The sequence below is a fragment of the Dipteris shenzhenensis genome, chromosome 25 (assembly GCF_047967505.1).
Source record: "Dipteris shenzhenensis isolate YYH24624 ecotype China chromosome 25, Dip_SZ_1.0, whole genome shotgun sequence".
Lineage (NCBI taxonomy): Eukaryota > Viridiplantae > Streptophyta > Polypodiopsida > Gleicheniales > Dipteridaceae > Dipteris > Dipteris shenzhenensis.
The window spans coordinates 46822218-46894306 of NC_141620.1; positions in this window are offsets into that span (position 1 = coordinate 46822218).

Consider the following 72089-nt stretch of genomic DNA (forward strand, 5'->3'; position numbering starts at 1 on the left):
TCCATCTCCTCACCCCTGGCATCAGACGCACCCTGCGAAATGAAAACCTTAACAGCGTTTGATGCTCGGATACGTGAAAATGCCACATATAATTGGCCATGACTAAATACCAGTGTCGCCAAGTACAGCCCCAAAACTGACAATGTTTGACCCTGTGACTTATTGATTGTCATGCCAAATGCCAATCGGATAGGAAATTGCCGTCTCCTCATGTCGAATGGAAGTTTAAGGTTGGTCGGAATGAATGTTATCCTTGGAATAAACGTTCTATCACCAGCATTGTTACCAGTAATGATTTCAGCTTCTAACACTTTTGTGTGAAACTCTTTGCATATCAACCGTGTCCCATTGCACAAACCCTGGCGAGGATTCAAATTACGCAACAAAATTATAGGAGCATTCCTTTTCAAAACCAACCGATGCGGGGGATATCCACCACCAAGATCAAGACTGTTCAAATACTCGACTGCAAACAAAAAGCAATCTCCCCCTAAGTTGTCCACTGAGTCTGCACTTAGGTACTCCCTTTCCTCACCGGGCATTGCCTTCAATGCCATAGCATTAATTGCATCAACCTCAGTGTTTCGAGGTGCAAGAATAGCGCGCTCTCGAAAGTATGTTGCACAGTCCAAAACAGTTGCAAGCCCTCGATACACCCATCCAATGAGGCCTTCCATGGACTTTGTCTCTAAAAGCATATGCGATGGAATCACAATAGTATCTTCTTTTGTACATCTATTTATCCCATTGCCAATGTCCAGAACCCATTGCATGAACTCTTGCTCAGCACAATTATCACCATTCTAAAGAACCCGCATATTTTGTGTCAACTTCAATATTGTAGTGTGACCCCAAATCCTTGAGTGGCATAAGGTAGCATTGATAATGTCCTCTCGTCCTGCCTTTGGAAGAACTGGCAAGACTTGCCTAAAATCCCCCCCCAACAATACCACCTTCCCACCAAAAAGTTGCTCATTGGACATGATATCTCGTAAAGTTTTGTCTAGTGCCTCGAAAGCAAACCGGTGAGTCATGGGTGCCTCATCCCATATTATCAGCCTAGCCATCTTCAAAACATCTGCGAGTTGACTATTAACCTTAATATTGCAACTGCTAGTACCATCCAGCTCCAATGGTATCTTGAATCGTGAGTGTGCCGTGCGTCCATCGGCTAGTAGCAATGCAGCAATCCCAGAAGATGCACATGCCAAAGCGATGAGCCCCTCCCCACGCAATCGAGAGAGCAAGCAATTGTAGAGAAAGGTCTTTCCAGACCCTCCTATACCATCGAGAAAAAAGACCTCACCACCATCTCCATAGACCCTTGCCAAAATCCGATCGAATGCAGCACGTTGACAGTGATTCAAGGACATTTCCATTTGCTGGGCAGTCTGTGCTTCTTTCACACAATCAAACATTCTTTCTTCTTGCAATAAGCCATTTCCAGCTTCTAACAAAGATGTTCTATCTACAACAGGCATTCCGTCAAACTCAGCCAACCTTCGCCCATGTTGTTGAAGAATGTGCTCCAAGTGCAATACAGCCTTCTTTATTGCTAGTTCACGATGACCAATTAAATTCCCCATACTTGATTCCAATATATTAAACAAATCATCCGAAAGCTCAAGGGAAAATTTTTCCCACAAAAGTCGAGGAGACGTTGGCTCACAAAAAACCAATATTGTCACAAATAGGTGTCTCAGTTGTGCACTATTTTGATAAAACACAGCCTCTTGCATACACACAAACCATTCATCATCACTCTCCAACAATCCCCGTGCTATGCATGCTGCCTTGAAAGTAGGGTACACTTGGCTGTCAAAAGTACGTAGGTCATCAAAGGACTTGCATCCCGTGCACACATTAAGAAGCATACGCATGAAGTAGAGGTCACCAGCTGAGGGAGAAATATTGTACATCCGACCTATGGTATTCCCCTTTTGTCTTCTAGTCCACCGCTTATTGGTTTTGTTCCAAACCAACTTGTCTAGCAAGTCACCATACAGCAAGTTGCTTGCGTCAGATTGCAACTGATTATAAGTGAACTATTCTGTGAGGGTGGTCTTTTGATTTTGTTCCCTACCTACAACATTTTGCAAATCATCATCATCTCTAAAGATGATATTATTGCGCATTGGAAGATGAACCTGCAATCTTTGCACATCGGGTTTTTCATCATGCGTGGCATACTCATAAATCCGCCAACATGCTTCTGATGCTGACACGTAACGTGCATCTAAGTAACTACTAATCTCATCAATGCCAACATCAACTATGTTGTGCAAATGCCCTTGCTCTCCTGCATTATTTGCCTGCATCTTGATAATGGCTCTATCATGACCTTTGTACACATATTTATACAAATACTTAACTGCAGTGATTGTGGAGCATATTTCAACATTTATATGTGCCTTGTACTTCACGGAGAGGAAAGGATTAAATGGCACAATCCAACGATTATCAATCACACCCCCTTTCACTTGTATCTTTCTACCATCATCACGACGCATGTAAACTGGATAGCCATCATTGCCAACAGTAGTCGTCTGTGAGAATCCACGTGGATAATGACGAATGCATTTTCCATCAACCATGCAAGCTGCAGATGGATTTAGTGCACCACACGGACCATGGACATTACACTGCACAATAATATCATGCAACTCTGGGAACATAGCCTTATCTGGCAACTCCGCACACACTAATCGATCATAATGACCGATCTCCACGGGTTTGAAACCACTTTCTAATATCAACAATATGTGTGAGTGTGGCAGACCTCTCTTTTGAAACTCTATGACACTCACATATCCAGCCACCTTCCCAAACAAATTATGTTTTGTAATTGACTGCATCATGTCCTTATGCTTTTGAAAAAACACACGGGCTGTCAAATCTGGACGGTCTTGCGCAGTTTGCCCCGGCAACAATGCTATAGATATTTCAGGCCATTTGGGATTACAGGTGAATGTTATGAATAAATCAGGTTTGCCCCTTTTTCTGACAATTGCCATAGCATCTTGGTATAGCTGACACATATACCGAGGCCCTCCCGTAAAAGAAGGCGGCAACACCACCCTACGCCCTACAGCATTGCCAAGCACAGTACGTGTCCCATCAGCTGTATTCACCATGTCCATCAACCCTTAATAGACTTCAGTGCGTAGGGAAGCTTGGTTGTTTCGTATCCACACCAACCTGGACTCTTCCATGCTACTGTAGGCATCAACCATGTATTGCTGCAACAATCTACCCCCACGCAAAAGACATGCATTTGTATCATATCTCACTTGCAAACGATATGCGTAGTATTGTCTCTGGGTGACACAACTCTGTCCACGTATCTCGTGCAATGGTGTGTGATTAGGAACATCACTATATGGGATATATGGATGCCAACCATCTTCCCCCCGAGGGAACAAAAGAACATACATGAGAGGCATGTATGATCGGTGCAAATTAGATATTCTACGCACAAACCCATTGCGGCTAAAAATCTGAATGTCCCGATTTCCAATATCGAAGTCATCCCCTTGTCCTGGCATGATTGCAGCAACCTCGCTAGCCATAGGAGCCAAGTACTGCCTTGAGGTGGAGCGGCTCTCACAAATAACCATCCTCAGGTTTGTATGTGGATTTGTTCTTAGCACTTGCCCAATAGCCATCAATGCACTGGCATACGGATTGCACTCGTGCATCATCCTCTGCAACAACTCCAAAATGCCTGAATCCAAACTAGGCATCCCATGTAAACGGTGTTTTAGTTCATGATCAGTGTCATACACGTACAACTGTGCAAAACGTGGCATCTCTTGCCTAGCCTCATCGGGCAATAAATTTCCAATCCGATGATACACACTACCATGGACCCGAAAGTTTTGTATACCCCAATTCCCATGGAACATTTGATCAATATGAGCTCCCAATGAAACAAATACCATGGCACTATTATAAGCCCTAATGTTTTTCTTAAATAGTTTGCTTCTAGCATCATGTCCGTGCAATAGAAATCTCAAAATCTGTGGTGGTTCTTCTAACGGCAACAATGACACACGACCAACTTTGCAACAGTGCTTGCCCACAACTTGATGCATATGCATTCGCGTCTCTTGTTTCCACAGTTGAGCTTGGCAAAAGCTGCATGTATGATCCATGGATCCAAGTGCATGAACAGAAGGAGCATTGAACACCAGTGGATACAAAGAAGGATGCTCTACATTTTCCCTTAACGGAAAAGTATGCAAGATAGAGAGGCTCCCCCCTCCACCAAAAATCACAGCCCTGTTGTGAACAACACGCCTTCGGGCTCTTAAATGAGTAGCATCCCTGCTTGCATCCATTTGAGTAGTTGTACATACTACTGGAGCAGGTTCATGCTCATTACGTACTATTGGTGAAGTATGGAGGTCCATTGTATTTTCAACAGTGCATGCTACATTACTGTGCCCATGCATTTGATTCTGTTCTCTGCTTCTAGCAACTTGTGTTCTCGACCTTGTTTTTTGTATAGCATAAACACGACGGGCCACCCGCGTTGAATCCATTTGAGTAGTTGTACCTATTACTGGAGCATGTTCATGCTCATTATCTACAGTTGGTAAAGTATTGATGTCCATTGTATTTTCGACAATGCACGCTACATTACTGTGCCCATACATTTGGTCCTGTTGTCTGCGAAGGCCGTCTTCTACATCCATAGATTCCACAGCCACCCTCATGCTTCTAACTCCTTGTGTTTTCGACCTTGTTCTTTTTATAGCATAACTACGACGGGCCGCCCGTGTTGAATCCATTTGAGTAGGTGTACCTATCACTGAAGCATGTTGATGCACTCTACCTACTGTTACTGAAGTATTGAGGTCCATTGTATTTTCAGCCACAATGCACGCTACATTACTGCATCCATGTGTCTGATTATGTTGATTGCAAACTCCTACTTCTACACCCATAGATTCCACAGCCACCCTCATCCTTCTAGCACCTTGTGTTTTAGACCTTGTTCTTTGTATAGCATAAGCACGACGGGCCGCCCGCGTTGAATCCAACAATCTTCTCCTATGAGAACATATTGAATGTAGCCTCTCTTTTATTTGTCTTGCCATCTTCTGTATCCACTCAACCAACTACATAAATATCTATTCCTCAGGGAAAAATAGCTTAATCAAAAAATTTATGCATCATCCCTAACCATGACAAAATTGATGGATCGCAACAAATGTGCCCTAGGAAGAAAATAATTTAGAAAAGCAAGAAGCAAGGTTAATTAGCAAAGCCATCCCTTTCCCATCTATCTAAAATTGAGAGCGGACCATCTATGCATTGAACTCATAGTGTCCCATGACCAAGTTTCAGTGTCTCACTATCTTTGGTAAGAGTAATGCTCATATTTTTTCAACATGTGAGCAAAATACAATACCATATGTGCAACCATCATTTGAAACATAAAAACCAAAGCTAACATATCTAAAAAAACTCAAAGTTGACCATCTCAAAAAAGTATAAGCATTGCATCAGCATTTATGCGAATACATGATTCAAAAAAATCACAAATATTTGAGTATATCTTAAATAAAACGAAAATGGGAATGAACGATAGGCAATTCAAATATTGAATTAAATTAGCTTCCATTGCCATATATACGTCAAATGAAAGCAACTCAACTACATGAATCCCATAGAAGCATTTGGGATTCCAATACAAAAAGTGACATAAAAGTCTCAGGAGTCAAACTTGTCTTGCCAAATAACATAAGGGCAACCCAAGTACATGAATCCCATAGAAGCATTTAGGATTCCAGTACAAAAGGTGACACAAAAGTCTCAGGAGTCAAACTTGTCTTGCCAAATAACATAAGGACAACCCAAGTACATGAATCCCATAGAAGCATTTGGGATTCTAGTAACAAAAGTGACATAAAAGTCTCAGGACTCTCTTAATTGTCATGGGTTGCAACCTGCTCTAGTTTACGGCTCATCCTAGTCATCAAAGCAGTTAGCCTATTTAAACCAACTTTGAACATTGACACCTCAGTGGACAGCAGCTGAACTTGTTCTTTGAGCTTATCAACTTGTAGTCTACACCCATTCTCACATACAACTGCCCTTTCTCCACCTCTCCCCAAAATCTGCTGCATCCATTGATTAGAGTCCTTAACGCTATTCTCAATTTGTGAAATCCTTGCAATGAGAGTTCCAGGCAATTCTGCCATGACCTGCGCTATTACTGCAGCACCATCTGAATGGACTTCTCCCCACAAAGAGCCCAAATATCGTGTGTTCATGGCACATGCATCCTTATTATTCTCACACATGGCTTGAATGGACTTTAAAAGATTGTAATGACTTGAATGCTCAGTTGCATGGGTTGAAGCTCTCCCCCTTGTAAGTCGTTTCATTATATTAGCAGTGCGACGTTCGCGGCTAGACTTTGCTCCATGGGTTGAAGTCTCGGCCCTTGCAAAAACTTGATTTATCACATGAAGGCTATCTGGCTCAGGAAAAGATGACAACACAATGTCAGAAACTGCAGAGCCCTCCACCCTTGCAGCTCGCTTTATTGCTCGAAGGCTTTGTCGCCCATGGAAACCCGAGTCCCCAAGATTTGAAACAACGGTAGAAGCCATTTCTGGAGCTGCATCCATAATAAAATACAAAAACCTTTTCAGGTATGTATTGGCTCAATTGTATAATTGGATCACATAGATTCCATAGAATAAACATGAGCAGAAATCAATTGGCATAGGAGGTAGATACCCAAAGATTGTAGCCCATCTCCTCTCAACAAAGAATTTGGAATCAAGTTAGATGGATTGAGATATTTGTGAATGAGCTGCTCTTGCCAAGCACTCGTGCAAATATTTTCCGATTCAAAGGCGGTAAGTTGCTTAGAGTGACCAAGGATATGGTGGTAGGAAGTAGAAATCACAGGACATATCAAAAGGAGAAATTGACATGGAGGGCACATGGCCCTAGCATCTATTTCAAAAATCAAATCCCCCTAACCTCCCCTTGCCATGCATTATAGCCTCCTCTACCCAACCCTAAATCTGAGACCTTAGTCCTATGATCATCACTAAGAAATCTTACTGCAATCTTATTGTCTACTCATGAAGGTGTATCCAACCACATCATGGACCTATTTCACTTCTGTCCACCATTATATTTTGCTCTGTGTGTGTGTGTGTGTGTGTCTAGCCCCATCTATCATCCAATCATCTCACCTCTCGAGCTTAGTTCTCATGGCTATAAAGCACATGATGTGAAACACACTTAATCCTTTACTCTCCTTGAGAAGCAAGGCTAACTTTTGAAAGGGGTTAGATTAGATCAGTTAGGGAAGAGGATGCTGGCTTATCTCTAGACATACTGCCAGCTCGATGCTCCTAAGAAAAATACAAATACCTTTAATGATTACTGGTCCAAACACATCATGGCCTTGTCTTATTTCACTTCTGGCCTACCATCATATTTTTTCGTCCCCCCCCCCTCTCTCTCTCTCTCTCTCTCTCTCTCTCTCTCTCTCTCTCTCTCTCTCTCTCTCTCTCTCTCTCTCTCTCTCTCTCAGTGTAGCCCCACCTATCGTCCAATCGCCTCACGTCTCAAGCTTACTTCTCATGGCTATAGTCCACATGACATGAAACATATTTGATGCTTTACTCTCATTGAGAAGCAAGGCTAGCTTCTCAAAACGAAGGTTAGATTAGATCACTTAGGGTAGAGGGTGCAAGCTTATCTCTAGACATATTGCCAAGTCATGAAAATGCTCCTACGAAAGATACAATCACATTTAATGATTACTGATATCCAATTGCCTCACCTTTGGAGGTTACTTCTCATGGGTATAATGCACATGACATGAAACATACATAATCCTTTACTCTCCTCGAGAGGTTGATTAGATCACTTAAGGTCCAACCACATCATCGCCTTGTCTCTAACTAATGTGTCCTAAGGAAGCAAAGAATTCATGAATTATCAGATCGGAATGGTTTCAATGATTTTGAAAATGTAGCTTGTCTTAAACGATGCAAACACACACACACACACACACACACACAACGTATCCTAAGGAAGCAAAGAATTCCAAATAGGAAGCAAAGTCAATTGAAAAGCAAGGCTAGCTTCTCAAAAATGAAGGTTAGATTAGATCACTTAGGATAGACAGTGCAAGCTTATCTCTAGACATATTGCCAGGTCATCAAGATGCCCGTATGAAAGATACAATTACATTTAATGATTACTGGTCCAACCCCATCATCGCCTTGTCTCTAACTAATATACCTCGGGGGGATCACTATGTATAAACCCTCTATATCACGTGCGTTCAAAGCCTATATTTAAAATCCCTTATCTGTAGATTTTTTCATTAATAAAATGTACCCCTTTTCTATAAAAATTTATAAATTTTTTCGAAAACTATTTTAAATAGTCCCTTATGTATATTTATTTCTGTAAATTTTAGGAATAAAAAATATCCTTCTGTTGAACTCACGTGATAGGGTTACATATGATGAGTGACCCCCCCGAGTAATATACTAACTTAATTCACTTCTGTCCACCATTATATTTTCCCTCTCTCTCTCTCTCCCTCTCTCTCTCTCTCTCTCTCTCTCTCGCCTCCATAATCTTTTAGTTCTTCTGTCTCAATAATATAATCATCTAGAAACTATAAGATCATAATGGTTTGGATGATTTTAAAAATGTAGCTTCTAAGTTTCTCTCTCTCTCTCTCTCTCTCTCTCTCTCTCTCTCTCTCTCTCTCTCTCTCTCTCTCTCGCCTCCATTATCTTTTTGAAAAAAAATGGTTCTTAGTTCAATTTTCCCCTCCCAAGAATCTAAGCGTCCACGAATTACGATCAGAATGGTTTCATGAATGTAACAGAGAATTCATGAATTATCAGATCAGAATGGTTTCAATGATTTTGAAAATGTTTAAGATGCAAACACACACACACACACACACACACACACACACAATGTCAATTGGAAAAAAAGTGATCACCTACCTGGATAAACAAAAGTTGTGGAGAGAAGCTAGTGCTAGTCCAACAATAAATTGAAGCACCCGCAAGGAAAACAACCCCAAAAAAAAGTAAAGCTAAGCGAACTGTACATCTCTCTCTCTCTCTCTCTCTCTCTCTCATAGAAATACGTAATGACATACACCCCCACGTATAAATTAAGCTTTTGGGCTGATGATGTTCAGTTACATCTTAAAGTGGATGTTTGAAGTGATTTTTGTTATGTGCTAGAGGAGCATGCGATGAGGCAAGGAAGGGAAGGCAATAGATAGAAGATAGATGCTCAACGGTGCTCGTGTAACTATACATCTCTCTCTCTCTCTCTCTCTCTCTCTCTCTCTCTCTCTCATAGAAATACCATAGCTAGAGAGAGAGAGACAGGGGAGGGGGGCAGGGGAGGGTTTATCAAATCACTAATGACACTATCTCTCGAAATGCACATCTCAACACACACACACACAAAAAAAACCCGTAGCTAGAGGTGTTAACACATACACATACACACACACACATACACACACACACACAATTGATTAGATATGCATATAGCTTGTAAGGATTACAAAACTATCTCTCGAAATGCACATCTCAACACACACACACACAACACACACACACACATACACGCGCACACAACACACACACACACACATACACGTGCACACACACACACAATTGATTAGATATACATATAGCTTCTAAGGATTATAATCGTTATGTTTTTACATTTGTATGTGAATGTGAGCGCCATGCAAGATTTGTGAATGCGAGAGAGAGAGAGAGAGGGGGGGCGAGGGGTTTATCAAATGACTAACGCCACTGCCTCTGGAAATGTGTATCTCAACACACACACACACACAAAACCATAGCTAGAGAGAGAGAGAGAGAGAGAGAGAGAGAGAGAGAGAGAGAGAGAGAGAGAGAGAGGGGGGAGGGGGGAGGGGAAGGGTTTATCAAATGACTAATGACACTATCTCTCCAAATGCACATCTCAACTCACACACACAAAAAAAAAACCCGTAGCTAGAGGTGTTAACACATACACACATAATCTCTCTCTATCTCTCTAAAAATGGCATGTACACTTCTATGCATGCTATAGATAGAGGCTAGAGGCACAAAAATACACATTAAAAAAACTCGTAGCTAGACGTGTTAACACATACACACACACACAACACACACACACACACATACACGCGCACACATACACACACACACAATTGATTAGATATACATATAGCTTGTAAGGATTACAAAACTTCACATGCCACTATCTCCCAAAATGCACGTAAGATTGGCACCAGCATGTACCCTAACTTAAGGAATATGCTAAAATCAGTTAATTAGTTGAAGGGAAAGGAGGGTGTAGCATATGTGTCTACATGCAAGGTTGCACGATGGCGATTGATTGACCTATAGCAGGGTGCACACTACCTCTTTTCCTTCAAGAAAATCTCTCCTTGCTTGCTCAACTCTACCTTCTTTCGTTCCTCCATTATCTTCATTTTCTTTCATCTCCTTTCCTTAGATATTCATGCCCTTTCATCTTCCCCTAGCATCGATCAACCCCTACACCTCTCTTTCTCTCCCTTTCTCAAAACCACATATAAAAATTCTATAAACCTTGCCCCCCCTCTCTCTCTCTCTCTCCCTCTCTCACAAAAACACAAAAGCACACACACACACACACACACACACATACACACACACAAACACACACTCTCTCTTTCACACACACATATAATCTCTCTCTCTCTCTCTCTCTCTCTCTCTCTCTCTCTCTCTCTACTGCGCATGCTTAAAAACCGTCTTGAGGGATGATCCAATGCAAGAGAAAGATAAGTGGAAGAGGGGGGGGGGAGAGAGAGAGAGAGAGAGAGAGAGAAAGAGATTGCAACACGTCCACTATCTCTCGGAATGCAAAATAAACTCGCCTGGAGGTCGAGATATGGAGCTGCTGGACGTCAAGATCTGGAGCTATCAAGAACGGCTGCAGGTGGCGACTGGAGGTCGAGATATGGAGCCTGGAGGTCGAGATATGGAGCTGCTGCACGTCGAGATCAAGAACTCTTGGAGGTGGCGACTGCAGGTCCAGATATCGAGCTCCTGGAGGTCTAGGTCGTGATCAAAATGGAAGTGGCGATCCAAAACGGAAGGTGGCGCAGGTCGAGATATGGAGCAGGTCGAGATATGGAGGTCGAGGTAGATAGTATAGAAGGTCGAGGTCGAGGTAGATAGTATAGAAGGTCGAGGTCGAGGTAGATAGTATAGAAGCTGGGAGCTGCTGGAGGTGGCGATATAGAAACGGAAGGTGGCGCAGGTCGAGGAGCTTGAGCGGCGATCGAACTGGAAGGTGGCATAGGTCGAGGAGCTTGAGCGGCGATCGAACTGGGAGCTGCTGGAGGCGATCGAAACGGAAGGCACAGGCGCAGGTCAAGTATAGTGATATGGATATGGAAGGTGGCAAAGACGAACGACAGCGGGAGACGAACGATGGAGGCTGCAGCAGTCATGGCGATTCATGGCGTGACGGCTCCGCTCCAAAAAGCATTAATGCTCCCAGCTCCCTCCCAGCTCGACACGTGGCTCTCTCCCAGCTCCCGACACGTGGCTCCAAGTTCGGTCTCTCCCTCCATAATAGATAGTATAGAAGCCTTAACTAGTGTGAGCACTCATAACTTCATGGTAAATAGTGAAAGAAGTCTTTGGGGAAGCCCCTCTTGGAGAGAAACACAATTATTAGGTTGGATAGGCCTCCAATGGTGAGCTCCGTGTTACAAGTTCGGCTCATCCGACCTCTGGCCTGTTTAACTCCGAGCTAGGCATCATCAAACTTCCTATCGGAGGCCACACATAACATGCCTATAAGGCGTCACCACCGTCACTTTAGCTAGATAATTATGTAACCGCTACCCTAGATGAGTAGATGTCAGTCCCATGTGAAAGTCTAGATGGGTTGAACACCTGGCATCATCACAAGACAGTGGAAACGCTTACTTAAAGGGTAGATCGCCCCATTGTAAAGGTTACTAGAGTTTGCAATAGTTGAATCTATGCACTTTTACAGCTTATTTGTCATGGGCATTGATAACTTTTTGGTGGGTTCATCTTTACATCCTTTCAATATATGCATGGCATTTCTATTTTATCCATTGTTCTTATGTTCCACCATTTATCTATTTTGAGTTTTAACGTCAGCTGTTTGTATACTTAGCCGATCATCCTAATAGTACAAATGCACTAATACACTATGATTTTCACAAGAACTCCCATGGTCTATGTCTATGTGGGATGCACACTATTAGTGTCATTCGACTACGCTCCTAGATCCTCTCGAGGCCAATAGTAGTGCTCTTTCCACCAACGGTCCTTCCAAGGTCTCGAATCCTCATCTTTGCAATTTGTTATTGCCATCGTAGGAATCCCCGCCCTGTTGTTGTATACTCCTCCTATCCAGTTTCACTTGGTGATAGGCAAGGGGGAGACACTGGCAGCGGGATCATTTGTCTCCACAATGAAGGGAAAAGGCCTTAAGCCCAAGAGGAGGACCTCCCAATCTTGTAGTATTTGAAGATTCAAATGAATCATCATCGATGAAAATAGAAGAGTCCATCCCAACCACGATGGAGCACATGTATCCCCTTACCTCCTTTCCCCTGCTATTCTGGACCTCTAGCCCCCTTGTGCCTTCATCCTTTCAGTCCATTTTGGGTTGACGTGGGCAACCGATGTCTCGCCTAGCGTTGTGCCCTTGCACCCCTTCTCCCTCCATGCTAATAGTGCGGTGCCGCCTCCCCCTTTGCAAACCTTGCTAATCATTGACCCAGCCACAAAGGGCAATGAGGGTCAATATGAGGCCACAACAAACTATACCTAACCCACAAAAAACCATACTGCCACCCAAAAGCAATCTGTGGTGGGGCTCACCATGGCAGGGCAGAAGGGCAAGGTGCCAATGTTTACGATGCTTTACAATATGCCATGGCCTTTGGCAACCATTCAATACTATGATCAATCCAAGTCACTTTGGGCCACCTCCATTCCTTGTCATCTAACACATCATCTGTACTCAAGCCACCAATCATTTGTTAGTTGTTACAATCAATTGATGAATCATCACACCAACTAATCCCAACACAATTGTACGCTTGATATACAAACATAAAAATACACACCTTGTGACCAATTGCAATAACACCAGTAACACAAGTGATATTAGTATCAACATGGAATCACCCACAATACTAGCCATCTAGCTTGGCAAAACATAGGTAGTGAGGCGTCCCTAATTAAACCCCACAAAGCATCCACTAGGGCCCCCACCACGTCCGATGCGCTCCTATGGAATACTTTGCCATAGTCACACTTGACTAAAATAATAAAATAATATCCAAAGCAAGATATATCAGAAATAGAATTTTGTAACATAGCTAGGTGGAATGCCCTCATGCTTTTGGGGGACTTGTCTCAGGGCACATCCACGGAGTGAGGCGTCCCCAATTAAACCCCACAAAGCATCCACTAGGGCCCCCACCACGTCTGATGCGCTCCTATGGAATACTTTGCCATAGTCACACTTGACTAAAATAAAAAAATAATATCCAAAGCAAGATATATCAGAAATAGAATTTTGTAACATAGCTAGGTGGAATGCCCTCATGCTTTTGGGGGACTTGTCTCAGGGCACATCCACGGAGTCCCTAGAGTCTATCCTCCTCAAGGAGTAGCTCGTTGTCTTCTAGTAGAATTGGGAGATGTCCAAAAAGATCTCAAGCTGCATTTTGGAGCAAAAGGCAAAGAATGAGACAAGCAAGAGGCAGACTGAAGCCTGGAGATCCAAACCCTGAACCAATAGCTTAATGTGCCACAATGAGATAGTCATGTACTCACCAACCTAGGCAAGTGGATGCCAGTCTAGTTTTCCCAGCATCAGAAGACATGGATGATCGATAGTGGGAATTCTTCCTTAAATGGCAGATCATGGTTACCAGAGTTTTCAATAATTGAATTTATGCATGCTATAGCTGAATTATCTTGGGCATTGCATAGAGGTTGTGGAATGAGCTTTACATCCTTTCAATACGCAACTACTATTTCTATTTTTTCTTTTATTTTCTGTTCAGTTGTTTGTCTATTCCGAGGTTCGACTTTATAAATTTGTGAATCCAACTTGTGTTCGTTCGTGTTAGTACAAACATGCTCTTGATATATTGAATGGTTAATGAAGGAAGGTACCATTAACACTCCACATTCATTCAAGATAAGCCTCCAACTGTGAGCTCCACCTTCAATCACAATAAGGCTCCAACAAGAAGCACATCTAGAAAAAGAATGAGTAAGCCTCCAACATTTTCATCAAAAGTTGGTTCAACCTTCACAAGCAACATTGTCCCCTTAAAAAGAGAATTACAAAGCAACCTTGGACCCTTTAGTAAGAGAAACCTCGACCCGTGTAGCATTACAATAAACAATTGGAAATCATTAATTGATGGCATTATTGTTCAAAGCCGAGAGCATGCAAAATTCTGCTTCCAACATTAACAACACGAGATATGGAACTATAATAATTTCCAAGTTTCAATCAAGAATCCTAATTTGGCAACCGTGAAGATTATTATTAAGAAGAAACAAAAATACATCCAGACACTCAAGTGCATAGAATTCGGTTCAAAGAGAAGCTCTAGTTCAAAAGCAGACTATTTAGAAAAAGTCACCAACTTCCAACATGTGAGGATTTGGTAGTGGTAGTGTCTTTGTAAGAGTTGGGATCTTAATTACCAGAAGAGTTCCCTATGTGATCACGTAGAGTGCTCTTCATTTTAATAGCAGATGCTGCTAGTTGGTTCAATTTGGATTTGTCACTCAAGGTAGCGTTCTGAAGAGCATTCTTGGAGCATTATTGAGAACATTATAGAGTAATAATGGAAAATTCTCTATGAGCAAACAACGTAGAGACACCAAGTTACCAAGATATTTAGAGACAAGATAAGCTAGAACAACAAACACATTGTCATTAGTAACTAGAATTCTTATGTATCGCCTGCCTTATTGTTTGTTTTGTCATGCATTTCTTTAATTGAAGAAGTATTAAAAGCAAAAAATAGTGGGTTCATCCCGTTCATCTTTATTTGGGACTATTTATCTTTGTCAAATCTTGACCCTTTTATTTCTTCTAGTCTTGGTAAGCACTTTCCCTTTTGGATCCTTATAATTGACTCTTTCATTTTGAAAATTTGGGGTTCTTTATCTATTCTTTGGTTAACCATTAATAATAATCTTCTATTATGTGCATCCAAGGTGGACGTTTGGGTGCTTGGATGGCTACCCTTTTTGTGTATCTAGATAAAGTTGACATAGGTCTATGTCAAAAGTCCTCTACATGGGACTCAGGTGGGTCTTATCTACATAGTCAAGCATAGTCCAAATCACTGCTTATGGGCCCATTTGTTTTTCAAAGTCTTTGGGATTTATCATTTTTATGGCTTCTAGATAGTACCCTTGTTTGGTGTGTCCATAGAGAATTGTGCACTATTTGATCCATATCTCTCTTTGTTTGTTCATGTATTTGGTTAGTAGCACTAATGATTTTGTTATAAAGGAATCTTGCCAGATATGTTGTCTTTGGGTGGGTCATATTTTAGAGTGTTACGTGTTTCATAGGGCAAGTTCTTCCTTCTTGTTATTTAATTAAGGTGGTAGTAATGGTCTTGAATCATTATTGTAATCTGTGGGAAGTTTTGTTGCAAAGCCTCAACGTGCCTCTTTAATGACTTTGTTTATATTTTGTTATGTTTGTTTGTCTACCAACTCTTTGCTAAACCATGAAGTGTGGTGCTTCATTACCAGTTGAGTTGTAGCTCATTTGATTGTTTAGGTAAGGTTTCTTAATATGGACTCTTGTATGAGAGTGGAACCCTAGAGTATCAAAAAGTCAAAACCTTGAATGTTGGAGCTAAAACTTGTAATTTGTCCCCCCATGTAGAACCTTTGTCATTGACTCCACAAGACCACCTGAAAATTGGAATTGTGAAAGGAAGCCACCCATTAGAGCTCCATTGAATTGTAGACATGTATGTGTTCAAGACATTGATCTTTCAATCCAAAATGGAGTGTTTGAAGGTAGAGTCTTAAACAAATATGGGACCTTCATGTTATAGAATGTGACATACCCCAAATCCTTGAAGGTTGAATAGGTCGATAGAAAAGGCACAAGCTGTATAAGACTACATATAGATGAGGTCTTCTATGTAGATTTTGTTAAGACTTTATATGTGGGGGACTATGTGCACATAATAAAATTCTCCCTATTTGTCAGGAATGTGAGGAATGACAGAGGCACAATAGACTGTAACCTCAATTTTGATCCCGCCACTAGGATTCAAAGGAGTCTTTCTTTTGTTGTAAAACCATACTTTCTTCTAGAAAATAGCATTTCTAAACATATGGAGACTTGTAAAGACCTCATCTCAACAAGGGTGAAGGGAACCAGTTGTTGCCTTTGGAAATATTGATAGTTACGATTATCAAGCTGGGTACCTCCTTTAAATAAAGAGATGAGCTTATTATTGGGGATGGTGCATTGGCTGACGATCCTTTTGTTTCATGGTATTCATTGTTTCTTTGAGCATGGATGGATTTCATAGCTTACCTTTTGGAGTAACAAAAGTTCACATTACCTTGAGGTAGCAGGCAAGTTCAAGACATTTAGAGAATGCCAGTTCATATTACACAATGTTGGAGTGAAGCACAACACACAGCCTATTGCTTTCAACATGCTTGATGATACCATTATCTCAGCCAAGTGTTCTTGACACATATTCAACAGATAAGTTATGGAAATCAGGTGCGTTCACTTTTTTTAAAATTCAATCTATAATGGAAGCATTCACATAATAAGTTCACTTTATTTTTCTGTCATATACCCTTGTTGTACATGCTGAACTATATCATGCACTCACTTTGTTGCCCTTACATCATATTTTCTTGCTATAGATGTTGAACTATATCATGCACTCACTAAACTCTATAGGTCATTGGAGTATTGATTGTGGTTGGTGTCAATTCTACCCTGTACTTTCAATTTGTGTTGACCTTGCAAAGAAAGTAAAATATGTAGACAATTAGATAAAGTGTTTTGTATGAGCTACAACAAGCACACAACTCTTCAAAAGATCTCAATAATCAAAGGTGTTATCTCTGTCATATACCCTTGTTGTACATGGCTGAACTATATCATGTACTCACTTTGTTGCAGTTACATCATATTTCCTTGCTATAGATCCTGAACTGTATCATGCACTCACTTAACTCTGTAGGCCAATAGTAGTATCTCCCTTCCCTTCATCATGTGAAGTATAATACCAATTATACTTCACATGTGAAGTATAATACCAATTACTTGTTTTATCACTTACTTTAAGCCTACTCTTTAGACTAGGTCCAAATTCCATGACTTCTTGAAATGCTACGAAGGTGGGGGAGAGGGAGTTATCTATCAGCCAGTGAGCTATCTCCTCACCTCTACAAGGATCAATCAATCCTCTAACATTCAAAGTCAAGAAAGTAACATATTTATATGGCATTCTTTCTTTGCCCTAATTTTAGCCCTGGGGTTAGGGCTATTTACGTGTGGGGATGCTACTTTAGCTTGGGACTATCTTCTTTTATTGTGCACCATATTAAAAGCTTTACCTTAACTAGTGTCCTCCTTGTTTCTTGGACTATATTTAGCATGTTTGAGTTTTCATCACTTATCTCCTCCCCCCCCCATGGCATCATCCTTGTCAACATATTGTTCAAACTCCTAGACCAACTAGTTCCCTTAATGATATCATCCTCAGTCCCTAGCTTTTTTTCCCTCCATCCTCAGGCTCATTGTCCTTAAGAGTTTCAAAGGAGTTTTTGGAGGTAGATGGGATGGGCACTATCTCCTTCCCTTTTTCCAAAGTATTCTTGGAGGCATTAGTTATGTGTACTTCTTGTCTAGAAGTATCAAGCATTGATGGAGCCTTAGGGACCTATTTTTATGATATAGTTTGTTGCTTCTGAGGAAGAACAATAGCCTCTTTGAGCTTACCTCTCTTCAAAGGACAATTTCTGAAAACATGGCTAGATAATCCACATAGGAAGCAAGAAAAGGAAAATACCACTCATAGAGCATAAATACAACATGGCTACAATAAAGCCTGTGACCACTCCAAACATTGTTAGAAATCACCCTTCAACTATCTTGGTTAGAAAATAAAGCTCAGCCTTGGCTGTAATAAAGCCTATGACCACTACAAACATATTGGTCAAAAATCACCCTTAAACTTTCTTGGTAGAAAGCTGAGACATTTGGATATTGGGTATTCTCCTCCAACAATTGTATGAAGGGAGAAGTGAGCTGCAAAACTTTATGTCACTTCAATTCCTACACCATCCAGAGTAGAGATAACACCTTTGATTTTTGGGATCTTTTGAAGCATTGTGTGCTTGTCGTAGCTCATAATACCCCATAATGGAATGAAGCTAACACTCTTTGGGGCATTGTGTTGAGTTCTACTTTGGTATTCCAAGCAATTGTCTCAAGTGTCAATGCTTCCTTGCACTCCACATCCAAAAGCATGTCCTAACCTTGCAACTCCTCCTCCCCACTCCAACCTTGCAACCCATCCTCTCCCTCTCCTCCTCCCTCCTCCTCTTCCCTTCTCCTCCTCCCTCCTCCTCCTCCCTCCTCCTCCTCCCTTCTCCCCCTCCCTGCTCCTCCTCCCTTGCACTTACACCTTCTTCCTCTCCCACTCCTATGCTCCCCCTAAACCCTTAGTTCCGCAACCCTTAGCCTCCATGATCTACGAGGGAGACCAGTTCTCCACCATGTACTCTACCCTGAACCTTGAATCCTCCTTCTAACCCTTGAACCTCCGCTCATCTTGTCTTTTTGTGGATACCGATTGCGCCTTGATCCGACTGCATAAGCTACATTTAGAGAATTCACTTGTCTTAGCAAGAGGCTACATTTTTTAAGTCTGATTTCCAAATCCTGCCAAATGTGGATGTGGATAGGATCTGATAACCACATTGATTAAGAGAAGTGTTTACGTCATGCATGATGTCTGTCTTCTTATACACTTCAGGTATCACTTGATGTGTCTCTCTAGAACCATCTTGCATGGTTCTAGTCTTGTGAGGCATATGCTCTGTGCTATTATCCACAAAGTCTTGAATGAGAGCCCTCCCCATACCTGTGTGCACTGTGCTCCTAATAATCCCAGAATTCCCATGCACATATCGTTGCACACCACTCTCAAATTGCTCCCTATATCGATAAAATGATGCCCTTGGGATTCCATGCATCTTGTACCATGCTCTACAACACACATCCTGACCGTTTACCCTGAAGTTGTAGCGTATCCTCCCGACATAGTCACGATGACGAGCCGTTGACAACACATCATATATAAAGTTTGTACGAGACTCCAAGGAGCTGCCCCAAAAATTCTTTCTTATAGATATTAAGAGGTCTCACTCAGCATGTTGGTAGCACCTACTGCCACAACAATCGATGGACGAAACTTGTTGCACTGACTCTAATGACATTTTGTACATTGGCGTTGGAGGCTCCCTTTGCTTAGGCACCCTGCTAATGAAAGTGTACCTTCTTTTCTTTGAAAGTGGAGCATCCTTTTTCCAAATTTGATCGTTGACCACCTCATCTATGCCATCGTCCTGGCTCATGGCACATATTGTTGCAATGGGCTTCCATCAAGTAAGGTAATCTACTTGATGGGCCACTTTACTAGGCTGAGAGATCCGACATCTTGCATAGAAGACCCTAAGTCACTTCCTATAATTTGTTCTTTTGATTCAATACCTGGACACCAATGTAATCGTTACCCAATAAATCAAAGTTTATAGAGTCACCTGGGAAAACATACAAGATCGCACCTTCTCCCATGGTCTTTGTTTTGCTGTCATCCCACAAGACAACCTTTTTTTCTTTCCAAGATTCATGGATGCAATTGTCAATTTCCAATGAAGAAATAGGTATTTCCTCAACATAAGGTTGCTCATGCTCACTTGACGTGGCTTCTTGAGCTATCGGATCATCTAAAGAATCACCAACATGTTTTAGAGAGGTCTTAGGCCACTTGACAATGCTCCAAAGTGCCTCACCAATAAGTAGTGAATCCTTTTCTAACGATGTTGTACGCAATGTGGGGTATGAATGAGGCTTGAAGCCCGGTCCATCGTTAGCAATGCAATTCCATGGATTTCTCATATCATCATTTTCAACCATACTCAATGGATATCCTGACCCCAAAATTGATCTACCAAGAACATATTGTGCATTCTCCAAATCCTGAATCTGGATGCTCTCAAATATTGTGGGCTACCTAAAATTAGGAGTTGCAGTTGCCGATCTAGCTTCACGAGCCATATGTGGAGAGCTATCTTGTCTGTTAGTGTCCACACAAGGTGTTCTAGCATGGGAGCCTGCAACACTTGTACTTCCATCATTGTATGATCTTGCAGAATCTACTCCACTACACCTTGATTGGTCTTCTTTTGATTTTTCCAAAAGATTGTAATTTCTTTGTCAAGGTACGAGCTACCACAGTAGCTCCTAGGGCTGCACAACATTAAAAGCTCTTTCTTGAGCCACCAAGCAAGTGACCCCTTATGTGAGGTGCTCCCCTTGATTTTTCTATTCCACAATACCTGCATTTCCACTCAACGTAGTCATGAACATTAATGACAAATTCCCATTCTAGACCATGTGACTTATGTTTCTCCGTTAGGCATGTGGAATACCTCTTTGAGAGGATTGTGACACCCGCATAGATCCTCTCCCCGTATCTTGGTTTAACAACATCACAGGGTGGATCAAGCATTGGAATTTGGGGTAGTGCCCATTTCGGCATGGAGATCCTCTTTTGCAATTCCTTTGTCAGCCCCAGGAACATTATTAGGTACATTAATACTAGCATGGGCATGATTCGATGCATCCACAGTTTGCCTAGTCATAACTCATCTTGAAGGTTGTGGACAAGCATGTTGAGAGTTGTGGTGCCATGAGCACATGTAGAGCAAAGGTATGAGCAAAGGGTAAGCTACCACATGGCATGGAGGAGATATCCCACATGTGAGCAAGCAAATGGATGTAAGTACCCTCACCTATAAAAGGGAGGTTCATTTGAAGGAATATCAATCAAGCACATTGCACTATCTCAAGATTCTCTTTATGAGTCCAAGCTAATCTATCTTGGAACCTAATTGACTTGAGATACATGTCATGAGCACTCTCTTCATCATGTCTCCGCACAGGTTTCATCCACCTTAGAGCGCTCCATAGATCCTGAGGCACACATGTTTTGTCATGGTATCAGAGCATAGGTTTAGCTTTCCTAGTTTAGCTCATTAGTAGTTCACTAGGATTGCTCCCATTCCTAGATTAGTTTTAGATTGTAAGATTAGTTATAGATCTCAAGAGTTCTTCATTTAGAGAGTTGAATTCATTGTGAGCTTGAGTGTTTCTTGCTGAGAGAGGAATTTCCATCCATTCATGAGTTAAGTGCCCTTTCTTCTTCTTTTTCTCGGATGAGGAAATTTCCATTGTTAAGGGAAAGAAAGCTTTGGAGAGAGATCTATCCATAGGTTTTGTGAAAAGAAAGAACCTCCAATACAATAGTCTACAGCAAGCAACACTCTTGCACTCAACGACCAGCTGGTTGGGGTAAGGCTCTATGGAGAGAGTGCCGATTGACTACAAGTGAGCACCTTCATAGCCATAGCCTATGCGGCCACCTCCATAGCTCGTCAAATGGGATTACGCTCACAGGCAGACCCGGGACTCCTGCGACTTCTCCAGGAGCCAAGTCTGTAGACAAGGCAGCATAGCTGTGGTGGAGCTTAAAGTCCACACTCAATTAGCTTCTGCAAGCAGCTAGCCAGCCAACGAACTCTCTCGGGCCAACACCGAACGTCTCCAACTTGCAGCAACACACAAATCCATCGAGCTCCTACCAGCAACCATCGTCTCAGCTCTTCCACAGCCCACAAGCTTCCAGACGCGGCTCCATCAGCAGCCACCGAGCCTCCAATGTGAGCCCAACGTGCCCATGACCTTCAACAGTGCTTCCCACAGGCTCCTACAGCAAGTTGCACCTCTCCAAACAGCTGACTCCATCTCCTACGTCGTCCAGCGGCTCCTTCAACCAGTCTGTCTGCCTAGACTTAATGAGCTTCTGCCAGCGACCTCCAGCCTGGATCTGCAGCGGCTCCTTCTGCCAGTACGCAATGTCCACAGCCCTCAATAGCCGCCGGTAGTGCTTCTCCATGGGCTCCATCTCCACCGCGACCAACAACGAACTGCGCCAATGCCAAGCAATGCCAATGAAACGACGACCAGCAGCTGCTCCAACATCAAAAACCTACACAAGCAAGTAGCACGGGCAGCGAAGTGTTAGAAGAAGCTGAAGCACGAGGAGGAAGCAGTTGTCGTCGCCATGCCCATGCCGCCATCGCCGTCACGCGCAGAGAAAGCTTCAAAGCTTTTCTCTTTTCTAAGGTTGTAAACCTTAAGCCACGTGGCAACCTCGTTGACAGCCACGTGGCAGATAAGGTAGGATTTGTGTGGGGTTAAGTTGAACCTTGGTTAAGCTAATGGTTAAGTTCAGCTGGACCATGGTAAATTTTTTGTAACCATGGGTAAACCTCTTTGGGTTTAAAGATTGCCACATGGCACAATGCCACCTAGGCACACAGCCTCTTGCTAAGCACAGTATGGAATTCAGCATGTGAATCCTTGTGCCACATCATCAAAGGCCCTCTTCTTCATAGAATCTTCGACAAGCCATAACTTGCAATCCAGGAAGAAATTGGACATGCTCCAAAAAGGAAAAGTGATCGTCTTTTCGAGCTCTACGCGCCTGTCATGTCAGAATCATTGTATGCAATTAGACACTGCCAATATTGAAAGAAATCAATTGGTAAGACCTTTGCAACAAATGGAAAAGCAAAGCATGAATGCACACATCATTATCATAAGCATGCCAAAAGCACAAGTGCATGAGATGACCATAGCAAGAAGCATGGCATCCACACACAAAGCATCAAGGCACATGGAAGAACAAAGCATCATGCATCAAGCGAAGAAGACAACAAGGTCATCATCAAGCCATGAGCAGAATGATAGGAATAACATGTATTGAAAGCAAAAACCTTGCCAACCTTGCCTATTATGTAAATCAAACCTGACCACCTGAGAGTAGCTATGAAAGCACCCAGGGGAGGTATTGACATGTAGAAGCCACACTTGACCACCTTAAGTAGCATGCATGCACTAAGGGGAGGTGATGGATTTGTAACTCACATCTGACCACCTTGCAGTAGCCAAAGGATTATGGCACCAAGGGGAGGTGTTGAGAGTTGTGGTGCCATGAGCACATGTAGAGCAAAGGTATGAGCAAAGGGTAAGCTGCCACATGGCATGGAGGAGATATCCCACATGTGAGCAAGCAAATGGATGTAAGTACCCTCACCTATAAAAGGGAGGTTCATTTGAAGGAATATCAATCAAGCACTTTGCACTATCTCAAGATTCTCTTTATGAGTCCAAGCTAATCTATCTTGGAACCTAATTGACTTGAGATACATGTCATGAGCACTCTCTTCATCATGTCTCCGCACAGGTTTCATCCACCTTAGAGCGCTCCATAGATCCTGAGGCACACATGTTTTGTCAAAGCATTTCTAGTTTCAAGCATTTTTTGTCGTGCATTCGTAGTTGCAGCATGTACCCTATTTCTACTCAAATCATTGCTCCTCCTTCTCTCCATGCCTTAAGTTAAAGACTCCTCACTAACCATTGCATTCATGTTGGCACTCATGATCGTGGTCCAGAAGTCTCCCAAAATGCAAAGAGTTGGAGTATAGACCACCCTCTGGAGCACACAAAAAACACTCACAATCACTAGCACTCGCATTAATGGCCTACTATTTCCCCAAAATGCAAGGAATTGAAGTAGTGAACTACACCCACAAGTATAATGAATGTCGACTCACCCTCCCCCACTTAGCCTTACCGCTATTCATATCTAGATTGTGGTTCACTTTCTTTTCCAACTTACCAAAGGGTTTATCAGGATATGAACCACAATTAGATCAAAAGACAAGCTTTATTGCCCTTTCCACAATATATAGCACCGGGTTGTGCAAGAAACTATGAATCTGCAACCAATAATACTATCGGTACTTAAGCTACTACCGGCCATAATATGAAAAAACCCAAGCTATGGGAAACTGTGAATTTGCAACTAACAATACCATCAGTACTTAAGCTACTACCGGTGGTAATATGAAAAAATTCACCGATAATATAGCATTACCGCCCCTGGTTATAATACTAACGTGGTAATAGTAACCCCCACTATTAGTGATATTACCATCAATAATATGTACATTACCACGTCAGCTATGTGAATAATACTGGTGGTAGTTTTACCTGGTTTCCCAGTGGTTTTTTTTTGTAAGCAACATGATCATGTTGTTTTAATGCTACTTTAAATCGTAATTAATGAAAATTAATAACCCATTAACACAAATGTGAAAATGTCAATGTAATCCCAGCTTTGAATGCTATAGGCCATCCACCAAGAAAAACAGATAAAAAAGGAAGTTGCTCGAATGAAGTGACAAGCGATAGAGGACTCTCTCTCTTTCTCTCTCTCTCCCTTTCTCTCTCTATCCCCACTCTCCCTCTCCCTACTCCCCCTCCCTCCCTCTCCCCCTTATTTATGCCCCCCTCCCCCTTCTCCCCCTCCCCCTCTCCCCTCACTCCCTCCCTCTCCCCCTCACCCACACCACATGTGAAGTGCCTACTCCCCCTCCTCTGCATCTTCTTGCTCCACCTCACTCCCTCCTACATGTGGGGGATCTTCCCCCACATGTGGCACACGCCACATGTGAGTAATATTTTTTGGGTAAATTGTTTAATTTGCATTACTTTTGTTGATTTTTAAAACAATCATGTTTTTAAATATGAGAAAAAAAAATTCCCATATTTAAAGTTTTTTTTTTGAGAAATTAAAAATTGCCAACAAGTCTCTTTTAAGAAATTTTTATTAAAGAAATCAAAATTATGGGAAAATTTTTTAGATGATAATTTTCTTAAAAATAATTTAAAAAACTAAAATTTTTTGTCATTTTTTGGAAAATTTTATCATATATATCAAAAATTTGCTCTTTTCTCGAAAGACAACCCATTTTCCTTCTTTTTTGCAAGAAGTCCACCCTCTTTATACCCCAAGGTGGTCCCCATTTCCAAAAAGTATCTCGTAGGTACCAATCCTCTAGAAATTCAATTTTTTTCAAAAGTTTCAAAAATGACTAGAAACCGTTCCAAACCTTCCGCCAAACCATGCCTATGCACCAAATCACTTTCCAACCACTAAATCCTTCTTCTTCTCACCATAATCACTTCCTAACCCCTGAATCCTTCTTCTTGTCACCATAATCACTTTCCAACCCTTGAATCCTTCATCTTCTCACACCATAACCATCTTTTCTTCTTCTCACCATAATCTAAAAAGCCATTTTTCAAACCCTCTCATGGCTCCATTGTCGTGATAAACCTACAGCATGGTGCTTGGTAGTTGGTATTTTTTGCCTTGTACTTTCCTAGCACAAGTAGTGCAAGCATGAGGTGTCCCTTTTTTATTGTTAGCCATGGTGGGATATTTTAATTCACCATGACTATGGGCCATGTCGACCAAGATGTCGAGCGTACCCCGAAAGGATTCATGCCATCCATGGCTAGCCCAAGATGTAAGTTGCGTGGCTCCCTCGCAAAGTCCGGCCACTGATTATCTATGTGCTTCCAAGCTACACAATCTACGGGAATCCTCAATGTGTCATCAGTGGACCGATGAGATGCATGCCATGTCATCAACTCCGCTATGGATTTGCATCGGAACATGTGTTGTATTCTTGCAATGATGGGAAAGTGTCTCAAGACCTTTACCAGTATCCACTCACCCTACAAGTCATCTCTATATCGTTGTTCCCCACACTTTGGACAACTAGCCAAATCTCCATGCTCACAACGAAAGAGAATACAATCATTACGACAAGCATGGATGGTATCATAATCCATACCCACCGTTGTTAGCATCTTTTTCGCTTCATCTCTTGATGCGGGCATGGTATTTGGTGCAGGCAACATCTTTTGGAGCAACCTATGACAATTCAAAACATACATAGGCTTCGAACAATGATGATTTGGTATACACTATCCAAATGATGATTCTCAAAACAAACAATATCCAAATAATGAGTCAAATTAATGCAAGAGCTAACCTCATTAAGGGCGAGACACTTGTATACAACCACCCATACTTTAGTTGTAGATTCAAGATTGAGAGACAAGCACATAGTTTAGACATCCTAGCACCCTCGTACAATTGTGTTGATTGCAACTCTTGCATTTTGACCTCGGACTCTGACATCACGTGTACATGGGATGTAGTGCCCCTAAAAATGGAATCCATCATGTCGACCATACCTCGTCATCATCCGGGAGACTATAGTCTTGCTGAAAGTGAGAAGGTATATGCGTACCCTCGTCACCCTCCTCATCCTATTTTAAGATTTCATGTAAATATAAGATCTTGTATTTCCTGGTATACAATAAGACTACGAACTAAAATAGCTTTGATTTACCGATGGTCCATCAACACGTGCAACACCAATGGTGGGTACTGATTCTGGCTCCTCCCCATACATCCATAAGTCGCGCATGATAATATGACGTTGATGTCGTCCTTCTCACTTGCAATGAGTGCAATGACAGTATAACCTCTCCGTAAGCCACATCGTGCTTCCGGGTGTTGGCACATCATTGGATGAGCTTCCACTCATCCCTTCCATCTACACTTATAAAATCACAACATAAGCATGAAGAAGAGATATTAACAATTATAAAATAGCATCTATGAGCTTTGTTTCATGCTACAACAAAAAAAGGACTGTAAGCATCGCTATATAGCGACCTTTTTGCTCTGTTCCATCGCTATATAGCGACGTTTTTAATTAAAAATGTAGCTATATAGCCACGGATAAGCGTCGCTATATAGCAACGCTGTGGGTTAAAAGCCGAGACTCTCGTCTCGCGATGCTTTCTTTATCCTCTTCTCTAATCTCTCAAGTAAGCAAGCCAATCTCTCCTCCCACCTATTTTCGATGATCTCCCACCTATTTCAGACAACCTCCCACTCTATTCCCCACTCCTCACCCTTCTCCTAGCTCTTGTACTCCCTCTCTACCCTTTTCCCTCTTTCCTTTCCTGAAAGGAAGTTCTTCCAGAGGTGAGTTTGTTTCAACAATGTAGGTTGTCTGTTTGTTAGCTTTAGTTTTGTGAGTGCTTCTCCTTATATTGCTAAACCTGTAAACTAGTTTTCATGTTTTTTTTCAAAGGATGGAAACAAAAAACAAGATTTCAAGAAAGAAAGAAGACTCACCTCTTTTTTTTGTATTTCTCTTCCTTCTCTTTCTCCTTATCTCCTCAATCTCCTCCTTTCCTTGTCTCCTCAATCTCCTCCTTTCAAGAAGTTACTTTTGTAATCTCCTCCTTTGTCTATTAGATAAAGTGGGACGAAAGTTGCATTTTGGGAATTTCGAAATTGGGTGGATTTCATTAAAATTGGGAAAGGCTTCATTAAATTTGGGAAAATTTCCGTTGATTGTGGGAATTTTACCAATATTGAATAAGCTAATATTTGGAATTCCAATGATTATGAAAAACTTCATTGGTTGTGAAACAGTTCATTGCGTATAAAAACCAGAACAAAGCATTTGTGGCAGAGTTTGAAAATCATGTATTTGGTGGTGTTAATAAACACCGTCTAGGGACAACATGTATATTTTACTTGAGGTGTTAATAAACACCAGTTGGTGGTGTTAACAAACACCATGCATAGTGAGTTCCACTAGAAACAAAGCAGTTGTTGGTGAAGGTCAGCTTCTGAAAATTATCATATTAATAATATGCAAATACCCATTGACAAGATAACAACAATTGAGAAACATCACATGAGAACACACCTTACAATGGAAGTTTGGGAGATTAAGAGGGAGAAATTCGACACCATTTTCTATGCTCTGATACCAAGCAAGCTCTCCTGTGCTTTGATACATACGCTCTGTGGAATCTTGATCTTCTTGGGTCTATTTATGGATTTTGATGTCCATGACCAGACAATTGCATCAATACACTCCCATACCTGTGGATCCAACCTATTCTCTCCCCAATACTTGTTCCAGCAATCAACATAGGCATCTGCATCACTGAGCCCCTTTCTCTTAACTGATGGTGCCCAATACTGAATTAATAATTTCTTGAAATTAGGAGAAGCAGCATCCATCTCGGCACTTGATATGGCAACCCCAAGCCATATGGGGTATATAGGATCTGATGGCCTCACCAAGACGAAGTCACCTTGCTTAACATCCACCATTGGTCTAAACTCTTCCCTCGTCTTACCTTTTAGAGGCCCACAATAGTGATCATTCCATTCCTCATAGCCTTGGAAATCATTAATGCAGGCATCTATATCATCCTCCTCATCAGGAGATTGTGTTCTTGGCCAAAACTCTCTGTACACTCCTATCTCTGAGATGTTTTCCTGTTCGAGCTCACCGATCATGGTTTTCCAATAGTCTATCACTGGCCTAATGTAGGACTCATAGGATGCATTCTTTCCACTTGCACATTTCTCCCAAAACTTAATGTAATCCTTTATCCCTGATATTACTTGCAAGTGATCTCTCACAAATGCAGCCATTGGCAGTATATCCGGACAACCTGTTGGCAACAATGATCGACCCTCACTATCTTTCTTCCATAGCTCAATTCCCCCTTCAATGGGCATCCAGTTCGGGGATTTTGGATGCACCTTGTACTGCATCATTGGTATGTCACCTTGCATGTAAAATCGAAATTGTAATGGCTTTGCATGTCCAACTAGCATTTCTTGCCCATCACATAGGTAGCCATCTACATAATCCTTGAAGTTAGGAACCCGTGTAAGAACAAATGGTGCCGGTGAAGATGATGTACATTTTCTGAATGTATCCATCAGATGCGGGAAAGTGAATGTTTGTCCCACTCGCAAGCTCTCAGAAAACCTGCTGAACATTGCATCAATGTCCTCATGTGTGTGCCCTACCATCAAGAAGCCCAATTGAACTGTCTTGAAAATGCCCCTTGCTACAAGAAGAGAAAGGTATGCAAACAAGTATCTATTTTTGTTCTCAGACCCACAATTATCTAGTTGGAGTAGCAAGTTCTCTGGCAACTTTTGGAATGTTGGCTCAATAGCAACACTCCCCTCTAAAGAGGGTGGGTTTTCTCTTGTATTTGATGGAAAAAAATTCACACATGTGTCTGTAGCCCTTGCAATGGAAGTTGTCATGGCCTCCGTGACAGACTTCGGGTCACTTTCCGATACAGTTTCTAGATTTGCATTTGTGATCGTGACATCTACATTTTCAGACAAGCTAGCTCCACTTGTGGAAACATGTGCACCTTTAGAACTGTAATGGGAGTCCAAAGCGTTTCTTGAACATAGAGCATTCAAAAGGCGAGCATTGCTTCTAGGAATCCCATTGGTAGCAAGGTCTCCAAGGTCATGCATATCCATCCTCTCGAGGTTGCGCAAACAAATTGAGAGCGATCCAATCGTCAGGTTGGGATCAGATGGCCACAAACCATTGAGGGTGAAGTGTCCATAATGACCGTTTCCATGCCCATGGGTAATCATTCCAATGAGTGAAACCTGTAATTGCCATGCAGAATCGGTGTCCTTGGACCTCACCCGAAGTCTTGGAATTGCCGTCTTTTTTTGGTCCATCTTATCATGGATTATGCATACATACTTTTTTGGATCCATCTCGGAGTACCTACGCCATGCATAGTATAAGTTCCTACAACTTTGTTGCTGTATCATATGCATCTTTCTCTCTTCCATCAGCGAATTGCGCTCATCTTGACTTTTTGTGGCTGCCAATTGAGCCTTGATCCGGCTGCACAAGCTACATTTAGAGAATTCGCTCGTCTTAGGAAGGGCTACATTTTTTAAGTCTGATTTCCAAATCCTACCAAATGTGGATGTGGATAGGCTCTGATAACCACGTTGATTAAGTGAAGTGTTGACCTCACGTAGGACGTCTATCTTCTTATACACTTCAGGTATCACTTGCTGTGTCTCTCTAGAACCATCCTGCATGGTTCTACTCTTGTGAGGCATATGCTCTGTGCTATTATCCACAAAGTGTTGAATGAGAGCCCTTCCCATACCTATGTGCTCCCTGCTCCTCCTCACAATCCCTGAATTGCCATGCACATATCGCTGCACACCACTCTCAAATTGCTCCCTGTATCGATAAAATGATGTCCTTGGAATTCCATGCATCTCATACCATGCTCTACAACAGACATCCCGACCATTTATCCTGAAGTTGTAGCATATCCTCCCTATGTAGTCATGATGCCAAGCCGTTGACAACACATCGTATATAAAGTTTGTACGAGACTCCAAGGAGCTGCCCCAAAAGTTCTTCCTTAGATTCATTAAGAGATCTCGCTCTGCATGTTGGCAACACCTACTCCCACAACAATCGATGGAAGAAACCTGCTGCACCGAATCTAGTGACATTTTGTACATTGCTGTTGGAGGCTCTCTTTGTTTAGGCACCCTGTTAATGAAAGTGTACCTTCTTTTCTTTGATGTTGGATCATCCCTTTTCAACATTTGATCATTGACCAACTCATCTATACCAGCAACGTGGTCCATGGGCACATATTGTTGCAATGGGCTTCCTTCAAGTAAGGTAATCTGCTTGATGGGCCACTTTACTAGGCTGAGAGAGCCGACATCTTGCATAGAAGACCCTGAGTCACTTCCTCTAATTTGTTCTTTCTTTTCAATACCCACACCAATGCAATCGTTACCCAATAGGTCAAAGTTTATAGAGTCTCCCGGGAAAACATATAAGATCACACCTTCCCCCATGGTCTTTGTTTTGCTCTCATCCCATAAGACAACCTTTTTCTCTTTCCAAGATTCACGAATGAAATTGTCAGTTTCCAATGAAGAAACTGGCATTGCCTCAACATAAGGTTGCTCAGGCTCACTTGGTGCAGCTTCTTCAGTTACCGCATCATCTAAAGAATCACCAACATGTTTTAGAGAGCCCTTAGGCCACTTGACAACGCTCCAAATTGCCTCACCAACAAGCATTGCATCCATAGTGGGAAATGGCAAGAGCATTTCACTATTGATAGACTTCTCCACTATCACCGATACATTTTCTGTCCCAATCTTCACACCACTACAGTAGGCCTCCGGATCTATTGCACACACTCCACCAATTCCAACCACTTCATTCCCCACCATCATCATGACCTTCTCCCCGCTTCTGATAGCCATCCCCTGTCATTACGATTACGGAGAATTAATTATGAACAAATTACAACCAAAGAATTTCATAAGACCATCAAACATGTCCTAGAGGGGAAGAATGGCATTGGTGCAAATCTCTATAAAGCATGAATGAGTCTATACAAAATTTTCATGAAAGCATGAATTATTTCCCTAAAAATTTTAGCAATTTGATAAAACTTTTTCTAAAGCATGAATTATTTTCACCATCATCATGACCTGATTCATGCATCTGATAGTAGCCATCCCCTCTCATTACGATGACAAGAAATTGATTATGAACAAACTACAACCAAAGAATTTCATAAGACCAACAAAGTTGTCCTTGTAGCGGGGGGAGAATGGCACCAGTGCCATTCTCCATGTGAATTTGGCTAACCTATGGAGAATTGCATATTTCTTATTTTTGAAAAGGGGAATGGCACCAGTGCCATTCTCCCCATGCATTGACTTGTGAAAAACATTTGTCTTCATAAGAGGAGAACAGACTAGTGCCATTCTTCATTTGGAAGACAAAATTTTGACTTGGGACTTTGCCTTGGGAGAATGCCAATGGTGCCATGCTCCCTTTGCAAAGACAAAATTTTATATTAGGAAATTGCAATGGGAGAATGGAACTGGAGAATAGGAAAATGGAGAATGGCACTAGTGCCATTGTCCCAATGGAAAATGGAGAATGACACTAGTGCCATTCTCCCAATGGAATGTCCCAATGGAATGTCCTAATTTTTTGGCTTTGTAATAGGAAAATGGAAAAAGGGACTAGGAATAGGAAAATGGAGAATGGCACTAGTGCCATTCTCCCATTGGAAAATGGAGAATGGCACTAGTGCCATTCTCCCAATGGAATGTCCTAATTTTTTGGCTTTGTAATAGGAAAATGGAGAATGGCACTAGTGCCATTCTCCCAATGGAATGTCCTAATTCAAAATTTTGGCTTCACAAAGGTAGAAGGGCACCAATGCCATTCTCCCATTGGAATTAGTGGTATGTCAATCTATAGGTTTAGTGCCATTCTCCATTGTAATAGGAAAATGGAGAATGGCACTAGGAATAGGAAAATGGAGAATGGCACTAGTGCCATTCTCCCATTGGAAAACGGAGAATGGCACTAGTGCCATTCTCCCAATGGAATGTCCCAATTTTTTGGCTTTGTAATAGGAAAATGGAGAATGGCACTAGGAATAGGAAAATGGAGAATGGCACTAGTGCCATTCTCCCATTGGAAAATGGAGAATGGCACTAGTGCCATTCTCCCAATGGAATGTCCTAATTTTTTGGCTTTGTAATAGGAAAATGGAGAATGGCACTAGTGCCATTCTCCCAATGGAATGTCCTAATTTTTTGGCTTTGTAATAGGAAAATGGAGAAAGGCACTAGTGCCATTCTAATGGAGAAAGGCACTAGTGCCATTGCAATAGGAAAATTAGTGGAATGTCAATCTATAGGTTTAGTTTGTCTAGATTACCACTAGGGGAGAATGGTAGTGATGCCAATCTCATGCTGGCACCTACATAATGACACTAAGATCATCAAACTCACATGTGCCATTTTGACTCTGTGAAGCCAAAACTTTGAATCTGGGAGAATGGCACTAGTGCCATTTCCCCTTTGCATAGCCAAGATTTAAATCAGGAAATCATAATGGGAGAATGGCACTGGTGCCATTCCCCTTATGCAATGTGGAGCAAATTAAAAAAAAATTTAGCTTTGTAAAATGGGGAGATTGGAGGATGGCAGTGTGTGTGTGTGTGTGTGTGTGTGTGTGTGTGAACGTGGTATTCATTTGAAACCATACACTATTTTACTTCCATTTATTCATATATGTAGTAAAGTTGATCGATATTACTTTATGAAACCTAGCTCGTTATGTGAGTTTATTCACGCTAGTTTGGTTATGCTAGGTTGGTCAAGTTACAAATTTTTATGTTAGAGTATGTTTTTCTTGATCAAGGTCCAAGTAATGTAAAATTTTGCTTTTCGTATATCTCGCCGTCCTTGCTGTCTTGACTCAAGAGGTAAACTTACCGCCCAATACAATATTCTCCTATACATTTTGTTGCTCTCTCTCTCTCTCTCTCTCTCTCTCTCTCTCTCTCTCTCTCTCTCTCTCTCTCTCTCTCTCTCTCTGTGGCTTTGACCTCAGCTCAGACGTGCCCCTCTGTAGGCTAAGGTGCCCTTAAGTTGGCAGCTTGAATGCTTATGCTGTTTTCACACTAGAGCTGCCTACATCCCTCTATGGTGCATTGAATGCATCTGTGCCATGGGTTGGATGGGGCGGGCAATCTTGCCCATCCATGATGTGTGGGTGGTGCCCATGGTGCGCCAGTGAGAGTAACTCCTTTTGAATAAAGGTGCACTTGAATTATGTCCTTAATCTACTTGATCTAGATGCTTAATGTTTTAGAATTATCATCCTTAACCCCTAGCCCATCAATTTCTTAAGAAGCACTCTTTAAGGAAATCATCCTCAAGCCATTGTTGTCTTCCGTGGATGACTTCTATGTTCACCTTCTCAAGCACTTCTCATTCTCTCTCTACTATGCCAAAATAACTAATGAACTTCACAAGTGGTCATGCTTGCATTTCATTTAGTAGAAATAATTATAAAGTTTTCATAACATGTATCTTTTTGGGAGGCCTATTACAAGAGGCTTCTAGAGCCTTGTGTGGTTTATGGAGCCCAAGTGTATACTTGAAGCTCAATGACACATCTCTAACTTCGTATAATATCTCGCCGTCCTTGCTTATTTCTCTAGAAGGATTTCAACATCCCTCTTGTTCTCTGATCATAAGCCAATTTTAATATCCCTTGAGAAGGGTGTAGTTATTGAACTTATTTCAAGCTAAGTAGTTATTGAACTTATGATCCTAGTTTAATGAAATGCAAAAGGTAGGATATATTAAACGTGTTAAATTTCATCCAAAACTGCCATTCTGGGAATTGGGTTTTTCCCGAATTATCTAGTACGGTCTTGAGTGTGCAATTCCTTTGAAGGCTGTAGCATGGAAGTTCTACAACAAGCTTGATCCTCTTTGTTCACAATCTCCCTTGTTTGCTATTTGACTAGGCCCTAGATTGAACTGACTAAAAACATCTAGGACAACCTAGATCTTGGGGTGACTCTGTTGGATAAGCAACCTAACAAGTTCTAAAGACTAACAATATTTGACCTAATATTCAATTTAGATGTCTAACCGTTAGGTAACCATATGCAGGCTTTTAAGTCGGTCATACATATGTATATGCTTACTCCTTATAAACCTCTTGTCCATGCCTTGAGGCCTCTATGGTTGTCAATCTTTTTAGCCATACAATAGCCATATATGCTACTCCATAGCCAAGCATGTGGGTACCTAGGATGCAAAATGAGATACCAAGGTGTTGTTAGAGTTAGCTCAAATGTCCACCTCTCATGTAACCCACCAATATTCTGTGTACCCAATGTTGTAAGGCCCCCATATGAGGAGAAGCCATGATGGGTATCGGATATTGGGAGGGATCCCCAGTTTAGACACTGGAAGGGGTCTTAGAGTAGACCAGATGGTTATGAGACGGCTTAGGAGCCAAGAGTAGATACCCGTCTGCAAAAAGGGGGGGTTCGGGGGGGCGATAGCCCCCCCGATAGCAGGGGGTCCGGGGGGCGCAGGCCCCCGGTGGGGGTCTGGGGGCAAAGCCCCCAGCGGCAGGGTCCGGGGGCTGCCGGTAGCCCCAGGCCCGACGGTATGACCTATGCGCGATCCTTCATCTGCCCGCCGGCATGTTTTCTGAAGGGTCGGCTGGTCTTCCAGGCATTTCTTAACACATCGTAGCATGCTAAAAGGAAAAAAATGTAGAGATGATAGTAACCTTGAGAAAGGCACATTACATAAAGAATAATTTGTTTTTAACGAAATGCAAAAGATATCGATTTGTTTTTAATGAAATGCAAAAGAAATGCAAAAGCTAAACTTACGAAGTAAAAAAATGGAAAACCCTAGATCCTTCTAATCATTACGCTCGTTGCCCTAAGTGGATCGCATCGCAATGCGTGCTAGTCTCCTTGCCGTAGCTTTTCGCCAATCCGTAGCTTTTCGCCAGCTTTTTCTCATCATGCGTATCTTTTCGTAAAGCTTCTCCTTATCTCTCATTCGTATCGCTTCCCAAGCTTCTCCTCATGCATATCTTCGTTCAAGCTTCTCCTTTCCTCGTCACTGAAGTCGTATCATCTTCGCCAAGCTTCTCCTCAAGCGTATCTTCGTTCAAGCTTCTTCTTTCCTCGTCACTAAAGTCGTTTGAGAGCTACCTCTTCCCGGGACAACGATGACGGAATCATCAAATTGCAATGACGGAATAGCTTTCTTTCTTTCTTGCAAGTTGGCTTCTTCCCGGGACAACGATGACGGAATAGCTGTCGGTAGGTCATGAGTTACAATCAAAAGAGCTTGTAACCGTTCTCGAATAACTCCGTATTAGCGACACTAATTCACCTATTTATTCTCGAATAACGCTGTAAAAGCAAGCGATCGGAGGCTCATCCTTTGGAAATTCAGTTCACCTATTTATTCTCGAATAACGCTGTAAAAGCAGGCTCATCCTTTGGAAATTCAGTAGTGGCAATTCGGGGTTCCTTGCGAGCAAGTACTTGATCTAATTAATCGAGCAGTCTGAGTTCCAAGCGTGAAATAGAGAATTACCTTCGTTCCAATCGACGCCTCCGTTCCAATCAAGCAGTCTGTCACGGGTATATCTCTCCTCTCTTTCTTTCAACCCTCCTGTTATCTTATTGCGTAGATGGTGGAGGAGCTTTCCTCTCTTTCTTTCAACCCTCCTGTTGGAGGATGAAGCCAAATTGCAAGAAAGAAAGCAAAAAATCTGAAAATTAAAGAGAAGCTACCGAACTGATTGAGCTTCAATTGTCAATTGTGTTGTTTCCTTCCAGCTTCAGGCTGTCGAGCCGTTGGTTGTCTTCTTGCCTCAAGACTCTCCGTGCATGTGGTGAGTAAAACTCTGAGACTCTGAGACTCCTCTCCAATTTGTTTGGAATGAATAGAAAGTGAGGAGGGAAAGGCATCAATTGAAATGAGAGAAAAGGTCTTGATTTGTTTGAAATGTAGATTTGAAAGTTGAAAGTGATAGTTTGAAACTACTAAATAATTCAAATTTTGAAATATAGGTCTTCCCGCCATTGTGCCCTTTTGAATTTTGGATATACAGAATGGCACTTATGCCATTCTCTCCAAATCTAAATTCAAATTCAAATTCATATTGATAATTTTAATTTCAATTTGTATTTCAAATTGAAATTATGCTTTTGAAATTGTATTTCAAAACCTAAATTCTAGTTTTCAAATTTTGATTTCAAGTTAAACTTCAATCTCAATTTTGATTTTCATGATTGAATGGCAAATTTAGAGATTGAATTTCTAATTTTAAATGGAGAATGGCACCAGTGCCATTCTCCAAGACCTCATAAGAAGTCCGTGAGAGTGGCACCAGTGCTCTTCCCGCCATTGTTCCCTTTTGAATTTGGATATTTAGAGTGGCAAGTATGCCATTCTCTCCAATATTAAATTTAAATTCAAATTCAAATTATTCTGTTTGAAATTGTATTTCCAAAATGAAATTTATATTAGGACATTGCAATGGGAGAATGGCACTGGAGAATAGGAAAATGGAGAATGGCACTAGTGCCATTCTCCCAATGGAATGTCCCAATGGAATGTCCTATTTTTTGGCTTTGTAATAGGAAAATGGAGAATGGCACTAGGAATAGGAAAATGGAGAATGGCACTAGTGCCATTCTTCCATTGGAAAATGGAGAATGGCACTAGTGCCATTCTCCCAATGGAATGTCCTAATTTTTTGGCTTTGTAATAGGAAAATGGAGAATGGCACTAGTGCCATTCTCCCAATGGAATGTCCTAATTCAAAATTTTGGCTTCACAAAGGTAGAAGGGCACCAATGCCATTCTCCCATTGGAATTAGTGGTATGTCAATCTATAGGTTTAGTGCCATTCTCCATTGTAATAGGAAAATGGAGAATGGCACTAGGAATAGGAAAATGGAGAATGGCACTAGTGCCATTCTCCCATTGGAAAACGGAGAATGGCACTAGTGCCATTCTCCCAATGGAATGTCCCAATTTTTTGGCTTTGTAATAGGAAAATGGAGACTGGCACTAGTGCCATTCTCCCATTGGAAAATGGAGAATGGCATTACTGCCATTCTCCCAATGGAATGTCCTAATTCAAAATTTTGGCTTCACAAAGGTAGAAGGGCACCAATGCCATTCTCCCATTGGAATTAGTGGAGTGTCAATCTATAGGTTTAGTGCCATTCTCCATTGTAATAGGAAAATGGAGAATGGCACTAGTGCCATTCTCCCAATGGAATGTCCCAATGGAATGTCCTAATTTTTTGGTTTTGTAATAGGAAAATGGAGACTGGCACTAGTGCCATTCTCCCATTGGAAAATGGAGAATGGCACTAGTGCCATTCTTCCAATGGAATGTCCTAATTCAAAATTTTGGCTTCACTGAGATCATCAAACTCACTTGTAGAATGGAATAGGGCACCACTCTCCTATGATCACTGGAATGCCCCTCCTAGAATAGTAGGCTAAGCATTTGTACAAGTGGAGAATGGCAGTGGTGCCAATCTCTTATTAGGCCCTAAGAAACGGCATTGAGAAGCCTAAACTCACATGCTCCTTCTTCTATGTAGTGATCACTGTCTCCGCTATGTAGAGATCACATGGAATTGTGTCAATCTTTGTGAAGAATGCCACTAGTGGAGAATGGCAGTGCTGCCAATCTCACATGCGCATTGAGAAGCCTAAACTCACATGTGCAGAGATCATATGGAAGTGTGCCAATCTCTTTGGAGAATGCCACCAGTGGAGAATGGCAGTGGTGCCAATCTCATACCATGACCTAAAAACATGCACAAGGAATCCTAAACTCAATGTGCATTCTTCTATGTAGTGGTGCCAATCTCATACCATGACCTGAAAACATGCACAAGGAATCCTAAACTCACATGTGCATTGGCACTTTTGCCATTATCCTAGTACCATTGTCCGCTACTGGCAATGTGCATTATTCTATGTAGTGATCATTGTCTCCGCTGTGTAGGGATCATATGGAATTGTGTCAATCTCTGTGGAGAATGCCACCACTGGAGAATGATAGTGGTGCCAATCTCATAACATGACCTGCAAACATGCACAAGGAATCCTAAACTCACATTTGCATTCTTCTATGTTGTGATCACTGTCTCCGTTGTGCAGAGATCATATGGAATTGTGTCAATCTCTTATTAGGCCTTGGAATGTTAATCTATAGGTTTAGTTTGTCTAGACAACCACTAGTGGAGAATGGCAGTGATGCCAAACTCATGGTGGCACCTACATAATGATGCTGAGATCATCAGACTCACATGTGGATTGGAATCGGACACCACTCTCCTATGATCACTGGAATACCCCTCCTAGAATAGTAGGGTAAACATTTGTACAAGTGAATAATGGCACTGGTGCCAATCTCTTATTAGGCCCTAAGAAATGTCATTGAGAAGCCTAAACTCACATGTGCAGAGATCATATGGAATTGTGCCAATCTCTGTGGAGAATGCCACCAGTGGAGAAGGGCAGTGGTGCCAATCTCTTATTAGGCCCTAAGAAATGGCATTGAGAAGCCTAAACTCACATGCTCACTCTTCTATGTAGTGATCACTGTCTCCGCTACGTAGAGATCACATGGAATTGTGTCAATCTTTGTGGAGAATGCCACCAGTGGAGAATGGCAGTGCTGCCAATCTCACATGTGCATTGGCACTTTTGCCATTATCCTACTGCCATTCTCCGCTAGTGGCAATGTGCATTCTTCTATGTAGTGGAATGTCAATCTATAGGTTTAGTTTGTCTAGACAACCAGTAGTGGAAAATGGCAGTGATGCCAAACTCATGGTGGCACCTACATAATGACACTGAGATCATCAGACTCACATGTGGATTGGAATCGGACACCACTCTCCTATGATGATTGGAATACCCCTGAAAACATGCACAAGAAATCCTAAACTCACATGTGCAGAGATCATATGGAATTGTGCCAATCTCTGTGGAGAATTCCACCAGTGGAGAATGGCAGTGGTGCCAATCTCATACCATGACCTAAAAACATGCACAAGGAATCCTAAACTCACATGTGCATTCTTCTATGTAGTGGTGCCAATCTCATACCATGACCTGAAAACATGCACAATGAATCCTAAACTCACATGTGCATTGGCACTTTTGCCATTATCCTAGTACCATTGTCCGCTAGTGGCAATGTGCATTCTTCTATGTAGTGATCATTGTCTCCGCTGTGTAGGGATCATATGGAATTGTGTCAATCTCTGTGGAGAATGCCACCAGTGTAGAATGATAGTGGTGCCAATCTCATAACATGACCTGCAAACATGCACAAGGAATCCTAAACTCACATGTGCATTCTTCTATGTAGTGATCACTGTCTCCGTTGTGCAGAGATCATATGGAATTGTGTCAATCTCTTATCAGGCCTTGGAATGTCAATCTATAGGTTTAGTTTGTCTAGACAACCACTAGTGGAGAATGGCAGTGATGCCAAACTCATGGTGGCACCTACATAATGATGCTGAGATCATCAGACTCACATGTGGATTGGAATCGGACACCACTCTCCTATGATCACTGGAATACCCCTCCTAGAATAGTAGGGTAAACATTTGTACAAGTGAATAATGGCACTGGTGCCAATCTCTTATTAGGCCCTAAGAAATGTCATTGAGAAGCCTAAACTCACAAGGGCAGAGATCATATGGAATTGTGCCAATCTCTGTGGAGAATGCCACCAGTGGAGAAGGGCAGTGGTGCCAATCTCTTATTAGGCCCTAAGAAATGGCATTGAGAAGCCTAAACTCACATGCTCATTCTTCTATGTAGTGATCACTGTCTCCGCTGTGTAGAGATCACATGGAATTGTGTCAATCTTTGTGGAGAATGCCACCAGTGGAGAATGGCAGTGCTGCCAATCTCACATGTGCATTGGCACTTTTGCCATTATCCTACTGCCATTCTCCGCTAGTGGCAATGTGCATTCTTCTATGTAGTGGAATGTCAATGTATAGGTTTAGTTTGTCTAGACAACCAGTAGTGGAAAATGGCAGTGATGCCAAACTCATGGTGGCACCTACATAATGACACTGAGATCATCAGACTCACATGTGGATTGGAATCGGACACCACTCTCCTATGATGATTGGAATACCCTTGAAAACATGCACAAGAAATCCTAAACTCACATGTGCAGAGATCATATGGAATTGTGCCAATCTCTGTGGAGAATGCCACCAGTGGAAAATGGCAGTGGTGCCAATCTCATAGCATGACCTAAAAACATGTACAAGGAATTCTAAACCCACATGTGCATTCTTCTATGTAGTGGTGCCAATCTCATACCATGACCTGAAAACATGCACAAGGAATCCTAAACTCACATGTGCATTGGCACTTTTGCCATTATCCTAGTACCATTGTCCGCTAGTGGCAATGTGCATTCTTCTATGTAGTGATCATTGTCTCCGCTGTGTAGGGATCATATGGAATTGTGTCAATCTCTGTGGAGAATGCCACCAGTGGAGAATGATAGTGGTACCAATCTCATAACATGACCTGCAAACATGCACAAGGAATCCTAAACTCACATGTGCATTCTTCTATGTAGTGATCACTGTCTCTGTTGTGTAGAGATCATATGGAATTGTGTCAATCTCTTATCAGGCCTTGGAATGTCAATCTATAGTTTTAGTTTGTCTAGACAACCACTAGTGGAGAATGGCAGTGATGCCAAACTCATGATGGCACCTACATAATGATGCTGAGATCATTAGACTCACATGTGGATTGGAATCGAACACCACTCTCCTATGATCACTGGAATACCCCTCCGAGAATAGTAGGGTAAACATTTGTACAAGTGAAGAATGGCACTGGTGCCAATCTCTTATTAGCCCCTAAGAAATGTCATTGAGAAGCCTAAACTCACATGTGCAGAGATCATATGGAATTGTGCCAATCTCTGTGGAGAATGCCACCAGTGGAGAATGGCAGTGGTGCCAATCTCATACCATGACCTGAAAACATGCACAAGGAATCCTAAACTCACGTGTGCATTGGCACTTTTGCCATTATCCTACTGCCATTCTCCGCTAGTGGTAATGTGCATTCTTCTATGTAGTGATCACTCTCTCCGCTGTGCAGGGAATATATGGATTTGTGTCAAACTCTATGGAGGATGCCACCAGTGGAGAATGGCAGTGGTGCCAATACCATACCATGACCTGAAAACATGCACAAGGAATCCTAAACTCACATGTGCATTGGCACTTTTGCCATTATCCTACTGCCATTCTCCGCTAGTGGCAACGTGCATCCTTCTATGTATTGGAATGTCAATCTATAGGTTCAGTTTGTCTAGATTACCACTAGCGGAAAATGGCAGTGATGCCAATCTCATGCTTGCAACTACACTTGTGGAATGGAATAGGACACCACTCTCCTATGATCACTGGAATACCCCTCCTAGAATAGTAGGGTAAACATTTGTACAAGTGGAGAATGGCAGTGGTGCCAATCTCTTGTTAGGCCCTAAGAAATGGCATTGAGAAGCCTAAACTCACATGTGCATTCTTCTATGTAGTAATCACTGTCTCTGCTGTGCAGAGATCATATGTGGAATGGAAGGTAATAGGACACCACTCTCCTTCTATGTATTGATGACTGTCTCTGCTGTGTAGAGATCATATGGAGAATGGAAGGTAATGTGCATTCTTCTATGTAGTGATCACTGTCTCCGCTTTGTAGGGATCATATGTGGATCATCAAACTCACATGTGGAATGGAATAGGACACCACTCTCCTATGATCACTGGAATACCCCTCCTAGAATAGTAGGGTAAACATTTGTACAAGTGGAGAATGGCAGTGGCGCCAATCTCTTATTAGGCCCTAAGAAATGGCATTGAGAAGCCTAAATTCACATGTGCAGAGATCACATGGAATTGTGTCAATCTTTGTGGAGAATGCCACCAGTGGAGAATGGCAGTGCTACCAATCTCACATGTGCATTGGCACTTTTGCCATTATCCTATTGCCATTCTCCGCTAGTGGCAATGTGCATTCTTCTATGTAGTGGAATGTCAATCTATAGGTTTAGTTTGTCTAGACAACCACTAGTGGAAAATGGCAGTGATGCCAAACTCATGGTGGCACCTACATAATAATACTGAGATCATCAGACTCACATGTGGATTGGAATCGGACACCACTCTCCTATGATGATTGGAATACCCCTGAAAACATGCACAAGAAATCCTAAACTCACATGTGCAGAGATCATATGGAATTGTGCCAATCTCTATGGAGAATGCCACAAGTGGAGAATGGCAGTGGTGCCAATCTCATACCATGACCTAAAAACATGCACAAGGAATCCTAAACTCACATGTGCATTCTTCTATGTAGTGATGCTAATCTCATACCATGACCTGAAAACATGGACAAGGAATCCTAAACTCACATGTGCATTGGCACTTTTGCCATTATCCTAGTACCATTGTCCGCTAGTGGCAATGTGCATTCTTCTATGTAGTGATCATTGTCTCCTCTATGTAGGGATCATATGGAATTGTGTCAATCTCTGTGGAGAATGCCACCAGTGGAGAATGGTAGTGGTGCCAATCTCATAGCATGACCTGCAAACATGCACAAGGAATCCTAAACTCACATGTGCATTCTTCTATGTAGTGATCACTGTCTCCGTTGTGCAGAGATCATATGGAATTGTGTCAATCTCTTATCAGGCCTTGGAATGTCAATCTATAGGTTTAGTTTGTCTAGACAACCACTAGTGGAGAATGGCAGTGATGCCTGCCAAACTCATGGTGGCACCTACATAATGATGCTGAGATCATCAGACTCACATGTGGATTGGAATCGGACACCACTCTCCTATGATCACTGGAATACCCCTCCTAGAATAGTAGGGTAAACATTTGTACAAGTGAATAATGGCATTGGTGCCAATCTCTTATTAGGCCCTAAGAAATGTCATTGAGAAGCCTAAACTCACATGTGCAGAGATCATATGCAATTGTGCCAATCTCTATGGAGAATGCCACCAGTGGAGAATGGCAGTGGTGCCAATCTCATACCATGACCTGAAAACATGCTCAAGGAATCCTAAACATTTGCACAAGGAGAATAGTAGGGTGAACATTTGTACAAGTGGAGAATGGCAGTGGTGCCAATCTCTTATTAGGCCCTAAGAAATGGCATTGAGAAGCCTAAACTCACATGTGCATTCTTCTATGTAGTGATCACTAGAGAATGGTACTGGTGCCAATCTCATACCATGACCTGCAAACATGCACAAGGAATCCTAAACTCACATGTGCATTCTTCTATGTAGTGATCACTGTCTCCGCTGTGTAGAGATCATATGCAATTGTGTCAATCTCTGAGTTCATCAAACTCACATGTGGATTGGAATCGGACACCACTCTCCTATGATCACTGGAATACCCCTCCTAGTATAGTAGGGTAAACATATGTACAAGTGAAGAGTGGCAGTGGTGCCAATCTCTTATTAGGCCCTAAGAAATGTCATTGAGAAGCCTAAACTCACATGTGCATTCTTCTATGTAGTGATCACTGTCTCCGCTGTGCAGAGATCATATGGAATTGTGTCAATCTCTGTGGGGAATGCCACCAGTGGAGAATGGCAGTGGTGCCAATCTCATACCATGACCTGAAAACATGCACAAGGAATCCTAAACTCACATGTGCATTCTTCTATGGAGTGATGACTGTCTCCGCTGTGTAGAGATCAAATGGAATTGTGTCAATCTCTGAGATCATCATCACTCACATGTGGAATGGAATAGGACACCACTCTTCTATGATCACTGGAATGCCCTTCCTAGAATAGTAGGGTAGACATTTGTACACGTGGAGAATGGCATACACCCTAAGAAATGGCATTGAGAAGCCTCAACTCACATGTGCATTCTTCTATGTAGTGGTCACTGTCTCCGCTGTGTAGAGATCATATGGAATTGTGTTAATCTGTGTGGAGAATGCCAACAGTGGAGAATGGTACTGGTGTCAATCTCATACCATGACCTACAAACATGCACAAGGAATCCTAAACTCACATGTGCATTCTTCTATGTAGAGATCACTGTCTCCGCTGTGTAGAGATCATATGGAATTGTGTCAATCTCTGAGTTCATCAAACTCACATGTGGATTGAAATCGGACACCACTCTCCTATGATCACTGGAATACCCCTCCTAGTATAGTAGGGTAAACATTTGTACAAGTGAAGAATGGCAGTGGTGCCAATCTCTTATTAGGCCCTAAGAAATGTCATTGAGAAGCCTAAACTCACATGTGCAGAGATCATATGGAATTGTGCCAATCTCTATGGAGAATGCCACTAGTGGAGAATGGCAGTGGTGCCAATCTCATACCATGACCTGAAAACATGCACAAGGAATCCTAAACTCACATGTGCATTGGCACTTTTGCCATTATCCTACTGCCATTCTCCGCTAGTGGTAATGTGCATCCTTCAATGTAGTGGAATGTCAATCTATATGTTTAGTTTGTCTAGATTACCACTAGCGGAGAATGGCAATGATGCCAATCTCATGCTTGCAACTACACTATGACACTGAGATCATCAAACTCACATGTGGAATGGAATAGGACACCACTCTCCTATGATCACTGGAATACCCCTCCTAGAATAGTAGGGTAAACATTTGTACAAGTGGAGAATGGCAGTGGTGCCAGTCTCTTATTAGGCCCTAAGAAAAGGCATTGAGAAGCCTAAATTCACATGTGCAGAGATCACATGGAATTGTGTCAATCTATGTGGATAATGCCACTAGTGGAGAATGGTAGTGGTGCCAATCTCACATGTGCATTGGCACTTTTGCCATTATCCTACTGCTATTCTCCGCTAGTGGTAATGTGCATTCTTCTATGTGGTGGAATGTCAATCTATAGGTTAGGTTTGTCTAGACAAGCACTAGTGGAAATTGGCAGTGATGCCAAACTCATGGTGGCACCTACATAATGACACTGAGATAATCAGACTCACATGTGGGTTGGAATCGAACACCACTCTCCTATGATGATTGGAATGGCAGTGATGATTACCACTAGTGGAGAATGGCAGTGATGCCAATCTCATGCTAGCAAATACATAATGACACTGAGACCATCAAACTAACATGTGCATTCTTCTATGTAGTGATCACTGTCTCCGCTGTATAGATATCATATGGAATTGTGTCAATCTCTGTGGAGAATGCCACCAGTGGAGAATGGTAGCATACCAAGACCTTAAAAATGGCACAAGGAATCCTAAACTCACATGTGCATTGGCACTTTTGCAATTATACTACTACAACCAATAAAATTTGTGGAATGTCAATATACAAGTTTAATTTATATAGACTGCCACCAGTGGAGAATGGAAGTGATGCCAATCTCATGCAGATAACATGTGGATTGGAATCGGGCACCATTATCCTATGATCCTTGGAATACCCCTCTCAGAATATTAGGGTAAACATTTGTACAAGCGGAGAATGGCAGTGGTGCCAATCTCTTATTGGGCCCTAGACAATGGCATTGTGATGCCTAAACTTAGAATAGTAGGGTAAACATTTGTACAAGTGGAGAATGGCAGTGGTGCCAATCTCTTATTAGGCCCTAAGAAATGGCATTGGGAAGCCTAAACTCACATGTGCATTGGCACAAGGAATCCTAAACTCACATGTGCATTGGCACTTTTGCCATTATCCCACTGCCATTCTTCGCTAGTGGTAATGTGCATTCTTCTATGTAGTGAGCATTGTCTCCGCTGTGTAGAGATCATATAGAATTGTGTTAATCTCTGTGGAGAATGCCACCAGTGGAGAATGGCAGCGGTGCCAATCTCATACCATGACCTGAAAACATGCACAAGGAATCCTAAACTCACATGTGCATTGGCACTGTTGCCATTATCCTACTCTGGCCAATAAAATTAGTGGAATGTCAATCTATAGGTTTAGTTTGGCTAGATATTCACTAGCGGAGAATGGCAGTGATGCCAAACTCATGCTGGCCCTAAGAAATGGCATTGAGAAGCCTAAACTCACATGTGCATTCTTCTATGTAGTGATCACTGTCTCCGCTCACATGTGGAGCGGAATCAGACACCACTCTCCTACGATCATTGGAATACCCCTCCTAGAATAGTAGGGTAAACATCTGTACAAGTGGAGAATGGCAGTGGTGCCAATCTCTTATTAGGCCTTAAGAAATGGCATTGAGAAGCATGTGTCAATCTCTATGGAGAATGCCACCAGTGGAGAATGGCAGTGGTGCCAATCTCATACCATGACCTGAAAACATGCACAAGGAATGCTAAACTCACATGTGCATTCTTCTATGTAGTGTTCACTGTCTCCGCTGTGTAGAGATCATATGGAATTGTGTCAATATATGTGGAGATTGACATTGTGTATATTTGCTTGCTGTGTTGGTATAGTTTTTCATAATGCATATATAAGTTGCTTCGCCTTGGTTATTTTGTTAATAGAAGTTGCATTGTGGTTGTAATATTTCCTACTACAGTTATGATTTTCTATTATACATTTCATTGTGTCCTTGGTTCTTTTGTTAACAGAACATTGCAAGAATGGCTAGCAAGGGAAAGCGAAAGGTTCGAGAGGTGTCAGTTTATGATGGAGTTAGTTCTGGAAGAGGATGGTTTTTGGATATATACAATAACGAACTCCAAAAACTTCATAAAGTGCATTGTTTTGTGAACATCCAAGGAAAAACTTTTGAAGATGTTGGACAAGTTCAAGAGATGAAGGATACCGAGAAAGACAACGTTCCTTGTCTCCAAATTCATACATTGGGAGGCAATGTGTATCAATTGGATCCTGCTTGTTTTGATCATGCGAGGATGAATGCTACTGGGGAGGACACGATGATATCTAGGGGTTGGATTAATGAGCCAGAAAATTATACCAACCAACAGATATTAGAAAGCTTTGATTTGGTAACAAAAGGGATAAAGCAAGATATAAAAAAGAGTAGAAAAGTTTCGAAAAGAACCAAGAAAAGTGATGTTGTTGGATCAAGCTCTCAAGTGTCTCAGAACACATTGAAAGAGAAGGCTATAGAGACCGGTGAGGAGGAAACAACAGGTGAGAAGGAAATAAGGTCAGATGGAAAAACAAGCATTGGGGATAAACTGGATGCTAAAGACAAAGAGACAACTTTAGGAGGAAAACAGGGAGGTACGGGAATAGTCACTGATGGAATTGGAAGTGGAGGTGATGCAACGGGGAGTGGTGAGACACATATAACAGGACATGGTGAGAAATCATCTGAAGCAACTATCATCCTATATAAGAAAATCCAGCCAGATGTTGACTTTAAGGCACTACAAAAGAAATTGGAAAGGAAGGACACAAGTATGACAGGCTTGATGGAGTACGTAGAGTACTTCCCATTTGGTTTGGAGTTTGAGGTGTTGATCCCAGTGATGAATTGCTTTAGAGCACCAAGCCAATATGTGTACAGGACGTTGACCCTCAGCTATGTTAGTGACTTGGTCAAGAGTTTTGCAATGAATGCACGACCTCCTGCAACATGTGCATATCTTATGCCTTACCACATAGGCACAAATACTCCGATGTGCAAGGAAGAGATAAAGGTGGAAAAGTTAAAGGAGTATAATTATTGGATTCTCGCAGGGCAGCATTCAATTTATGCTGCAAGGATATTTATAACTAAAGCACATGGAGAAGCCTTCAATCAACGAAAAGGTTTCTATACACGGAGGAAGGCGAGAATTGTTGTCAATGCACCAGTTGAAGCAAGTTGTAAGATATCATCAATGGCCAACATGGAGGCACAGACCGTTTTGAAAAATCAACCATATATCGATATCTTACAACACCTAAGGGCACAGTGGATTGCATTCGGACGACCAAAGAAACCAGCCCAAGGCCTTGTCAAAGGGCATAAAGATCGACAAAGTTGGGATGTAAGTAATAAACTTTGTTTTGTATGAATTTTTTATTTCAAGAATGTTTATGGCTTTGTAAAAGAAATGATAGTAGTGTCAATTCCTTGATGTGTGAATGGCACTAGTGCCATTCTTCTAGTTACCAAGTCATGCTTTTGACATGGTAATGGGAGAATCGCACTAGTGTCATTATTATCTCTATTACATGATTTGGATTAGAAGAATGTCTAAGATGATTTTGATTTTTTATACAGAATTTTGTAGGAGTTGCAAGCGTATCAATGGGCGCAAACTTTGCTACCAAGGACACACACATGGTCACATACGATGATGACATCTACGAACAATGGATTAGGATTTTGACATTGGTGAAGCAGGGTGATCTTGAGGGTCGAAATCCCACAATAACATATATGAGGTGTCTACTAGGATTGGAAGACGAAGATGTACGTGCACTTCAAGCAGAGATTGAGTCTAAAGAAATAGTCTTGGTCAAGTCAAGCAAAGACAAGGACTCCATTGAAATGTCTCAACGGGCAATGGAGATTAAGCATGATAGAGCCCTGAAAGAAGCGCTCATCAAGGAGTTCAACTCACGTCACCCTTCACCCCAACATCAAACATGGGATGCCCTTGCAACTTACTTCAAAATTGATTCAATTGTTTATCAGAGCTTCAAGGGTTCATGTGAGTCATGGGTCAAAGAGAAGCTGCAAGTTGGCAAGTCCACACCTGATTTCCCAAAAGCCGCGTCAATCTATGTTGATTGGGTGATTAGTTCAATAGAGGGTAACAAGTCTACATCGCAATCTTGTTTTCCTTGGACAATTATTCAAGTGAACATGGAGATGGAGGGGGAGAGCTTTCTAACACGTCACTCCAAGGGACAACTTCCAATCAGCTTGTGTGTGCTTGACACCTCAGAGGGATCTGCCAAAGGCATGTGTTGGGATAAGGCTGCCTTCAAGAAGTTGCTCTGTGGCTTGATGGAGACCGTTGCCACTCCGTCACAGTATGTATTGCTATCATTTATGACAATGACAGAGATGGTAAATCTCAAGGAAGCAATGATAGAGGCTCAATTTTGGCATAGAAGGTTTGTGGGTGTTATCCATGAATCGGATAGTGCACAAAAGGGTTTGTCTGAGACCTTCTGTTTTTTGTCATTTGTCAGCTCACATGATGGGTTTGATGGATTTGAGCACATGTTAGAAATCACAAGGCCATACACAATAATTGAGGACAATATTCTTTATTCTGATGAGGACGATGAGTATGAAAAAGAGGCAGTTGTGAAGCATGGCATCATCAAGGAGTGCATCAGGTGCTATTGTAGTAGGGAACATGAAGTTGTTGTTGACGTCTTTACTAATGGATGTGTGGCATTACAAGCATTGTCAAGCAAAAGAAAAGTGATCTCGCTGGTGAAGACATCCCAACAGGCAACAGAGGTCGAGGCTATGTGTGTGGCACATGCATCAAATAATCCCCATATTAAGATTTGGTCTAGCATTGAGAGGCCTCTTGAGACACATAGAGCTGATTCACCTATCGATGAAGGAATTAAAGAGGGTGAGCATCACATTGAAGACTTGCGACCTTTAACTGAAGCAGATCTTGAAGCTATCCCAAAGATTACATTGGAAGATTTGGAGCAAGGTCTTTAGCTACTCATTTATGCCTTGTGTATTCAGTTTCAAAATAATATGACTTTTATGGATTTTCTCGATTACACATACTCTCATCATATTAAAGATATTAAACATTAGGTATGATAAAATTGTGTGACATAATGACATGGGGAATGGTACTAGTGTCATTCTCCCTATGTCGGGTTATACATAAGAGGTACTATTAACATTTTATGCGACCTCATATGGAGAATGGCACTAGTGCCATTCTCTCTTTGTGGTTATGTAGAAATGGTAATACTGTTATGTTCCTTTCTTGAATCTATGTTAGTTGAAAGCATTACAAAGATTAAAAATTGTATAATATTAACTATGCTACCAAAGTTTTGATTTGGGTGCTTTCTACAAATCTATTGGACCAAAGTAATACAGTATCTATGCTTTCAGATCATGCATTGTACATTTCTTTTGGGACATGGGGAAGGCACTAGTAGTATTCTCTCCTCCCAATGAGGGTATAGAGAAAGGCACTAGTGGCATTCTCCATAACCTTATATGTAAAATGGCACTAGCACCACCCCAAGAGAAGAATGGCACTATTGCCATTCTCTCTATGAGTTCAGAGAGAAAGGTTGCACTATTTGCATTCTCAATTGACCTTTAGAGAGATTGGCACTTTTGCCATTCCCCAAAAATACAATGGAATCAGTGAACAACGATGGATAATGTTCATACTTTATTGTTATTTATTAGTTTCATATGCTTTTGTGCTTCGACATTGTTGAATACACTCTAAAGAATCAAAATATTTCTATATTCCTCAACTTCCACAGGGACCAATGATGCATGGAAGGATGTGGAGACATCAAATGTAGAGGACAACATACCACCAGTTATAGAGACTATCAATTACGCGATGGATGCAGGAGGTATAGAAGAAAACATAACCCCAAAAATGGAGAAAATTGCAAGGAATATCACGAATCCTATACTCTTAGAAGAGAACATGGATGAATGTACTGTCTCAACATTGGGGACAAAACTAGATAATCTTATTGTTGTTGCAAACATGCATGAAATCATAGCACCTAACAATTTGGATGAGTCAGAAGCCAGCAACTTCAAGGAGAATTTGGATCTATATCCACATATAATTTCTTTGGATATGCCACGATTAACAATCATATTAGACTTGAATGGCCTGTTATTAAGCTGCCTATTCAAGTCTCCAATACATCCGTCTATTATGCATGGCAAAAATAGTTATATGGTTGTTCGTCCTGGGTGCATAGAATTTCTTAAAATCTTGCTACAAAGATTTAATGTAGGTATCTGGTCAACTGCAATGGAGCATAACGTACTTGATATGGTAGGAAAGCTGCAAAATTATGCAAATGAGAGCCTCCCTTTCTTTGTTATATGGTCTCAGCAAGGATGCTACACTTATAGTAAGACAAGGATAAATAGGCCTGACAAGGTTGGTGTTGAGGCAATGTTCAAACCCTTAGCAAAAATCTCAAAGGCATTTGGATGTGATGCTAGAAGGACAATTCTTGTTGATGACTCCCCATACAAGGCTTGCATTAGCCCTCCATCAAATTGCATATTTCCTTCAACGTTTGATGTACAAGACAAGGATGATAATATTCTACTGAGAGAGTTGATGCCGTACTTACTACAACTCGATGAGACTAGAGATGTGCGCAGCATGATTGAGACAAATCGGTATGGACAATTACCTGTGATGGAGGGGCATAAGGATTTCAACCTTGTCCAAAAAGTAATTGATGAATGGAGGGAGGAAAATCATGCATGGTTAAGAATGGAATATAAAACAAGAAATCTTCCTCTTGCAGATCAACTAAGAGAGAGGGATATAGGTGGTAGGGCAACCCATGGTGGTGATGGCCAGGTGCCTAAACTCAATGCATCCCAAATAAGACTTTTAAGGAACGCTCCGCAACTCTCTAGCATGAATGCTATGCAAGTTTCTCAATTGGCTATAGACCTAGGGTACAAAGGTCGCTATATCAAGAAATACATTGCTAAGGGCTACATAACCCGACTACAGAATGCGTATTTTTCATGAAGGTACATATGTCAAAGTGTTTTTTGATTTTATCTCAATATATATAACTGTTGTTGTAGCTAATTGAATTTATCTTTTGTGATGTAGATAGATGTACGTTCAAATCAAGCTTGAGTAGGTACATACCAGAACGAGATCCATTTGGACCACCAAAGTTACCTGTCCCTATCAACGAAGTGTTCTGGATAAAAAATGTGGCTTTCGAGGTGCATGAGTCAACCATTACAGGAGCTGGCTTGGGCTTGTTTGTGCATGGCTCCATCAAGAGAGGGACTACTATTCTCCATTATGGAGGTGACAAGTACTCCTACAGAGACTGGAAGGAATTATGTAGAATTCATCCAAGGCTAAAGAAGTACTCGATCCAAGAGGACCCTACTGTCCCTATGAAGGATATGGTGCATATTGTTGGTGATGTTCAATATGGCAATGTGGCAGGATTTATTAACAGCAATAGAAATACCAATGTAAAGCCAAATGTTTGTTATGTATTTTCCCCTGATGTTCCACCTTGGTATGACCCCATGATGAACATAGATATTGCAGAATATGGTCACATTTGTATTGAATCCATAGATGATATACATGCAGGAGAGGAGCTATTTGCAGACTATGAGTTTTGAATAACAACATTGTATATCTTTATACAATCATTACTTATGGGAATTACTACTTTCTTGCCAACTATGTAAATTGGTGCGTAATTGTTGTGTGTGAATAATATGCAAACATGTTCATAACTACAGTGTCTCTCGTGCCATTCTTTCCGGTGCCATTCTCTTTGGGGCTAGAAATTGAGAGTTTCTTTGGAATCATGATTTATTTCAGGGATTTCAATGGTGTATCAACAAGTTATGTTTTCATCCTAAAGTGTACTTTTTTACTTTGCAATGAGTTATCAACATGACATGTAAAGTTATTTTTTTGTAATGCTAGTCAGTCCAAACATTGAAAGTGCACAATAAATGATTGTCATTGCCACCTAAATTACATCAAATGCTTGTCATTGCCCATTGATTTTCCATCAACTACATATCTTGCATTCATTCTCCTCAACTACATATCTTGATTTTCCATCAACTGCATATCTTACTAAGTTAAAGAGCCTGTGCGTTTTCATTGCAATACTCATGGTTATTAATTATACTCTACATTTTTTAAACGGTGTTTTGGAGATTTTCAAATGAGAATGCTCACAACAAAAGCGAGTCTCAATATCAATGGAAATTCCAGAATTATGAAGGTGTTTTTGAACATCACTATGGCTCACGAGATGAATCTAACTCAAATGGGTTTCAAAGTTTATTATTTTGTTGATGATAACGTAGTTTAGACACTGATATTCTATTTATTATTTGAGAATGTAGTTGATATTTCACACTTCATGAATGGCTATCTAGTCTATTTTCACATATTTCTCCTGTTTTTTCATTGAGGGGAGCTACAATTTCTTCCAAAACTGCCATTCTGGAAATTGGGTTTTTCCCCAAATTGGGAATTGGAAATAGCATTGAGAAGCCTAAACTCACATGCTCATTCTTCTATGTAGCGATCACTGTCTCCGCTGTGTAGAGATCATATGGAATTGTGTCAATCTCTGTGGAGAATGCCACCAGTGGAGAATGGTAGTGGTGCCAATCTCATAACATGACCTGCAAACATGCACAAGGAATCCTAAACTCACATGTGCATTCTTCTATGTAGAGATCACTGTCTCTGCTGTGTAGAGATCATATGGAATTGTGTCAATCTCTGAGTTCATCAAACTCACATGTGGATTGGAATCGGACACCACTCTCCTATGATCATTGGAATACCCCTCCTAGAATAGTAGGGTGAACATTTGTACAAGTGGAGAATGGCAGTGGTGCCAATCTCTTATTAGGCCCTAAGAAATGGCATTGACAAGCCTAAACTCACATGCTCATTCTTCTATGTAGTGATCACTATCTCCGCTGTGTAGAGATCATATGGAATTGTGTCAATCTCTTATTAGGCCTTGGAATGTCAATCTATAGGTTTAGTTTGTCTAGACAACCACTAGTGGAGAATGGAAGTGATGCCAAACTCATGGTAGCACCTACATAATTATACTGAGATCATCAGACTCACATGTGGATTGGAATCGGACACCACTCGCCTATGATCATTGGAATACCCCTCCTAGAATAGTAGGGTAAACATTTGTACAAGAGAATGGTAGTGGTGCCAATCTCTTATTAGGCCCTAAGAAATGGCATTGAGAAGCCTAAACTCACATGTGCATTCTTCTATGTAGTGGTCACTGTCTCCGTTGTGTAGAGATCATATGGAATTGTGTTAATCTCTGTGGAGAATGCCAACAGTGGAGAATGGTAGTGGTGCCAATCTCATACCATGACCTGAAAACAAGCACAAGGAATCATAAACTCATGTGGATTGGCAGTTTTGCCATTATAGAATGCCACCAGTGGAGAATGGCAGTGGTGCACAAGGAATCCTAAACTCACATGTGCATTCTTTTATGTAGTGATCACTGTCTCCGTTGTGTAGAGATCATATGGAATTGTGTCAGTCTCTGAGATCGTCAAACTCACATGTGGATTGGAATCGGACACCACTCTCCTATGATCACTGGAATACCCCTCCTAGAATAGTAGGGTAAACATTTGTACAAGTGAAGAATGGCAGTGGTGCCAATCTCTTATTAGGCCCTAAGAAAAGTCATTGAGAAGCCTAAACTCCCATGTGCAGAGATCATATGGAATTGTGCCAATCTCTGTGGAGAATGCCACCAGTGGAGAATGGTAGTGGTGCCAATCTCATATCATGACCTGAAAACATGCACAAGGAATCCTAAACTCACATGTACATTGGCACTTTTGCCATTATCCTACTGCCATTCTCCGCTAGTGGTTGAGAGTTTCTTTGGAATCATGATTTATTTCAGGGATTTCAATGGTGTATCAACAAGTTGTTATGTTTCCATCCTAAAGTGTACTTTTTTACTTTGCAATGAGTAATCAACATGACATGTAAAGTTATCATTTTACAATAATGATAGTCAGTCCAAAAATTGAAAGTGCACAATAAATGATTGTCATTGCCACCTAAATTACATCAAATGCTTGTCATTGCCCATTGATTTTCCATCAACTACATATCTTGATTTTCCATCAACTACATATCTTACTAAGTTAAAGAGCCTGTGCGTTTTCATTGCAATACTCATGGTTATTAATTACACTCTACATTTTGTAAACGGTGTTTTGGAGATTTTCAAATGAGAATGCTCACAACAAAAGCGAGTCTCAATATCAATGGAAATTCCAGAATTATGAAGGTGTTTTTGAACATCACTATGGCTCACGAGATGAATCTAACTCAAATGGGTTTCAAAGTTTATTATTTTGTTGATGATAACGTAGTTTAGACACTGATATTCTATTTATTATTTGAGAATGTAGTTGATATTTCACACTTCATGAATGGCTATCTAGTCTATTTTCACATATTTCTCTTGTTTTTTTATTGAGGGGAGCTACAATTTCTTCCAAAATTGCCATTCTGGGAATTGGGTTTTTCCCGAATTATCTAATACGGTCTTCTAACATCTTATTTGAAAAAATGGGTTGTTTCCTCTCTTTTGTAGGGCCTATACATAACACCGAGCGGGACGTACTATTTCAGGTAAGTGCTTCCTCTTTCTTTCATTTATTATTTTTGGTATTTGCATTGGCCTGCGGCTAGCGCCTTAAGCGCTAGCTGCAATGATGGGCGTAGCACCCTCTCTTCCCCTCAAACTCTTTCCTTCTTCCCTCCTTCAATCTATTCCCTCCTCTTTTTCCCTCTTTCCTTTTCCTCTTCTTCTCTCTTCTTTCCCTCTTTTTCCCTCTTATTCTCCATTTCCCCCTTCTCTTATGCTCATGCATAAGCATAAGCATGAGCTCATGCTTATGCATAAGCATAAGCATGAGATTATGCTTATGCTTATGCTTAAGCATAAGCATGAGCATAAGAAAATGAGACATATGCTCATGCTTATGCTTATGCATGAGCATAATCAAAGTAGACATATGCTCATGCATAAGCATGAGCATACGTCTCTTTTTTCCCCCTTTTCTTATTCTCTCTTTTCCCCTTCTCGCTTTCCTTTCCCATTTCCTTTCCCTCTTATTCTCTATTTCCCCCTTCTCGCTTTCCTTTCCCCTTTCCTTTCCCTCTTATTCTCTATTTCCCCCTTCTCTTATGCTCATGCATAAGCATAAGCATGAGCTTATGCTTATGCTTAAGCATAAGCATGAGCATAAGAAAATGAGACATATGCTCATGCTTATGCTTATGCATGAGCATAAGCGAAATAGACATATGCTCATGCATAAGCATGAGCATATGTCTCTTTTTTCCCCCTTCTCTTTTTTTCCCCCTTCTCTTATTCTCTCTTTCCCCCTTTTCTCTTTCCCCCTTCTCGCTTTCCTTTCCCCTTTCCTTTCCCTCTTATTCTCTATTTCCCCTTCTCGCTTTCCTTTCCCCTTTCCTTTCCCTCTTATTCTCTATTTCCCCCTTCTCTTATGCTCATGCATAAGCATAAGCATGAGCATAAGAAAATGAGACATATGCTCATGCTTATGCTTATGCATGAGCATAAGCGAAGTAAACATATGCTCATGCATAAGCATGAGCATATGTCTCTTTTTTGCCCCTTCTCTTATTCTCTCCTTCCCCCTTCTCGCTTTCCTTTCCCCTTTCCTTTCCCTCTTATTCTCTATTTCCCCCTTCTCTTTTTTTCCCCTTCTCTTATTCTCTCTTTCCCCCTTCTCTCTTTCCCCCTTCTCGCTTTCCTTTCCCCTTTCCTTTCCCTCTTATTCTCTATTTCCCCCTTCTCGCTTTCCTTTCCCCTTTCCTTTCCCTCTTATTCTCTATTTCCCCCTTCTCTTATGCTCATGCATAAGCATAAGCATGAGCTTATGCTTATGCTTAAGCATAAGCATGAGCATAAGAAAATGAGACATATGCTCATGCTTATGCTTATGCATGAGCATAAGCGAAGTACACATATGCTCATGCATAAGCATGAGCATATGTCTCTTTTTCCCCCCTTCTCTTTTTTCCCCGTTCTCTTATTCTCTCTTTCCCCCTTCTCTCTTTTCCCCTTCTCGCTTTCCTTTCCCCTTTCCTTTCCCTCTTATTCTCTAGTTCCCCCTTCTCGCCTTTCCCCTTTCCTTTCCCTCTTATTCTCTATTTCCCCATTCTTTTATGCTCATGCATAAGCATAAGCTTATGCTTATGCTTAAGCATAAGCATGAGCATAAGAAACTGAGACATATGCTCATGCTTATGCTTATGCATGAGCATAAGCAAAGTAGACATATGCTCATGAGCATATGTCTCTTTTTTCCCCCTTCTCTTATTCTCTCTTTCTCCCTTCTCACTTTCCTTTCCCCTTTCCTTTCCCTCTTATTCTTTATTTCCCCCTTCTCTTATGCTCATGCATAGGCATAAGCATGAGCATAAGAAAATGAGACATATACTCATGCTTATGGTTATGCATGAGCATAAGCGAAGCAGACATATGCTCATGCATAAGCATGAGCATATGTCTCTTTTGTCCCCCTTCTCTGTTTTCCCCCTTCTCTTATTCTCTCTTTCCCCCTTCTCTCTTTCCCCCTTCTTGCTTTCCTTTCCCCTTTCCTTTCCCTCTTATTCTCTATTTCCCCCTTCTCGCTTTCCTTTCCCCTTTCCTTTCCCTCTTATTCTCTATTTCCCCCTTCTCTTATGCTCATGCATAGGCATAAGCTTATGCTTATGCTTCTGCTTAAGCATAAGGATGTGCATAAGAAAATGAGACATATGCTCATGCTTATGCTTATGTATGAGCATAAGCAAAGTAGACATATGCTCATGCATAAGCATGAGCATATGTCTCTTTTTTTCCCCTTCTCTTATTCTCTCTTTCCGCCTTCTCGCTTTCCTTTCCCCTTTCCTTTCCCTCTTATTCTCTATTTCCCCCTTCTCTTATGCTCATGCATAAGCATAAGCATGAGCTTATGCTTATGCTTATGCTTAAGCATAAGCATGAGCATAAGAAAATGAGACATATGCTCATGCTTATGCTTATGCATGAGCATAAGCGAAGTAAACATATGCTCATGCATAAGCATGAGCATATGTCTCTTTTTTTCCCCTTCTCTTATTCTGTCTTTCCCCCTTCTCGCTTTCCTTTCCCCTTTCCTTTCCCTCTTATTCTCTATTTCCCCCTTCTCTTATGCTCATGCATAAGCATAAGCATGAGCGTATGCTTATGCTTATGCTTAAGCATAAGCATGAGCATAAGAAAATGAGACATATGCTCATGCTTATGCTTATGCATGAGCATAAGCAAAGTAGACATATGCTCATGCATAAGCATGAGCATATGTCTCTTTTTTCCCCCTTCTCTTATTCTTTCTTTCCCCCTTCTCTCTTTCCTTTCCCTCGTTCCTTTCCCTCTTATTCTCTATTTCCCCCTTCTCTTATGATCTTCTCTCATTATCCTCTTCTCTTATGCTCTTCTCTTATGCTCTTTTTCCCCCCTTCTCTTCCTCTTATGCTCTTCTCTTATGAGCATAAGCATAAGCATGAGCATAAGAATGCTTATGCTTATGCATGAGCATAAGAGATTCCTCTTCTCTTATGCTATTCTCTCATTTCTCTCTTCTCTTCCCTCTTCTTCAGATTCCTCTTTTCTTACTCTTCTTCTCTCTTTCCCCCTTCTCTTATGCTCATGCATAAACATAAGCTTATGCTTATGCATGAGCATAAGAGATTCCTCTTCTCTTCCTCTTCAGATTCCTCTTCTCTTCCTCTTCTGCTCTTCCTCTTCTTCTCTCTTTCCCCATTCTCTTATGCTCATGCATAAACATAAGCATGAGCATAAGAATGCTTATGCTTATGCATGAGCATAAGAGATTCCTCTTCTCTTATGCTCTTCTCTATTTCCCCCTTCTCTCTTCCTCTTCTTCTCTTCCTCTTCTTCTCTCTTTTCCCCTTCTCTTATGCTCATGCATAAACATAAGCATGAGCATAAGAATGCTTATGCTTATGCATGAGCATAAGAGATTCCTCTTCTCTTATGCTCTTCTCTCTTCTCCTCTCTTCCCCTCTCCTTTCCCTCTTCTTTCTCTCTTCTTTCTCTCTTCTTCCTCTTCTCTCCCTCTTCTTCCTCTTCTTCCTCTTCCTTTCCCTCTTCTCTCCTCTTCTTTCCCTCTTTTCTTTCCCTCTTCTTCCTCTTCTCCTCCCCCTTCTCTTTTCCCTCTTCTCTCCCTCTTCTTCAGATTCCTCTTCCTCTTCTTCCTCTTCCTCTTCCTCCTCTTCCTCTTCTTCCTCTTCTTTCCCTCTTTGCCTATGCCTATGCTTATGTTTGTTTTTTTGTTTTTTGTTTTCATGTTTGTGTCTATGTTAGACATGGGATCACGTCGCTCATCTGATGAGTACGGACAGCCTCACAGGAGAAGAGCTCATGATCTTTATGCTTCAGAGGACTTTGATTCCTCTCAGGCGAATACCCTGAGGACTACCCCTGGTCCGACTCTTCTCGGACCTAGCACTACGACTACCCCTGGTCCGACTCCTCTTCTACGTAGCACTATGACTACCCCTCGAGGAACTCCTTTGCTAGTCGTGCATGGCTTTGTCGGGAGTCCCGATGAGTTTGTAGTGTAGATGAGCAATGAGGAGGCAGCGAGATTCTTCTCTCTGCTATCTCAAAGGACCTTAGCAATTCCTTCCCCTACACCGATGCGTGGACGTACTGCCCAGCCGTCCCCTCGTGCCCCTTTGACTGCAGAGTCATCACCTACACATGCCTCTCATAAGGAAAGGAAGAATAGGAAGGGCGGCTAATGTTGTGTTGACTCGAGAGATGTAGACGAGTCAGCACACTCACGTTCCTATAGGTCTCCACTTGGTCCGGAGACATAGTATCAGTCAGGTCACTTTCCCTCTCCTACTCCCACTGCTACTCCTCACTCCAAAAGTGCTCGCGTAGCTTCCACTCCTTTTGACTCTACTACCGTCAGTCCTCCTTACTCATCAGGGGATCTCTCCTATCAAATCACAGCTACCGGAGAGATAATAGAAGATAGAAAGGGCAAAGAAGTGATGGCCACCATGAGGAGGTTGATGAGTCATCACTTCAAGAGCATCATTGCTACCGATTAGCGGTATCAAGATGGCCAAAAGAAGCAGGCGGTCATCGATGAGTTAAAACAAAGATACCCTAACCCGCCAAATTGGGAGTTTAATGAGGATTATATGTGAGAGCACATGGGTTTGGCCTTGAAGCATCGTAGATCAACCTTGCGTACTTCCATCACAAAGGGGTTAGCTAAACCCAGCTAGGCAGACAAAGTTGATTGGAAGTTCTTCAAGAAGCAAAATAGGGACCATCCCAAATTGTTCGAGGGTCAGAGGAGGGCTGCGAAGAGATGGCTGGACATCGTAGGTACTTCGCACTTTGGTGCACGCAAACGGTTGGCGTTCGAGGCAACCGTGGTAAGTCTACTTCTTCTCATTTAATGTATTGTTCTATTCGTTTTGCTACATATTACATGCACTTTAGCTAACTCTAACTCTCGTAACTTGGATCCATAGCAAGCTGCGATGGGTCATCTTCCTACAAATGCAGAGACGTGACACGCATTTCGGATAGGAACAAAGCCATGGTTTATTGAGCAAGAGTCAATGGGAGTGACGGCCGATTGGGCTGAGGTGGCTGCTCGCACGGTATAAGTCTACTCCTACTTGTAATCTCACTTTTTAAATTGTTTTATTCTTTAAGTTCCAATCTAATTTTCAATTTATATGGTTCACTCTTAGGGTTAAAGCTCAAGCATCCCATCATCGGAGACGAGCGATCAACAAGGCCAAGGATCAGATGCACGTGATCAGGATGAGGGAGAAGACGCAGCTGACGAGGACCAAGGAACAGGCCAACAAGACGAGGATGATTTGGATTCAGATGATTAGTAGTGGTAGTAGTGGTAGTAGCATTTTCTTTGCCCTGTATGTCATTTTGTATATCTGCTCATTTGAGCAATTTTGTATCACCCTTTCGAAAGGGTAATTTTGTTACAAACAATGTTGTATATGTCTGACATGTATATGCTTTTGTTGCTCATCATTTCACAAGAGCGATTTTGTATCACCCTTTTCGCAAGGGAAATTTTGTTATAAAAAGCTAATTTGTTTTGTAATTACCAAAAAAAAAAGGATTAGTGGGGCTAAACAGGGCCATAGCAAGCCCTGTTTAGCCCCACTAACCCTTTTTTTTTTGTTCTATTAATCGTCGCTATATAGCAACGTTTACCAGTGTCGCTATATAGCGACGATTAACAGTGTCGCTATATAGCTACGTTTGTCATCGTCGCTATATAGCGACAGTTCTTTTTCGATGCTTTTAGCAACTCTTATAGCAACGTTTGCACCTATGAAAAATTTTTTTTAAATGTAAAAATCATCGGTATTTTCGTCGGAAAATGGCCTATGCCTTATAGTGAGATAAGAAGAGCAGATAAGAAAAGAGAAAAGAGAAAAGAGAAGAGAATTAGAGTAATAGGAGAAAGAAGAGCAGAGAAGAGAAGAGAAGAAAGAAAGAACGAAGACCAGAGAAGAAAAGAAAAGAAAAGAGAAGTAATAAGAGAAAGAAGAAAAGAGAATAAAAAATCATGCTCTACCCCTATACATATGCATATGCATATTCATAAATCTTTAAAGAGTTATGCATATGCATATGCATAAAAGAGTTATGCATATGAAACATAAAATCCACATTATGTATAGGATCATAAGTTGTACTCATTGTACATGCTTTCACTACATAGTCAATGTGCTGACTATTATGGATAAATTTGTCTAAGGAAAAAGGCATTAATATGTGTGTATGTTTCTATATGTGGCAATAGTATAATAAAATATGGTGTGCATAAGGCCTAAGGTTGAGGTGGCAGGGCATGACCATGTGCCACCCTTCCACCTAGCTGCATTTAGTGAGATATGGCTCAAAGTCCATGGGAGAAGTAATATAAAATAGGTGGAGATGGATATTATATTGGGCTATTCCCTCCATATAGCATAGGCCCATGTGGGGGAGGTATAGATAGTCCAAGAATGCAAGTTAAATAATGGGAAAAGTAGGATGAGGTGGCAAGATTCCTTGTGACAACCCTCCACTTGTCCTCCTAGATGTTTGAATGTATTATAAAATTGGGAAGAGACCAAGGGAGTATCATAGACTTGGGATATGGGAGTTGATATATGTGGAAAAATATGGCCAAGCGTTATCGCACACAATTGAGAGTGCGTAACTGCCTAGCCCACATGGGAGACTCTTCCACACACACCATGCATGTGGGAGGATACATTTATTGGGAGAGACCCTCTCTCTTGGCTATAAAAGGAGGGGGCTATTCCTTGATGAGACATGCTCATTCTTGTAAAGCCACCTAGCTAGTACTTTGATTTCTCCCTTCCCTTCCTTTCAAAATAAAGCATGGTCCTCTTCCCTTGATATCTCCATCTTTACATTCCTCCTCCCATCATGTACACGCTTCTCTTCCCCCTCTCCCTTTCCCCTTGTGTCATAGTCTCCCTCTTCATTCCCTCCCCTTCTAATTCCTTTTCCCCTCCCATGATAACGTTTCGCCCTCACGTTCTCCTTTCCTCTATGGCCCTCGAGCGTCGCCATCCTTAGCCTCTAGCCTCTGGTCCTGATTTCTTTTTCGGCTAATAGAAATGGTGTGGCTACTGGGATCAAAATCTCCACAGCTAGTGGTATAAAATCTGTTACTCCTATGACTGGGTGTGGCACTGCGGCCTCTTCCGTGTGTAGTTCTCTTCTTTTGCGCCTCCAAACTGCGTGCCTTCCCTATCTCTACAGTTGCAAAACTGCCCTGCTTCTATGCTTCTAATCAGCCTGCTTTCTACTTGCAATTCCCACATGTATTCTAGCTGGTGAATCTTCTGCTCGTACCGATCGCAACTACAGAACTGCAACATCTGTGCTCCTATGCGTGCATTCGCGCATCCACTGTGTACACACGCATGCATCGCAGATAGATCGCGTTGTTTTTTTGGGCTCCTGCATCTTCTAGTCACGGACTGTTTTTCTGGGTTTCTACAAAACTATAACAGATCTCACACCCCCCTCTCTTCTCTTCTTCTTCTCTTTCTCTTTCTCTTTCTCTTTTCTTTCTCCTCTCCCCTCTTTTTATTAAAGAGTGGGATTTGAACCCAAGACCTCCCCCTTCACAAAAGGGAGACTTACCATTGGGCCAGTAGATAAGAAGTGATGAAAATGTAATGATTCTTGCTTATATATTGAAATCTCAGAAATTGTAACTCTCTAACCATAGGGAGTTTTCACATGCTATAAAAAGAAAAAGTACTTAACTTCATGTGCTCTACTCATATCTCCTACCAGATCGCAGATTCTAAACTTTTTCAAGTTCACTTCATGGATGCACACCACACGAAGAGGGTGGATATTTATGTCACTTCTCGATGAGTTCAAGGATTTGGTGCCTGGTCCTCCGCGCCTTATGGCTACCAATGGGCAAGATCTCTTTCTTGATCTTTATGTCGATTTGCAACAACTGATTGTACATTGCATTGCTCAAGGAGATGACGCGTGGGATGATACACCGTGGATGATTCAAGGTGAAGAACTACTGATACGCTGGGAGAACTTTGATTTCAATTCTACTCATTGTACAGTGATCGAGCTACTTGCTACTTCGGAGGTAATTAAAAGGGTGTCCTTCTTCGAAGGGTGGGATGCTCCCTAAGCTTGGGGGGAGATTTGGCACATCTGCTTATTAATTCCTATGGATAAGCTCATCTTGAATGGTTTATTCTCAATCTCACTACAAAGGTTTCTGGGCCTTGGCTATGGTTGGTAATGTTTCAACCAAGGAATCCATTTGTACCTAATCAACCCTTTCTGCCTCATTTTGAGCTTCAAGTTGTAATTCTTTTTGGTCTAAAGATAAACTATCAACAAAGGATTGCCAGTTTATTTGGTGCTGAACGTTTGGCTCAAGTATTGAATTCTTCCCACCCTCTCCTTCTACCGATCTTGGACTACCGAGAAACTTGGGATGTCCGGATTTTAGTCTTGGTGTGATGACATCTTGGATCCTTCAATTTGATGGAGCTTACAAACCTTCGACCAAGGCTGTTGGTGTGGGTGTGAAGCTCACTTAACTGGGTGGTGAGGAGTATTGTTATAGCAAGTCTGCACCTGCAAGTACATGCAACCAAGTTGAGTACTCGGCACTCATTTTTGGGCTACAAAAGGCACAAGAGCATCGCATCAAGCAACTTGAGGCCACCCTGGGGGTCATTGAGGATTTGCCCATCACTGTCAATGGGTTGACCACCACCATAAATTTCTATGTAGTGGACATTGAAGATACAGGTAGGAGTTACCCAGCCATACTCGAGAGACCATGGTTGAGAAAGAGTGATGCAGTCAGCTATTGGAAGACAGGACACATGTCTTTTGGTGCTTCTAAGGAGAAGATCCCAGTGCAACCAAGTGCCACAGAACCAGAAGAAGAAGAGGAGCAAGACAGTGATACTCTCTCATCCTCGGTGTTTGAATCAATGGAAGAATCAGATGGGGGGGAGGAGTTCTCAGAGGAGGAAATTTACATGATGGGGGTGTCTCCGACCCTGTGACCTATAGAAAAGGTAACAGCTAGTCCTCAACAGCTTGAATCTATGCTTTCCCCAGACCTCACTCCAAGTGAGAAAGACGAGTTCCTAGAAATGTTCAAAGATTTCCCTGGCCTCTTTGCAACTAGCTACCACCACCTTCGCCATGTGACTGCCATAGAGCACAAGATAGAGCTGAAGCCTGATGCAAAGCCTGTGGCTTAGAAGTATCAGAGATTGGGGCCCCTATAGACCGATGCTTTGCGCTCGGAGTTACAGAAGCTTGTAGAAGCTGGGTTTATTGTTCCGGTTCACAATACTGAATGGGTTTCACCAGTGGTAGTCACCCCAAGAAAAACAACAAGTGGCGGGTCTGCATCGACTATAAGAATCTCAATGCAGCCACCAAGAGGGACCATCATCCTCTTCCCTTTCAAGACCTTATTCTTGAGAAGGTAAGTGGTCATGAGATGTATACTTTCTATGATGGTTACTCTGGGTTTTATCAAATCAGAATTGCCGAAGAAGATGTGCTTAAAACCACATTTGCCACACCCTGGTGGGGGACATTTGCATTCAAAGTAACGCCTTTGGCCTCACCAATGCTCCTACTACCTTTCAAAGATTTATGCAGATGGTGTTTGCTCCTTATTTGTGGGATTTCTTGGAGGTGTTTTTAGATGATTTTTGTTTATTCTCATCATGAAAGGAGCACGTCATGAAGGTTAGGTTGGCCTTCCAAAGGGTCAATGATGTGAATGGCACTCTCAACTCAGAGAAATACACCATTGGAGCCACTCAAGGGAGGTTACTAGGACATATTGTCTCATCCGAGGGTGTCAAGCCTGACCCGAAGAAGGTAGAAGCCATCCTCAAGCTCTCCCCACCGACAACCAAACGTTAGGTATGCTCATTTGTCAATCTAGTAGGATACTATCGCCGCTTCATTGATCAATATGCTGCTTTGACACGACCCATGACTATGCTACTAAAAGATGGGGTTGATTTCTCTTGGGATGAGGATTGTGATCATGGGTTTGCACAAATCAAGAATGCTTTAGCTTCAGAACCCATTCTACACAATCCAGATTGGGGTCAAAGACTTTCTATATCAAATCCTAGGTTTGGTGAGCACACTCTGGCAGGTATCCTGCTCTAGCAAGGGGAGGATCGGTCCATGCATCCCCTTCGGTTTGCTTCTCGACAATTGCTCGATACCGAACGGTGCTACTTAGAGGCTAACAAGCATGCCTTGCCTTTGGTTTTCTGCATTGAGAAATTTAAACATTATGTGGTTGGAAAGTCCTTCATTATAATCTCTAGCAATGGTCTTGCAAAGCAGGTTCTTCAATCACCAAATCCCATGGGCCAGTTGGCCAAATGGTTGGCAGTTCTACAAGAATATGATTTTTCTTTCAAAATTGTAAAAGGGGGTTGTTCCAACTTGAAGAATGCTTTGATTGATTTAGAGGAGTGCCTCGATGTAACCCTTATAGTAGCCATAGAAGTGAGGGATCCATGGTATGGCGGTATCTATAGGTTTCTGACTGCCTTCTCCTTTCCTCTAGAAAGTACTAGCTATGAGAGAAAGAAGATCCGTAGAGATAGTAGGCGCTACACCCTCTTTGATGGGGTGTTGTACCGTCAAGGCATGGATGGGATACTAAGACGCGCCATTGATGCAGATGAAGTACCTAAGCTATTTAAGCATTATCATGATGGATTTTGTGGAGGCCACTATGCCAGTGACTATACAGCTAAGAAGATTTTACATGCTGGATACTATTGGCTGACCTTGTTCAAGGATGTCACTTTGTATTGCAAAACCTGTGAACCATGCCAATTCTTTGGTAGGAAGGATTTGCATCCTAGGCAACATCACCCACTAATGTCCATCCATTCCTTTTAGAAGTGGGGAATAGATTTTGTCGGGCCCTTGCCCATGACTGCCCGCAAAAAGAAGTATCTTTTGGTAGCCACTCAGTATGTCACTAAGTGGGTTGAAGCTATCGCCCTCCCTGCTGCAAATGGTAAGGCAGTTTCAAATTTCATATTTGAACGTATCTGCACAAGATTTGGGACACCCATGGAAATAGTCTCCGACCATGGGAGTCCATTCTTAAATGAAGCAATCGAGTTACTCATGGATTGCATGGGTATTGATCATCGCACTTCTAGCATCTATTATCCAGCATCCATGGGACAAACGGAGCGGACCAATGGCCTCCTTTGTAAAACCATGGGAAAAATGGCCATAGGGAACAAGAGCCAGTGGGATCAGAAGGTCACAAAAGCCATATGGGCTTACAACATCACTCATAAAACATCTACAGGTCACACTCCTTTTGAGTTGCTATATGATACTGAGGCCGTTTTACCACTAGAGATAGAGATTCCACGTCTAGATTGGCACAAGAATAGAGGATGATAGAAGATGAACTTGTAGAGGCCCGGTTGGTGCAACTTGAGAAGCTAGATGAAACCCGATGCCTTGCCCTACATCAAATAGAGATTCAAAAGAATCGACAAAAGGCTTGCTTGGATGCTAAGATTCACAAGGGATGGGAAAGACACTTTGCTGAGGGGGATGTTGTGCTATGCTTTGATAACAGATTGGACCACCAAATGGATAAGAAGTTTCTGCCACTATGGACCGGTCCATACAAAGTCATCAAGGAACGTAGCAATGGGTCTGTACAAGTTCAGGAGCTGCATGAGCCATATGGCGGGAAGGTGATCAACAAGCGTTATCTCAAGCCCTTCTTTATGCGTGATGGACCCAAGCATGGAAATGCTGTGCATTCCCTGCCTGGGGGGGGGGGAACTGTTATGGATAAATTTGTCTAAGGAAAAAGGCATTAATATGTGTGTGTGTTTGTATGTGTGGCAATAGTATAATAAAATATGGTGTGCATAGGGCCAAGGGTTGAGGTGGCAGGGCATGACCATGTGCCACCCTTCCACCTAGGCTGCATTTAGTGAGATATGGCTCAAAGTCTGTGGGAGAAGTAATATAAAATAGGTGGAGATGGATATTATATTGGGTTATTCCCTTCATATAGGATAGGCCCATGTGGGGGAGGTATAGATAGTCCAAGGATGCAAGTTAAATAATGGGGAAAGTCTAAGGGGGGTCACTCATCATATGTAACCCTATCATGTGAGTTCAACAGAAGGATATTTTTAATTCCTAAATTTCTCAAAAATTAATATACATAAGGGAGCATTTAAAATGAAATATAAAAAATTTACAGATTTGTATAAAAAAAGGGTACGTTTTATTAAGGAAAAATTTACAGATAAGGGATTTTATAAATAGGCCTCGAACGCATGTGATATAGAGGGTTCATACATAGTGACCCCCCTGAGGGGAAACTAGGATGAGGTGGCAAGATTCCTTGTGCCAACAACCCTCCACTTGTCCTCCTAGATGTTTGAACGTATTATAAAATTAGGAAGAGACCAAGGGAGTATCATAGACTTGGGATATGGGAGTTGATATATGTGGAAAAATGTGGCCAGGCGTTATCACACACAATTGAGAGTGCGTAACTACCTAGCCCACATGGGAGACTCTTCCACACACACCATGCATGTGGGAGGATGCATTTATTGGGAGAGACCCTCTCTCTTGGCTATAAAAGGAGGGGGCTATTCCTTGATGAGACACGCTCATTCTTGTAAAGCCACCTAGCAAGTACTTTGATTTCTCCCTTCCCTTCCTTTCAAAATAAAGCATGGTCCTTTCCCTTTATGTCTCCATCTTTACATTCCTCCTCCCATCATGTACACCCTTCTCATCCCCCTCTCCCTTTCCCCTTGTGTCATAGTCTCCCTCTTCATTCCCTCCCCTTCTAATTCCTTTTCCCCTCCCATGATAATGTTTCACCCTCACATTCTTCTTTCCTCTATGGCCCTCGAACGTCACCATGCTTAGCCTCTAGCCTCTAGTCCTGATTTCTTTTTCAGCTAATATCACATACGTACAAACTACTCTGATTTCTTTTTAGTTTTCTTTTTAGTTTTGGATGCTATCATATGAACCAAAAAAAATCCACAAACAGGTCTTGTACATGCACCCTCTACTTACCCAATGCAATTTAAGAGGGGGTGTTGAAGATAGTGTAAATTGCACTATCCACATAGGGCATAGGGGCAAGCTCTGACTCTAACCCTAAGGGGTTCACATGTATATCTTCATGTTCATTTTCAATACAATTAGTGTACAAGTAGCTGTATCATGTGCACTACTCTCTCTCTCCCTCTCTCACTTCCGCTATCATGGTATCAGAGCCGATGATGCTCCCACTCCCTTCATGAGTGTCAAGCCCTCCTTGCAAGGCATCCTCTGTGAGAGATTTCTGTCAGAGAGAGTGAAATCCCTTGTTCCATCAACACACGCATGCCCTTGCTCAGTCAAGGCACAAGCCCTCTCCTTGAGCATTTCCATTCAATATCTAGCTCTCATCGTAGAGCTCATTCTCATCTGCATTTGAGACAGAAAGCTCAAGATTCCACTTCTTGCAGCTCAAGATATCCTCTACTGAGTGATGATGTCCATTCTTGAGAGATTCAGGTTCATTTCATGAGAGTTGAAAGGTTTGAGAGCTCTCTGCTATGAGAAAAATTCTCCATAGTTTGATTGGAGGTATGTGAGAGAGATCTCCATCAGCCTGCCTGGCAGCTTCAACAACAAGGCCATGCACAAACAAAGGCACACAGTAAGAGGCGGCCTGGACTCTACAACTAGCTAGGGCTATTTTGACCAAAACAGCTCGTTCTCGACGGCCATCTGAAGGCATAGCCACCACAACTCTCCATCATCTACACTTCCTCGTTACAGCAGCTACCTAGAAAGCTTCTCTATTGTTCATTTTATGGGATTTGCCACAAAACAAGTGGCACAAACATGCACCAAGCTTGAGATGTGCTCTTTCTGCATATTGTACATGCTCGCTGGAGAGGCAATACACTGTCTTGGTGTCAACTTGGGAACACAGGGCTCGACTCCTAAGCACATGTGTGGCTGACAATAGATCTTCTGCCCAACACAAGCCCACATGCAAGGGTGCTCAGCGACTTTGATGGCACTAATGGCTCATAGGCCTCTACAACAGCTTCAAGCATTAGCGCTTCAAGATCCAGCCTCCATATGCACATTCAGCCAATGAGCTGAGATCTCAGCACATCTTCTGCTTCCAACAACAAGCAATGATCGGCTCTAGCCAACTATCTCTCCTGCTAAGGCAACTAAAATCGGCTCCAACATCCTCAACACTATTGGCAAAATGGATCCACAATCTAAGCAATGGCATGTCCATCTCTAGCTTCTTCCACTAGATCCCCAACCTCCATGAGATCTCCAAATGGCCTTCTACACCTTGTCATCGACAACAAAGACAAGCACTCAGTAGCAGACCGATCAGAGTCCAATGACTGATCTCAATGCCATGCCAGCCGACCTCCATGACAATGAAAAGTAGCCTCATGGATGGCTCACCTCCAGCACTCCAGCCAATGACTGGCTTTGTCAGTGTCACCGAACAAACCACGAGCTTTACTCGAGGCTCTACAAGTGGAGCATCCCACTACATAGCTTCCATGACCGTCTTTAACACAAGCTCTACATATTCTACCATGGGTGCATGCAACCTACAAACGAGTGCCTCAATAGCACCAACCTCTGTAGCAGTGCTCACGGTGTGGCTGACCTCCAAAGCCTCCATAGTGCTTAGCCTGCAGCATGCGCCCGAGCAAGCTGCAATAACCATAGCTCCAAAGGCACCCCTTCCATTCTAGATATTGAAGGCCCTGCTTAGCGAGCAACCACCTCTATATACACCTTCTACAACAAAGTGCTCCTCCATCGGCAATGCCCACGGAATCCCACGCATAGAATCTCGGAGATTCCAATAGAATCTCAGGATTATATCAAGCGTCTAGCCTCATCTCTCCAATGGTGGCCTAGAAATTGCCATGTGGCAACCTAATAACCCTAGTCTAACTAACCCGGGTTGAGTGAACCTTGGATCAGTAGCCTTCTAGATAAGGTGGTTGAGTGCAACCATGGTTGGATATCCAAACTATGTTTTAGGTCACCAAGCCACCACGTGGCAGCTTATTCAACATTTGGCACCTCAACCTCATCAACATCTCCACCTCAGCCACATCATCTTGCCATGTAAGTTGCCCAGTTAGCATGTCCATCTCAGTTGCCTAGTCAGCACTGCCACATGGTAGAGTGCCAACCAGGCACAGTTGCCTCTTCACAAGCATACAATGAATTTGGCATGTGCTCAGTCACATCTCAAAGTACAGAGAATGGGATGTGACCATATCCATGGTAATAAGTGTTAAAGCATTGAGGTTGATTGAGATACCTATGGGTGTTCAAGTGTTTGATATATGCTTCTTTTCTAATTTGATACAGGATGTAGTGCCACACCCGCATAAGTTGCCCTATGCTCATTGTGTGAGGAGGTGAAGTGTTGATGATATGAGGTGGGACCTTTAGGGGGGACTGTTATGGATGCATGGAGTGATGGTGATAGTAGCCCTCCACCATTACCTCATGAGGCCATGGAGGAGGTGTTCAATGATATGATGCGGGATTTATTTGCCCATGATTCCTCACATAGGGATGATAGCATGGAGCTCGGGGGTGAAGTGCTAAGAACCCTATGTATCATGTGCATTCAAGGGATATTAAAAAAATCCCTCGAATAAAATTATCTAACCAATAAAACAACCCCTCTTTACTTATAAATTATTTGAATTTTTTCTAAATTTGAATAAAAGTAGCCCTTTTGTTATTGTAAAACTATTAAATATTTCCAAAAGTTTAATTAAAATACCACTCCTTTTGAATGCACATGGTACACTAAATTTTTTTGAGGTGAACCCCTCGAGGCATGGAGCAAGACCATACTTTTACTGAAGCATCGACACCAATATTTGAGGGGTGCACATTCTCTATTCTACGTGCCTCCCTTGAGTTGCTAAACTTGCAGACCAGGATGGAGCAATGAAATTTTTAATGCATTACTCAAGTAATCTTTCTATTTTGCAAACATGGTGAATTATGAT